Source organism: Podarcis filfolensis (genome assembly GCF_964270895.1).
Source record: "Podarcis filfolensis genome assembly, chromosome: 8".
NCBI lineage: Eukaryota > Metazoa > Chordata > Lepidosauria > Squamata > Lacertidae > Podarcis > Podarcis filfolensis.
Window position 1 is genome coordinate 71,340,306 of NC_139611.1, and position 71,321 is coordinate 71,411,626.

Consider the following 71,321-nt stretch of genomic DNA (forward strand, 5'->3'; position numbering starts at 1 on the left):
AGGACCTGTGTGCAACTGCGCTCTCCCCACTTGTGCTCCCCAGGAACTGGCCTCCAGAGGCATATGGCTCATGCTGGCCATGGATGGGCTTAACTTTCATGAAGGACACCCTTAGTCTTTAGTCGGGGAAGTCGGCTCTCGCTTAAGGAGGTGGGGATTGGGGAGGCACAATCTAGCCACCACTATAATGGACACCCTTAATTGCTTGCATGGGAGGCAGGGAGGGCCGCCATCTTGGATGGCTTTAAAAGGGGATTAGCCAAATCTGCTACATTGTGGCTAATACCCACAATGGAGATGTCAAAGAGAGTGTAATTTTGAATTCCAGTTGTGGAGAAACACAGGTGGGCAGAGTGCTGGTGCGTTCATATCTCGCTTGCCCGTTTCTCTCAGGCACCTGTTCGGCTACTGTGAGAACAGGATGCTGGACTAGATAGGCCATTGGCCTGATCCAGCAGGCTCTTCTTAGGTTCTTAAGTTAGTCTTCAGGGAGCCTCAGGAGTGTTTTGTTCCTACATGCCAAGATGGAGAGACTCTTTGGAGATAAGTTCACAGTAACCTTTGGGAGGTGACAGCAGTGTGACACACCCATGGAGCATGGGTAGGCAAACTAAGGCCCAGGGGCCAGATCCGGCCCAATTGCCTTCTAAATCTGGCCTGCGGACAGTCTGGGAATCAGCGTGTTTTTACATGAGTAGAAGGTGTCCTTTTATTTAAAATGCATCTCTGGGTTATTTGTGAGGCATGGGAATTCATTCACTTTTTTTTCTTTCCAAAATATAGTCCGGCCCCCCACAAGGTCTGTGGGACAGTGGACCAGCCCCCTGCTGAAAAAGTTTGCTGACCCATGGTCTGGAACAATAATAAACTAGCTCTGTTTAGTGGTGGCTGATGCCCATTGTGATTGGATCAGCAAAGGCAGGGAGGCTAACAGGCAAAGGCAAAAATATCGACAGATGGAACTGATTGCTGCTAGATTTATCCCCATCTCCTTCCCTGCGGAGTTCTAGGAGGGAAACCAAGACTAAGAAGGAGGACACTGACAGCCAGGCTTGGTTGCAAATATGAAGGCAGGCAGGCAGGCAGGCAGATTCTGGCTGAGGACAGTGCCCCATAAGCTCCAGTCTCCATACCCCATTAAGTTACCCCATATGTAACCACTCGACCACTTCAACCAGCAGAATTCGCACTTTTACAGGTGCCGCATAATACTCACACCACATGTGTAAGAACTTGATTGTTTACTGTGGCAGCACTGAAACGTTGGAACTCCTTGCCTATTGATATCAGGCAGGTTCCTTCACCGTATTCTTTTGGGTGCCTGCTGAAGATACTATTATTTAGTAAAGCCTGTCCAGTTTGTATGAGTTTTAATTTGTTTTAGGCTATTTTATTGTAGCCTTAACTTTCTATATGTCTTAAATGATGGTTGCATTTTTAAAAAAGTAATAATTCTGTCGCTTTATATTTTATCTTTTCTGTAAACGCCTTTGAGGTCTTTTCTACAGTCAAGTGATATATATATATCTGGTGAAATAATACAAAAATAAATAATATCCAAACACGATTTCTTCTCTCTCTTTCCTTGTCCAGCCATGGGGAGGACAAGCTTCTTCCTCATCTGCCTTTGGGTCTGGAACTCAGCATTCTGGGGTGAGTATTAATGAGAATGGAGGCAATGGCTTCCAACTGAAGAAAACAGGTGGGAGAACAATATGCTTTTGTAATTAGAAGGCAAATAATATTTCTCTCTCTCCCCCAATGGCCTGACAGGCACCTGGGAGCTTCCAAGAGCTCTGGAATGTTGATGTATCAACTGAGAAAAGAAAATGGGGCAGGGGAGGTATAGGGAAAACAGGGAGGCTGCTCAGTTTCCTAGCAGATAAATGTGAGTCAGGGGCATAGCAGGGAAGGCTTGCTGGGGTGAGCGTCCAAGGAACATTTTTCTTGGGAGTGTGCTGCTTATGCCACCCTCCCTGAGCCAGCCCTCCGCCATGGAGCTGGCTTGGGAGGGCGGTGGGAGGAGGACATGACAGCCATGCATCCTCCGATCCCAGGCCCTCAAAGGTGAGGCTGGGATCAAAGGGTGCATGGCATCCTTCTCACGCCACCCTCCCTGAGATCCCAGCCTCGCAAAGCGCTGCAGGGCCAGGAGCACTTTGCAAGGCTGGGATCATTCCAGCCTCACAAAGTGGCTCGGGGCTGGTGTTGCTCTGGCTCTGGCTGAGCTAGTGCATGGCAGCTCTGTTTGCCCATCACATTCTGCCCCCGAAACGCATGCCCCCCAGTCACTGGCAGAGGAAGGTGAGGGTGGGTGGGGGGCACCGCCCTGGGTGCCATCCCTGGGGGAGGGTGACAAAATCCTCTGGGCGGATCGGTGGAGTGGCGCTCGCCCCCCTGCCACTGCTGTGATCATGGCGGTGGGCTTGCGGCAGTGCTGTGCACGGATCACAGCAGCAGCGCCATGCGTGGATCCCAGCAGTGGTGCCATGCGCAGATCGTGGAGGTGGGATCGCGGCAGTGCCCCCGTGGACAGATCGTCCTGCCCCTACCTCTCCGGATGCCGTGACAGGTAGCTATACCCCTGCCCCCAGTGCTATGGAAACACACTCCACCACTGACGTGAGTATCTGGTAGAGGAGGAGAACTTGGTTGCAGAGGAAATGTTTGCTGGAATGTTTCAGGAGGAAGGAGGAAGGCTGTGGTTTAATGATAAAACATTTGCAGAAGATCCCAGGTTCACTACCTACAACCTTCAGTTAGGGGTTTGAGAGAACCCTCTTTCTTTCTTTCTTTCTTTCTTTCTTTCTTTCTTTCTTTCTTTCTTTCTTTCTTTCTTTCTATTTTCTTTACGAAACAGATGCTTTTTAAAAAAAGAAAAACCTGAAGAAAAGAAGAAAAAGCAAAAAAAGAAAATAGTATACCGCTATTACAATTGTTAACAGTTAAAAATGACCATTTTTAACCTACTGCCTTTTGTATAAATGACTTCCAAATTTCAGTATACTTGTCATTGCAGAGTCTATGTCTATAAGCAACCCATTCATAAATGGGAAGTGAAGTCAGGTCTTCAATCCATTGAATAAATGGAGCTTTATATTTATCTTTCCAATGCAGCATTATCAGTCTTTTGGCCATAGAGAATCCATTTACGCTGTCTGGTTGTCAAATTCCCTACAGTAGGCATACAGTTCAAAAGAATATTATCCTTTGAAAATTTTAGCTTTTTCCACACAGTCATATTTATATAATCCATGACTTCCCCCCAAAACTTACTAAGTATAGGACGTTATAAAAACATATGTTATAAAGAAGCATTACACTTATTACAGCTCCAACAAAATGATGTCTTAGACAATCCTGTTCTATACAAATGTAGTGGAGTCCGATAACTTCTAAATATTATTTTCTGTTGTATAAGTTGTAACATAAGGTCCCCTGACACCCTTGCTATAGGAGTTAAAACACTCCAGTTATCTAGGAAACATAGGAATTCCCAGTGCTTTCTCTCTTTTTTTGCTAATAATAATAATAATAATAATAATAATAATAATAAAAAATTTTATTTATACCCCGCCCTCCCTGGCCAGAGCCAGGCTCAGGGCAGCTAACACCAATAAAATCACAGTAAAACCCCAATTTAAAATACAGGTTAAAATGCAATTTAAAATGCAGCCTCATTTTAAAGTAGCTGATAAATCAAGACCATAAGGGGAGGGAAACATAAGGGTCAGACCGAGTCCAAACCAAAGGTCAGGTGGAACAGCTCTGTCTTGCAGACCCTGCAGAAAGATGTCAAGTCCCGCAGGGCCCGAGTCTCTTGTGACAGAGTGCCGGGGCCAGTGCTGACCCTAGCCCTAGTTGAAACCAATCTAACCTCCTTGAGACTCAGGACCTCCAAAGTGTTGTTATTTGTGGACCTTAAGGTCCTCCGCGGGGCATACCAGGAGAGGCGGTCCCATAGGTACGTGGGTCCTAGGCCGCATAGGTCTTTAAAGGTCAAAACCAGCACCTTAAACCTAGGTAGAAAAAAAGGTGCTCACTCAGAAGACCAACCCCAGAGCCAAATGAGGATCTCTTTGGGTTCTGGGGAGAGTCTCCTTGCCAGCCAGAGACTTGTTGAGGCTCCTCAGCTGTGGCCTGGTGAGCCTTCTGTGTCTCAGCTGAGCAGCTTACTGAAGCCCCATGCCCCTCTGGTTCACGTCTAGGTGTAGGATAGAGAAGGGTGTGTGAGCGGGCGTAGAAACTGGCCTACTGTGGAAGGGTAAGATTTACATTTGCTGCTCTGCCCACATTTGCCTCTGGCCCAGCCCAGCCTGCCCTGGGGCTCTCAGAAAGTTGCCTAGAGTGAAATGTGGCTCTTACAAATCCTTAGAAATGAACACATGAGAAATTGATGTGGACCAGAGCCATCCATTTCTACCTCAGTGGGAGTACACAGCCCTTGTCCTGGCTAGATGAAGACCTGGATGAGAGCATTCATTTTAGGGGGCAAGGGAATACATTGAGAGGTTGATATTGCAAACAGAAGGCTGGAGGAGACTGAGATCATTCTAACTCAGCATGTCTAACCTTACAATATCCTTTACCACCCTCTTCTTCACTCTCTTTTCTGCCGGCCCTTATAGTTACCTGCCTCGGTAGGAGCTTTGGGACACATTTTGCCACCTCCTTTATGCAGAATTTTGACCAGCAAGGCAAGCTTGAAGTGCAGATCATCGCTTACTCTGACTCGACCACCGTGACAGTCTCTGTCCCTTGTGAAGGCTGCCCGCAGGAAGAGAACTTTGAAAGAAGGCTCACTGTCGATAAGGGGAAGATGGTGCAAGTTGAGCTCCCAAATTTTGCTGAAATCATCGGCAGCAAAGTTTTCTCTAGCGTTGTCCAGATCCAGTCAGACAAAGATGTGTCGGTGGTGTCCTTGAGCTCCAAGCCTTACAGCACAGAAACTGCTCTGCTCTACCCTGTGAGCAGTTTAGGGACTGAGCATTATGTTGTGGGTCCTGCCATAGGCCCTACAGGATATTTACAAGAGTTTGCTGTCTTAACTACCCAGGGACCTAATGTGGTCGTTATCCACCTGACGAGCCCAGTGACCTTCAATGGGCAAACATACACCGCAGGAAGTAAACTGAGTGTGACACTAAATGCTTTCACTGGAGTCCAGTTGCAAGGAAAAGGTGATCTCTCCGGCACTAGGATTGTCTCTCAGCTACCAGTGGCTGTCCTGTCCGGCCATGCCTGTTCGTGGAGGTACACTAAATGCAACCATGTCTTTGAGCAGCTCCTGCCCGTGTCCAACTGGGGGAAGACGTTTGTGGCCCCTCCTATACCTTGGCAGACCAAAACTGACACCCTTTATGTCTCAGCATCCCAAGCCACCATCCTGAACTACCAGATGGGTACATCAAAGCAGACGATAAGCCTGGGAGGTGGGCAGATCCGGCAGATTCAGATCTCACCCCAAACCCCAATCTACCTCTCGGCCGATGTTCCGGTACAGGTGCTCCTCTATAGTAATGGTGGGAGCACCCAGTCTTTTAGCTACGACACCTTCTTGATAGGGATTCCAGACATTGAAAGTTACAGCCTCTCGTACAATGTGAATGGGCAAGTCGGCTTTCAGAACTCTATTCTTTTGGTGGTGAAGAGTTTGGAGACTGGTGGTCTCACAGTGAATGAGAATCTCCTGAGCGGAGTGAAGTGGAGTCCAGTTCCTGGCTCAGAGTACTCTTGGGGGAGCTATGACCTGCCAGATATACTTGTGCCCTACATAGTGGCAAACCCCCTGTCCCATTTTTGCGTCATCAGTGTGGGCATTGCAAATATGAATGGCTATGGGTCGTGTGGTGCTGGCAGAGACCGTAAGTAGAAGGTTCCAAAGCTTATCCATGTGTTTGCTGTCTTTTTATCCTGCTTTTAAGACAAGGAATAATAATAAAATACATGAGGGCTCTGACAAAGAAAGGGAAGCAGAGGGAAAAGTTAGAAAGGGCAGATTGGTTCTTCAAGGTAAGAGCAAGGTAGGGAGTTACAAGAGAGTGCTTATATCCAGTTCAGACCAGGCACGTCTTCCTTTGCTAGCATTGACAGCCAGAGTCCATTGGGACTGGTGGAGACAGAAGGCAGAGAGGTCAAAAGTAGGTGGAGTTGAATCAATGACAGGTGGGGCAAGCTAACTCGAGGTTAGTCCTCATCCTTCTGGCTTCTGAGTTATACAAATGCTACACTAAGGAGGAAGGTGACACTCAGAGCCATCCTCTGGACTAGATGCAATTAAGAATGGAGGCAAGTGGAAGCTGGCTGAGGGCAGACTCAGGTTGGCGGGGCAATGACCCTTGTGCCCCACTAGGTCAGCCTCCACTCTAGTGTTCTTTCTTCAATAGCAGTTGAAGGCTCTTGTTCCTTCGGCCAATGGTTGGGGTTAGGGTGTCTTTCTGTTCCATTCTGTAGTTCCAGGACCACAGACAGGTAGAGCTGAGCACAATGGTACCTTAGTTGTTGAATGGCTTGACTCCTGAATGCCGCAAACCTGGAAGTAGGTGTTCCAGTCTGCAAACGTTTTTTGGAAGCTGATCATCTGACGCGGCTTCTGTGGCTTCCGATTGAGTGCAGGAAGCTCCTGCAGCCAGTCAGAATCTGCGCCTTGGTTTTCGAACGATTCCAGGAGTCAAACGGACTCCCAGAATGGATGAAGTTCGACAACCAAGGTGCCACTGTAGGCTTTAAGGTAGAGAGGGGGGAAGCAAGCACCCGTTGCTTCTTTGGTTGATTGATGGGGCCAGGTTGGTCTTCCCCCTGCCTTGACTTTCTTCCTGGCATGCAGGGGCTACAGCCTCTCAGTAGCCTCAGGACTCTTCTGTTACCAATTTCCAGAAGACAACTCAAAAAACTTGTACGCTATGTGGGGATTCATGCTGCAGAGAGTGGGAGGTCATTCAGAAGTGGGTAGCACCCCCCTCAGCACTGAAATGGCTACACATACAGCTGTGGGACCCCTGCTGTCAGTGCCAGGTTCATGGGGGAGGGCAATTCACTTGGGCTTCTAATCTCAGTCAATGCCCCCATTCAGAGTAAGAGTGAAAAGAAATGTCTTCTGTTTAAATCAGGGATGAGGAATCTGTGTCCCACCAGGTGTCATGGGCTCCAGTTCCCATCATGCCTGATCATTGGCCTTGCCTGTTATGGTTGATGGGACTTGAAGTCCAAAACCATATAGAGGGACAAAGGTTCCCCATTCCTAGTATAAATAACGCCTAGTCTCACTAAGCAGGAGCAGCACTAGGGGGCAATGTGGTGCAGGTATCAGTCATTGATTGTAGACCTATAGTAAGATTTAAGAGATTTGACGCAATTTGCTTGCAATAATTTTTATTCTCCTCATTTATTTTAAAGATAATGCTCATAATTTTGAAAGCAACTGAGTTTAGGGATAGTAGATGAAGCGATGTGCAATACGGCATCCAAGTTAAAAAGTTTCCATTGTTGCGATAATATTAATCAGCATGTTTAATTTAATAGTTTCAAGATCTGAAAAAGTGTTTGAAACTAAAAATATGAAGCTATGCTAAATCTTCAAAGTGGTAGCAAACTTTGTATGAATTCTAATTGGTTCAGAGTGCTGGCAAATAACTTCCTCCCTCCTGTCCTTAGCTGAACCAGAACTCACCTGTAGCAATGTGCTGTGCCGTAGAGGCATGGTGTGCAAGATGATAAATGGTCAACCGCACTGTGTGCCATCCTCTAATGCTACCTGCTGGGCAATGGGTGATCCGCACTACAAGACTTTTGACGGACGCAAGTATGACTTCCAAGGCACTTGCACCTACACTTTTGTCAAGACACGTGCTGAAACCTTTGGACTCCCATCTTTCCATATCTTTGCCAAGAATGAAAACCGGGGGAACAAAGCAGTGTCCTATGTGACCGTGGTGACAACTGAGGTTTATGGGTATACCATCACCATGACCAGATCAGAAATTGGTTTTGTACAGGTGAGTGATGATCGATTCAGAGTTGATTCAGAAGGAAGGTTCAATGCCACTTACGAGTCCATGACAGCCATGTGAGCTGATGGTTACTGCACATGTTCAAGGTGTAAAACAAAAGACTGGTGACATTTTTAGGCCCTGCCATCTTGACTTATGAGACATCTTTACATATAAGCCACCAGCAAATTTGTACCTGGCATTGCTAGGGAAGCAGAAGAAACCAAAGGATCAGTGCAGCTTCTGAAGGTTCCTTCCATGATTCAAAATGCCAGCCACTCACATCCAAAGAAAGAGGAAAACCTGCTCATGGATCTCAGGAACAAACATGTCCAATTTGGTTCAAATCCATGCAGTTTTTTAAGGTTCGTGGCATCCAGATGGTGTCCAATCGTATCTAAAAAATAGCCAAAACCTGTAGCCCAATAGATGGAGATTCAAGCTTAGCTTAGCTTAGCTTAGCTTCTGCTGCTACACATGAGCAAAAGGTGATTTTACCCTCTTGTGTCTTTCTTCCTCTGTAATACAGGTCAATGGTATCCGGGCACACTTGCCCATTTATCTGAGGGATGGGAACTTGCAAATTTTGCAGGTTGGCACTTCTGTCATACTTTCCACGGACTTCCAGCTGAAGGTATCTTACGACTGGAGTCACCATCTCCGCGTCACCATCAGCAGTGCTTATCAGGAGGCTGTCGGTGGCCTTTGTGGGAATTATAATGAGAATCCCAGCGATGATTTTGAAACCCCTGCAGGCACCACAGCCCCTAACATCCCGGCCTTTGGTGAAAGCTGGGAGGTGACGACTATTGGCAGCCTTTGCTGGCATGATTGCAATGGGCCATGTAAGCCTTGCGAATCCGATCAGGCCCAGAGGTATGAGTCAGAGGCCTACTGTGGTCTGCTAACCAAGGTTTCCAATGGCCCCTTTGCTTCTTGCCATGCCAAGGTGTCCCCCACAATCTACTTTACAAACTGTGTGTTTGACGTCTGCTCCACCGAAGGCAACAAACAGTCCTTGTGTGATGCCCTGGCAGCCTATGCCGATGCCTGTCAGAGCGCGGGAGCCCAAATTGGTGACTGGAGAAGGGACTCTGGATGCTGTGAGTATGCAAAGCACGGAAAAGAAGGGGATGAACTAACTGAAGGGGGTCTTGTTTCAGATGGGGGTCTTAAAGGTGAGCGGTCTCCTAAATAACAAGCCACCGTTCCCAGGATTCTCTGGGGGAAATCATAATTCTTAAAGTGGTCTAAAAGTGCTATGAATGCATAGTGGGGATGTGATCCAATATAAATGCACAGTAGTGCTCTCAGTGTAGGAACTGGGTGGCAGGGCAGAAGACCAGGTTCCACTTCTCAAGATTTGTATTCAGAATCCACCTGCTGTGTTAGTCCATGTTGCCAGTAGGGTCAACATAACATCACCACTGTGACCCACCCAACCCCTTCTCTTCCCTACAGACCTGGACTGCCCTCCGAACAGCCAGTACCAAATCTGCGGAACAGCCTGCCCAGCCACCTGCATGGATGACCAAATTCAAGGGCCAAAGCTCTGCCCAGCTGTGTGTGTCGAAGGCTGCCAGTGCCTTGAGGGTTTTGTGCTGAGCCAAGGATCATGCATCCCCAAGAGCAGCTGTGGTTGTCTGTACGAAGGGCGCCCCTATGCCCCCAATGAGGCTTTCTGGGCGGATGACATGTGCCAGAAGCGTTGTGTGTGCAACCCGACCAGGAGGGTGGTGGAGTGTGCAGCTAGTGCTTGCAAACCAACGGAACGGTGTCAAGTGGTCAAAGGCGTGCGGGGATGCTATCCGACTGGCAACAGCACCTGCTCTGCATCCGGGGATCCCCACTACTTGAGCTTTGACAAAAAGAGATTTGATTTCCAAGGGCCCTGTGCCTATGTGCTTGCTGAGGTTTTCAACGGACCCCTGGAACTGGAAGGGTTCAGCGTCTATGTTCAGAATGAATACCGGGGAAATACTGCTGTGACCTGGACCCGGAGTGTTCAAGTCAACGTCTATGATGTTGAGATTATAGTCAGCAGGCAATATTCAGGCAAAGTCTTGGTAAGTCTGGCTAACATTGGGATATCATTATGATAGTGATTAGTCCCCTCTGGTGCAATTTGAAGAGGACTGTTGCATTGTGGCCACTGCCTGCTGGCTGAGAGCCAACGAAAACTAATTCTGACCACATCCCTATTAAGTTGTGGAAGGACTACACTGGGGCATATACCAGTGGGAGTTTGGCTTTCCAACCAGGCAGGAGCACTCAAGGGGGGTTCAAATTGGGGGCTGGGGCTGGGTGTGTGAACGCAGAAAGGTCAAAGGTGTCAGATAGAGACTTGCACGGCCACACTAGACCCCTGGACTGGAGTTTGCCACACCTCCTGTTGAGATTATGGGGGTGGGAAACAAGAGCTCCAAATATCCTTTTCATGTTTTCAACAGCAGCATCTTATCCTGTCTGCCTAGGTCGAAGGCTTGCTCACCTTCCTTCCCTATAGTGCAGCTGGAGGAAGAATCAAGTTATACAGGAGGGGCCAGGATGCTGTGATTGAGACTGACTTTGGCCTCGTGGTGACTTTTAACTGGGACAGCAAGGTGTCAGTCACGGTGCCCAACACCTATGCCGACATCCTGCGTGGCCTGTGTGGAAACTTCAACGGGAAACCTGAAGATGATGCCCTTGTGCCTGGGAGCATTCTCATTCCCGATAGGCCAGTATTTGGCGGCAGTGGAATTGAGAACATTGATCCAAAATGCAAGGAGATAGTGGACCCCAAATGTCCAGGGATGGAAGAATTAGCTGTCCAGCAGCGTGCAGCGGGCCAGGAATGTGGGCTTATTGTGGCCAAGGATGGGCCCTTCCGGGAGTGCCACGGCCAGGTTGACGAAGAGGGCGCCTTCCAAGATTGCATTTACGACTATTGTTTCTACAAGGGACGCTATGCCTTCATGTGCGCGGCCATCGCCAGCTATGCCGCAGACTGCCGAGCTGTTGGGGTCACCATATACCCCTGGAGGTCTGCAACCTTCTGCCGTGAGTGCTCCATTGTTTGAAGCAGTTCCTCCTGGGAAGGTCAAGTTCATTTCCAGTAGAGTCTGGGGGCAGATAATGAGAGGAGGGAACAGTGCAGATAAAATAACAGTTTAGAAACAGGGGAGAAGAAAGGAGAGAAGAGGTAACTCTCCAAGCCCACCAGACAGACTTTCATCATCTCCCTTCTATGTTTCCCTTTTAACAAAGAAATCACTCTCAAATTGTCTATTTAAACACACACGCTCACACGTTTAATCAAATAAATGTCTTGCCCAGGCTACAGGGCTTTAGACAGATCCAAGCAACCATCCCTTAAAGTTGTAAAAATTCATAGTCCAATTCAAAATACAGTGTGCTCTCTGCTGGAAAAGTGTGACAGGAAGATTCCGCTTCGATTGTTCCCCCTCCTGCCAGAAAAGGTGAGAGAATATGATATCATACCATCCCCTGTTTGTGACTCTAGCAACCATGCACCTGTGATGTGGCTTCACATTGATCCTCTCATAGCAGTGATGGCAGGATTCGTAGTGAGCAAGGCAGGGAGGTCAACAGTAGTTGGAGCCAGAAACAATGAGAAACGGAAACAACAAATTCTAGTTTTCTCCCCATCCTCCTCCTTGCAGCGTTTTACGGGGCAACACAAAAACTTAGGAGAGAAGCTGGCAGCTATTGCCACCCACTGCAATGGTTGGAAGTATGAAGACACTCAGGTGGGGCTGGGTAAAGCCAGGCTGAGTTTAGTGGGGCAGGTCCATATTGTCCCGAATGGACCGGCCTCTACTGCTTTGTAGATGCAAGATTTGCACCAGACCACTAAAGCATAACATTGGCTAAACTCTCTGTATTGCACTTGCAGCCCTACCTTGTCCGCTCAACAGTCACTATGAACATTGCGCCAAGGCCTGTGACCAGACCTGCAGCAGCCTGCATGTCCCGCCTCGATGCCCGGAGAAGTGCGAGGAGGGCTGTGTGTGCAATGAGGGCTTCGTCAAGAGTTCTGACACTTGCGTCCCTATGTCTGAGTGTGGCTGCTTCTACAAGGGACGCTACTATCCAGCCTTGGAAGATTTCTATCCAACTTGTGAGGAACGTTGCAGGTGCCAGGCTGGTGGAAACGTGGTGTGTGTTACCGCTCCCTGCACCCCCAATGAAGAATGCAAAACGGTGGAAGGGTTCCGCAAGTGCCACGCAGTTGGAAACGCCACCTGCTCGGTGGTTGGTGATCTCTATCTGTCCTTTGATGGCCGAATCATTAACTTCCAGGGCACCTGCACCTACCTCTTGACCAAGTTGCAGAAGCCAACCCAGAGCTTGAAACCCTTAGTTGTTATTATCGAGAATGAGCCTTGGGGCAATGGGAAGATCACACTTCCCACGATGGTCTATGTGGAGGTCCTTGACAGGCAGCTTGTTTTGCTGAGGAACAAATGGGGAGTAGTGCTGGTGAGTCTCTTCATGCTGCTAAATCGACAAGCTTGGTGGGGTGGGCGTTCATCTCCTACTCACTCTGTAGCCAGGATCAGGCCACCCGCTAATCATCCTGAGATATTTGCCTACGGGTTAGAAGATTGTTTTGGAGATGATTTGCTCATCATCCTTCTTTTAGGGCCAGAGTAGAATAAGTAGTTTTCACACTCATAACTACTGTGTGAATGGTTCTAAGATGTCAATTGCAGGCTCGGTAGCATGATCCAAGTTTGCCCCCTGATGGGTGAGTATGTGCAGTAGGGAAGCCTTACACATCATCATAATCACCCCCACCCACTGCTAAACTTTCAAATCTGAATCATCCCCTCCCTGTGTTTGCTCCTTGCATTGGAAAAGAGATCCCATTTGAGTGAATGGAAGCTTTCCTTCTCTAGTCCAACAGAAATAGCAGCTGCAGATGACCCATCCTGTTTTGGGACTATGACAAAGCGCAAAAATGTTAAAGACCCTACCTCTCCCGCCGAGGTCCATTCCATGAGAGCTTGCAATATATTTTTCAGTCCACAGCTGCTAATTGTGTGAATGGCATCTTGGCTAGATTGGCCCTTATTCTGCATAGCACACCCTACTCAGTAGGCTAATCCCCTTTATTTTTCCAGGTGGATGGAGTATTGCAACGCCTCCCTGTGAATCTTTTGTCTGGGCATCTCAGAATCTTTCAGCACGGGATCAGTATCACAATAGACTCCACCTTTGGCTTTGCACTGACCTACGACCTGTATTCCCACGTGAGGGTCACTATTCCCAGCATCTACCAGGACCACGTAGGCGGCTTGTGTGGGAACTACAATGGAGACCAAAGTGACGATCTTCAGCTCCCTGATGGCACCGTGGTCACTGATGAGAATGAATTTGGTGCCGCCTGGAAAATTCCAGTCCTGGGCGTACCCTGCACGGATGGGTGTGGTGCAGAGGGCTGCTCGGTTTGTGAGGAGGAGAAGAAAGAAGCTTTCAAACAGCCCAGCTCCTGTGGGCTCCTCACTGCATCCAATGGTCCATTCAGTGCGTGCCATGCCATAGTGAACCCCGAGCCATATCTGAACAACTGCATCAATGACCTGTGTGTAGGAGGTGGTGACCAACAGATCCTGTGCCAGAGCCTCCAGAGCTACATGAAAGCCTGCCAGGAGGCCAGGGTCACTATTGAGCCTTGGAGAAGTGCAACCTTCTGCCGTGAGTACCAAGAAACCTTGATTCTGCTTTCCCTTCTTTCCAGTGGTGGTTGGTACCCACTGAGACAGGCAAGGCACAAGGCAAGGAGACTAGGAGTAAGTGGTGCCTGAGGCAATGACGGGCAGAGCCATTGCCGACTTGTTGTAAGTAAAAAGGTGTTGCAAGCAAGCAAGGACCACTTGGGGTCTGACTGAGGTTGTTGGGCTAGCATCTCATCATCTCTAATGGATCAACCTCCATCGCTTCCTTCCACTTCTCCAAGGGGCAAATCTCATTGGTGCTGTGACCTGGTCTTTTTGTTGACTAGCATTGCTGTGGCCAGCATCACATATGCCCATCCAAAGCAGGCAGGTTTAATTCTGCTGCTTCTGCTATATGCGGGACCCCCCGATTAACCCTCTGTGTCCCTTTTCTTGTAGCCGTGACTTGCCCTGCCAACAGTTATTATACCACTTGTTCCAACATCTGTGAAACCAACTGTGCTGGACTGACTGACCACATTCGATGCCCAGAATACTGTGTCGAGGGCTGCCAGTGTGATCCTGGCTTCTTCTTTGATGGCCTCAAATGCATCTCCTTGGATGAGTGTGGCTGCTTTGAGCGTGGCAGATATTTCCCGGTATGTGGAGAGGGAGGCAGTGGTGGTGATGGGGACAGTATTGGATTGCCTATACACAACCCTTTTTGCCAGGCATCTCTGGTTAAACTATGGAATTCACTCCCACAAGAGGCAGTGATGGCCACTAACTTGAATGGTTGTGAAAGAGGATTAGACATATTTCCGGAACAGAAATCTATCCATGGCTATTAGTCATGATGGCTAGCTTCTATCTCTGCTGCTGGAGCAAGAATGTTGTTGTACTCAGATTTGGCTTGCAGACTTCTTATAGGGCTTTTTGTTGGCCAGCATGGGAACAGAATTCTGGTCTCGATGCCCAGTGGCCAGATCAAGCCCAGCTTGTCTTAAGTTTTCAATGGTGGTTTCCTTTACTATGGATATCTGTCTTTTCCAAGTGGTCCTAGGCTGTGTTCTCTGACCCTTTCCCCCTGTATGCTATTGTCATCTCTTGATCCCTTGATGGAATTCACTCCCACAAGAGGCAGTGATGACCTGAATGGTTGTGAAAGAGGATTAGACATATTTCCGGAACAGAAATCTATCCATGGCTATTAATCACGATGGCTAGGTTCTATCTCTGCTGCTGGAGCAAGAATGTTGTTGTACTCTTGCAAACTTCCTATAGGGCTTCTTGTTGGTCACTGTGAGAACAGAATTCTGGTCTCGATGCCCAGTGGCCAGATCAAGCCTGGCTAGTCTTACGTTTTCAATGGTGGTTTCCTTTACTATGGAAATCTTTTTTTTCCCAAGTGGTTCTAGGCTGTGTTCAATGACCCTTTCCCCCTTTATGCTATTGTTATCTCTTGATCCCTAGCCTAATGAACCTGTGGTGCTCAATGACTGTAAGGAGAAATGCATCTGCACTGCAGCTGGAGGGTTCAGGTGTGAGGCCATCACTTGCCAAGGAGAAGAAACTTGTGAGGTGATCGATGGCGTCATGCGATGCCACAAGAAAGGTGACTTGTGATGATTACTTTTCTCCATGAACAGAGGGATTTTTGGATTCCCTGTACTCTCTTGGATTCCTGCGAAATAGGCAAGGAGTGCTGGGCATTATGAATTCAGCCCTCCACTGGTGGCGATGGGCACTTCCTTTGAAACGTAAAAAGACTTTCAGAGATGCAGTACTTGTCAAGACTGTAGCAGCACATCGAGATGGAATAGAACATTCCCTCCCCACGGTTCCAAAACTGTGTTGGCCTCCTCAATGCTGCTCTGCAGAGAACAGTGATTCATTGTAATCTTATAGCAAGTTGTGAGAGATGTGACCCCCTCATCTGTTTGCTTGCAGAATTTTAAAATTATTATTCTCTTCTTTCATTTTTAAAGTAGGGTTTCCAATTCTGAATCCCTGGATTTAGGGATATTAGATGCAATAGTGTATCAGACGTTAGAAACCTGATATTCTTTCAATAATATTAATAATGATGATGTAGGAAGCTTTCCTTCAACTCCAATAGGTTTACAGGCAACTAACTTTCTCCCTCCTGTCCTTAGTTGTACCACCACCCAGCTGTACCATTGTAAAGTGCCGAAGAGGCATGGTGTGCAAGATGATAAATGGTCAACCGCACTGTGTGCCATCCTCTAATGCTACCTGCTGGGCAATGGGTGATCCGCACTACAACACTTTTGACGGACGCAAGTATGACTTCCAAGGCACTTGCACCTACACTTTTGTCAAGACACGTGCTGAAACCTTTGGACTCCCATCTTTCCATATCTTTGCCAAGAATGAAAACCGGGGGAACAAAGCAGTGTCCTATGTGACCGTGGTGACAACTGAGGTTTATGGGTATACCATCACCATGACCAGATCAGAAATTGGTTTTGTACAGGTGAGTGATGATTGATTCAGAGTTGATTCAGAAGGCAAGTTCAATGCCACTTACGAGTCCATGACGGCCATGTGAGCTGATGGTTACTGCACATGTTCAAGGTGTAAAACAAAAGACTGGTGACATTTTTAGGCCCTGCCATCTTGACTTATGAGACATCTTTACATATAAGCTGCCAGCAAATTTGTACCTGGCATTGCTAGGGAAGCAGAAGAAACCAAAGGATCAGTGCAGCTTCTGAAGGTTCCTTCCATGATTCAAAATGCCAGCCACTCATATCCAAAGAAAGAGGAAAACCTGCTCATGGATCTCAGGAACAAACATGTCCAATTTGGTTCAAATCCATGCAGTTTTTTAAGGTTCGTGGCATCCAGATGGTGTTCAATCATATCCAAAAACAGCCAAAACCTGTAGTCCAATAGAAGCTTAGCTTAGTTTAGCTTCTGCTGCTACACATGAGCAAAAGGTGATTTTACCCTCTTGTGTCTTTCTTCCTCTGTAATACAGGTCAATGGTATCCGGGCACACTTGCCCATTTATCTGAGGGATGGGAACTTGCAAATTTTGCAGGTTGGCACTTCTGTCATACTTTCCACGGACTTCCAGCTGAAGGTATCTTACGACTGGAGTCACCATCTCCGCGTCACCATCAGCAGTGCTTATCAGGAGGCTGTCGGTGGCCTTTGTGGGAATTATAATGAGAATCCCAGCGATGATTTTGAAACCCCTGCAGGCACCACAGCCCCTAACATCCCGGCCTTTGGTGAAAGCTGGGAGGTGACGACTATTGGCAGCCTTTGCTGGCATGATTGCAATGGGCCATGTAAGCCTTGCGAATCCGATCAGGCCCAGAGGTATGAGTCAGAGGCCTACTGTGGTCTGCTAACCAAGGTTTCCAATGGCCCCTTTGCTTTTTGCCATGCCAAGGTGTCCCCCACAATCTACTTTACAAACTGTGTGTTTGACGTCTGCTCCACCGAAGGCAACAAACAGTCCTTGTGTGATGCCCTGGCAGCCTATGCCGATGCCTGCCAGAGCGAGGGAGTCCAAATTGGTGACTGGAGAAGGGACTCTGGATGCTGTGAGTATGCAAAGCACGGAAAAGAAGGGGATGAACTAACTGAAGGGGGTCTTGTTTCAGATGGGGGTCATAAAGGTGAGCGGTCTCCTAAATAACAAGCCACAGTTCCCAGGATTCTCTGGGGGAAATCATAATTCTTAAAGTGGTCTAAAAGTGCTATGAGTGCATAGTGGGGATGTGATCCAATATAAATGCACAGTAGTGCTCTCAGTGTAGGAACTGGGTGGCAGGGCAGAAGACCAGGCTCTCATTCTCAAGATTTGTATTCAGAATCCATCTGCTGTATTAGTCCATGTTGCCAGTAGGGTCAACATAACATCACCACTGTGACCCACCCAACCCCTTCTCTTCCCTACAGACCTGGACTGCCCTCCGAACAGCCAGTACCAAACCTGCGGAACAGCCTGCCCAGCCACCTGCATGGATGACCAAATTCAAGGGCCAAAGCTCTGCCCAGCTGTGTGTGTTGAAGGCTGCCAGTGTCTTGAGGGTTTTGTGCTGAGCCAAGGATCATGCATCCCCAAGAGCAGCTGTGGTTGTCTGTACGAAGGGCGCCCCTATGCCCCCAATGAGGCTTTCTGGGCGGATGACATGTGCCAGAAGCGTTGTGTGTGCAACCCGACCAGGAGGGTGGTGGAGTGTGCAGCTAGTGCTTGCAAACCAACGGAACGGTGCCAAGTGGTCAAAGGCGTGCGGGGATGCTATCCGACTGGGAACAGCACCTGCTCTGCATCTGGGGATCCCCACTACTTGAGCTTTGACAAAAAGAGATTTGATTTCCAAGGGCCCTGTGCCTATGTGCTTGCTGAGGTTTTCAACAGACCCCTGGAACTGGAAGGGTTCAGCGTCTATGTTCAGAATGAATACCGGGGAAATACTGCTGTGACCTGGACCCGGAGTGTTCAAGTCAACGTCTATGATGTTGAGATTATAGTCAGCAGGCAACATCCCGGCAAAGTCTTGGTATGTCTGGCTAACAGTGGGATATCATTATGGTTATGATTAGTCCCCTCTGGTGCCATTTGCAGAGGACTGTTGTGTTGTGGCCACTGTCTGCTGGCTGACAGCCAATGAAAACTAATTCTGACCACATCCTCCTCCCTATTAAGTTGTGGAAGGACCACACTGGGGCATATACCAGTGGGAGTTTGGCTTTCCAACCAGGCAAGAGCACTCAAGGGGGGTGCAAATCGGGGGGCTGGGTGTGTGAACGCAGTATGGTCAAAGGTGTCAGATAGAGACTTGCACGGCCACACTAGACCCCTGGACTGGAGTTTGCCACACCTCCCGTTGAGATTATGGGGGTGGGAAACAAGAGCCTCAAATATCCTATTCATTTTTTCAACAGCAGCATCTTCTCCTGTCTTCCTAGGTCGAAGGCTTGCTCACCTTCCTTCCCTTTAGTGCAGCTGGAGGAAGAATCAAGTTATATAGGAGGGGCCAGGATGCTGTGATTGAGACTGACTTTGGTCTCGTGGTGACCTTTAACTGGGACAGCAAGGTGTCAGTCACGGTGCCCAACACCTATGCCGACATCCTGCGTGGCCTGTGTGGAAACTTCAACGGGAACCCTGACGACGATGCCCTTGTGCCTGGGAGCATTCTCATTCCCGATAGGCCTGTATTTGGCGGCAGTGGAATTGAGAACATTGACCCAAAATGCAAGGAGATAGTGGACCCCAAATGTCCAGGGATGGAAGAATTAGCTGCCCAGCAGCGTGCAGCAGGCCAGGAATGTGGGCTTATTGTGGCCAAGGATGGGCCCTTCCGGGAGTGCCACGGCCAGGTTGACGAAGAGGGCGCCTTCCAAGATTGCATTTACGACTATTGTTTCTACAAGGGACGCTATGCCTTCATGTGTGCGGCCATCGCCAGCTATGCCACAGACTGTCGAGCTGTTGGGGTCACCATATACCCCTGGAGGTCTGCAACCTTCTGCCGTGAGTGCTCCATTGTTTGAAGCAGTTCCTGCTAGGAAGGTCAAGTTCATTTCCAGCAGGGTCTAGGGGCAGATAATGAGAGGAGGGAACAGTGCAGATAAAAGAACAGTTTAGAAACAGGGGAGAAGGAATGAGAGAAGAAAGAGGTAACTCTCCAAGTCCACCAGACAGACTTTCATCATCTCCCTTCTATGTTTCCCTTTTAACAAAGAAATCACTCTCAAACGCACACACTCACACGTTTAGTCAATTATATGTCTTGCCCAGGCTACAGGGCTTTAGACAGATCCAGACAACTATCCTTTAAAGTTGCAAAAGTTCATAGTGCAATTCAAAATACAGTGTGCTCTCTGCTGGAAAAGTGTGACAGGAAGAAGAAGATTCCATTTTTGATTGTTGCCCCACCTGCCAGAAAAGGTGAGAGAATATGATATCATACCATCCCCTGTTTGTGACTCTAGCAACCATGCACCTGTGATGTGGCTGCACATCGATCCTCTCTTAGCAGTGATGGCAGGATGTGTAGGGAGCAAGGCAGGGAGCTCAAGAGTAGTTGGAGCCAGAAACAATGAGAAACGGAAACAACAAATTCTAGTTTTCTGCCCATCCTCCTCCTTGCAGGGTTTTACGGGGCAACACAAAGACTTAGGGGAAGGAAGCTGGCAGCTATTGCCACCCACTGCACTGGTTGAAAGTAAGAAAGCACTCAGGTGGGGCTGGGTAAAGCCAGGCCGAGTTTGGTGGGGCAGGTCCACATTGTCCTGAATGGACCAGCCTCTACTTCTTTGTAGATGCAAGATTTGCACGAGACCACTAAAGCATAACATTGGCTAACCTCTCTGTTTTGCACTTGCAGCCCTACCCTGTCCGCTCAACAGTCACTATGAACATTGTGCCAAGGGCTGTGACCAGACCTGCAGCAGCCTGCATGTCCCGCCTCGATGCCCAGAGAAGTGCGAGGAGGGCTGTGTGTGCAATGAGGGCTTCGTCGGGAGCTCTGACACTTGCGTCCCTATGTCTGAGTGTGGCTGCTTCTACAAGGGACGCTACTATCCAGCCTTGGAAGATTTCTATCCAACTTGCGAAGAACGTTGCAGGTGCCAGGCTGGTGGAAATGTGGTGTGTGTTACCGCTCCCTGCACCCCCAATGAAGAATGCAAAATGGTGGAAGGGTACCGCAAGTGCCACGCAGTTGGAAATGCCACCTGCTCGGTGGTTGGTGACCTCTATCTTTCCTTCGATGGCCGAATCATTAACTTCCAGGGCACCTGCACCTACGTCTTAACCAAGCTGCAGAAGCCAACCCAAAGCTTGAAACCCCTAGTTGTTATTGTCGAGAATGAGCCTTGGGGCAATGGGGAGATCACACTTCCCACGATGGTCCATGTGGAGGTCCTTGACAGGCAGCTTGTTTTGCTGAGGAACAACTGGGGAGTAGTGCTGGTGAGTCTCTTCATGCTGCTAAATCGACAAGCTTGGTGGGGTGGGCGTTCATCTCCTACTCACTCTGTAACCAGGATCAGGCCACCCGCAAAGCATCCTGAGATATTTACCTAAGGGTTAGAAGATTGTTTTGGAGATAATTTGCTCATCATCCTTCTTTTAGGGCCAGAGTAGAAGCAGTAGTTTTCACACACATAACTACTGTGTGAATGGTTCTAAGATGTCAGTTGCAGGCTCGGTAGCATGATCCAAGTTTGCACCCTGATGGGTGAGTATGTGCAGTCGGGAGTCCTAACACATCATCATCATCACCATCACCCCCACCCACTGCTAAACTTTCAAATCTGAGTCATCCCCTCCCTGTGTTTGCTCCTTGCATTGGAAAAGAGATCCCATTTGAGTGAATGGAAGCTTTCCTTCTCTAGCCAAACAGAAATAGCAGCTGCAGATGACCCATCCTGTTTTGGGACTATGACAAGGCACAAAAACATTAAAGACCCTACCTCTCTCGCCGAGGTCCATTCCATATGAGCTTGCAATATATTTTTAAGTTGCCAGCTGCTAATTGTGTGAATGGCATCTTGGCTAGATTGGCATTTACCGTATTTTTCGCCCTATAGGACGCACTTTTTCCCCTCCGAAAATGAAGGGGAAATGTGTGTGCGTCCTATGGGGCGAATGCAGGCTTTCGCTCACCGACCCCTCTCGCTCTCCAGGCTTCAGGAAGCTATCCGCTAGCCGTGGGAGACGCAGCTCTCCCACAGCTAGCGGAAAGCTTACCGGCACCCAGAAGCTCTACGCTTCGCGAAGCTCGGGCTTCCCCCGCCCCAGCCCCGCACCTGGGGGGGGGGGAATAATTTTTTTCTTTATTCCCCCCCAAAAAAACTAGGTGCGTCCTATGGGCCGGTGTGTCCTATGGGGCGAAAAATGCGGTATTCTGCATAGCACACCTTACTCAGTAGGCCAATCCCCTTTATTTTTCCAGGTGGATGGAGTATGGCAACGCCTCCCTGTGAATCTTTTGTCTGGGCATCTCAGAATCTTTCAGCACGGGATCAGTATCACAATAGACTCCACCTTTGGCTTTGCACTGACCTACGACCTGTATTCCCACGTGAGGGTCACTATTCCCAGCATCTACCAGGACCACGTAGGCGGCTTGTGTGGGAACTACAATGGAGACCAAAGTGACGATCTCCAGCTCCCTGACGGCACCGTGGTTACTGATGTGAATGAATTTGGTGCCGCCTGGAAAATTCCAGTCTTGGGCATATCCTGCAGGGATGGGTGTGTTGCAGAGGGCTGCTCAGTTTGTGCGGAGGAAAAGAAAGAAGCTTTCAAACAGCCCAGCTCCTGTGGGCTCCTCACTGCATCCAATGGTCCATTCAGTGCGTGCCATGCCATAGTGAACCCCGAGCCATATCTGAACAACTGCATCAATGACCTGTGTGTAGGAGGTGGTGACCAACAGATCCTGTGCCAGAGCCTCCAGAGCTACATGAAAGCCTGCCAGGAGGCCAGGGTCACTATTGAGCCTTGGAGAAGTGCAACCTTCTGCCGTGAGTACCAAGAGAACCTTGATTCTGCTTTCCCTTCTTTCCAGTGGTGGTTGGTACCCACTGAGACAGGCAAGGCACAAGGCAAGGAGACTAGGAGTAAGTGGTGCCTGAGGCAATGACGGGCAGAGCCATTGCCGACTTGTTGTAAGTAAAAAGGTGTTGCAAGCAAGCAAGGACCACTTGGGGTCTGACTGAGGTTGTTGGGCTAGCATCTCATCATCTCTAATGGATCAACCTCCATCGCTTCCTTCCACTTCTCCAAGGGGCAAATCTCATTGGTGCTGTGACCTGGTCTTTTTGTTGACTAGCATTGCTGTGGCCAGCATCACATATGCCCATCCAAAGCAGGCAGGTTTAATTCTGCTGCTTCTGCTATATGCGGGACCCCCCGATTAACCCTCTGTGTCCCTTTTCTTGTAGCCGTGACTTGCCCTGCCAACAGTTATTATACCACTTGTTCCAACATCTGTGAAACCAACTGTGCTGGACTGACTGACCACATTCGATGCCCAGAATACTGTGTCGAGGGCTGCCAGTGTGATCCTGGCTTCTTCTTTGATGGCCTCAAATGCATCTCCTTGGATGAGTGTGGCTGCTTTGAGCGTGGCAGATATTTCCCGGTATGTGGAGAGGGAGGCAGTGGTGGTGATGGGGACAGTATTGGATTGCCTATACACAACCCTTTTTGCCAGGCATCTCTGGTTAAACTATGGAATTCACTCCCACAAGAGGCAGTGATGGCCACTAACTTGAATGGTTGTGAAAGAGGATTAGACATATTTCCGGAACAGAAATCTATCCATGGCTATTAGTCATGATGGCTAGCTTCTATCTCTGCTGCTGGAGCAAGAATGTTGTTGTACTCAGATTTGGCTTGCAGACTTCTTATAGGGCTTTTTGTTGGCCAGCATGGGAACAGAATTCTGGTCTCGATGCCCAGTGGCCAGATCAAGCCCAGCTTGTCTTAAGTTTTCAATGGTGGTTTCCTTTACTATGGATATCTGTCTTTTCCAAGTGGTCCTAGGCTGTGTTCTCTGACCCTTTCCCCCTGTATGCTATTGTCATCTCTTGATCCCTAGCCTAATGAACCTGTGGTACTCAATGACTGTAAGGAGAAATGCATCTGCACAGGAGCTGGAGGGTTCAGGTGTGAGGCCATCACTTGCCAAGGAGAAGAAACTTGCGACGTGATCGATGGCATCATGCGATGCTACAGGATAGGTAACTTTTGATGATTGCTTGTTCTTGTGAACAGAGGGATGAACACTGTTGGATTCTCTATATTTTCTTGGGTTCCTTATTGATAGGGCATTATAGATTCAGCCCTCCATTGGTGCCAATGGGAACGTTTAAAATTTTAAAAAAGCACTTTTCAAGGTCGTTCAATCCCCAGCAACTCCAGGTCAACCATGAAATGTCCCTTGCCTGAAATCTTGGAATGCCACTGCCAGTGAGCATAGACAACATATTGCTAGATTGACCAATGGCTCTGACTATTGCAGTTTCCAATGTTTCTAAGTAGGGAGTCACAGTTCACAGTGCAACAATAAAAGGTTATTTACAAAATAGAAAAGGCTTCAAGGGGAGCAACAAAGATTATAAAAGGTCTTATCTAGAAAGTCTAAAAGAACTGGTTATGTTGAGTCTAGTAAAGAGAAGACTAAGGAGGAAGTAGATCTCTTAAACTACTAGTTCCAAATCTTCCACATAGAAGAGGGCAATGTCCTGGTTTCATCCTGCCCCAGAAGGCTTAGGCTTTTAAAATTCCATACACTTCAGGTTGTATATTTTCAAACTTATCTTCCCAACAGAGTCCCGCTGCTCCCTGATGCCTGGAGCTCAACTGTCCACTTTTGATGGCCTTTCTGGGAAAGTCCCTGCTCCTGGCACCTTTCAACTGACTTCCCTTTGTGACTTCAACTCTGATTATTGGTTCCGTGTGATTGTGGAAGTTTCGTCATGTCCACCCAATGGAGTAGTCACTGCCAACTTGCTCTATTTCTTCTACAAGGGTCTATTTATTACTGTCAATAGACAGAAGGAGGCCTGGGTAAGTAGAAAGCTGAACAAGAAATAAGTTTTACTTACATATTGAAATATTTATTTATACAATATTTATTTTTATAGGGAGCCAGTGTGGTGGTGCAGGGGTTAAGAGTGTGCAAGCAGGACTTGGGAGACTCAAGTTCAAATCCCCCACTTTGCCATGACTTTGGGTCAGTCACTGTATTATAATCATCATCACCACAACCACTTTAGTTGTATGCCGCTTTCCCACTTTCTCTCTCTCTCTCACACACAAAATTATGCTCAAACTGGCTTATGAGAACACAACATCATAAAATCAACAATTGCGACAATAATTTCATATTAACCGCCATAATAAAGAAGCAACATAAGGTAAATGTAATGGCAAATAAAACCCCTCGCCAACATTTTCGTAGTATCAATGTTGCAACATTACTCCTCCTAGCAGTAGCAAAAATGACAAGGATGTTTGAACAGTTTCACCTTGGTCCTGGATGTTTTAGCCTAGGCTTGCCATATGTCTGGAAAATTATGGTCATGCCTAAAATGGACACCTAAAATGGCGTCGAGGGGGATTTTTTTGAATTTTAAGAGATGTCAGGAATTTCCTGGACGTATGGCAACCCGGATTTTGTTTTGTGTTCTGTCCTGCCCCCCACCCCCGGATCTCTTGAATTGAAATGCTCCACATCTGTCAGGAAAGGAATTCTGAGCAGGGAGGGTTTTGTTTATGTGTGTGCATTAAGCATTCTCTCTCTCTCTCTCTCTCTCTCTCTCTCTGGCTAGCTCAGCATGAGACTCTTAATCTCAGGGTTGTGGGTTTGAGTCCCATGTGTTGGGTGAAAGATTCCTGCAGAACTGAAATATGCCACCCAGGGCCTAGCCAGAAAGAGGAAGCTCCCTTAACCAACCCCCCCCCAAGTTCAACAACTATGGTGGTTTCCTAAAAAAGAAATTTTACTTTTTGAAATATGGCAAGCCTATTTTAGCCACTACTACTATGTCAGCTACAATTATCCAAGGATAAAATTAGTCTGATCAAATGCCTAGGCCTCAGCTTCCCCAAAGAATCACTGCCCCTTTGGTATCACCATTCAGGCACCAGTTCATCTCATGATGTTAGTCACATTCACTTTTCTGCAGCAGCTTCTTACAAGGCTTCCAAAAATACAGGGTGGGGTAGCTAACCTACCGCACAGAGTTTATGAGGATAAAATGAGAGGCCTGGGGTGGAGAATCATGTACAACACCATACGGTTCTTGGAGAAAAGGTAGGATATAAATGTAATCAAACATGGGGTCCTTAACAGAGCTGTTCTAGGTGCCCTTGGAAAATGAAAGATGCTCTCCCAGGGCCCTCCTTGTCTGGGTTTCCATCTGGGCATTCCCTTGATCTGAACTGGAATTTCCATCACAATGTGGGTAAGAAACAAAAACAAAACATGACTGCCACCACAAAAATCATGGTATTCATGGGGACCAGCAGCATTCGCCTAACCACTCCATGTGGTGGTGCAGGGTCTAGCCCCCAAGGCTGCTCTCAGTCATCAACAAATCAGTATACTCTGCAGGAATGAGGAACCTATGACCCTTCAGGTGTTAATGGACTCCAGCTCCCATCTTCCCAAAACCATGACCAATGATAAAAGATGATGGGAGTTGTAATCCCACAACCTCTGGTTGGCCACATGTACCCCATCCCCAATCTTCCAGATTAAACCAGTTAAACCTTATAGCTCTAAGTTTGAAGGCAAGCACTTGGAAGAGAACCCTGTTTCACTGTATGCTTCTATTTTCTCTGTCCTGTTTAACTTTTTTGTGTGTTTCAGGTGAATGGGCTGCCAGTTCAGATCCCATCCAAAATCACAGAGTCAATAATACTTAATCTGTCTGGTGAAGTCATCACCCTGAGTTCGCCTCAAGTTGAAGTAAACCTGAACCTAGCTGGAGGGGTGCAGATGACTGCTAGTCCAGATTTGAAAGGACAAGTATGTGGGGCGTGTGGAAACTTCAACAATGATCAGACGGATGACCTAATTGGCCCAAATGAAGTGAAAGTAATTGATGTTCCTGGGTTGTTGACATCTTGGACAGCCAGAGATTTCACCCCCTGGTAAGTTAGCTTTTAAATGCTCCTCCTTGTGGATGACTGAATGGAGGCCATCAAAAAGAGCTACGCTGACAATTGTAAAAGCATGTTGGTGATATGGTGCCCCATAAGAGGTTCCAAATCTCTCTATCTCTCCCCTCCCCTCCCCACATTTCACCACCAAGATGATCCAATTCAAAAGTTTGGCTGTAACACAGCAATCCAGATTCTTTGCTACCACCACCAAGAATTTGGCAGCTTTCTACTTGGCTCCACTGGTGGGGAAGGCAGTAGCAGGCCCTCTAGTGGAGTAAAGAATGTGTTGGATTCTATCTAAACCACAAAACCACAAAACTAACAAAATTAGAGTGATGAAAAATTGGAATCTGGTCTGACAGACTATTTTATTAAAACTGGATGAGATCCAGACAATTGGATCTTCAGAAATGCCCTGGAATTCTACAGTCCCTTGCAAGTGATGGGATTCAAATATATGTGTGGAGTTCCCAACTGGAATGGTTTACCCATTCATTTCAGTGGAAGCAACTCTTCTCTGTTCTCATGGGTATGGGTAGGTAGTATTGCCCCTTCTATTGACATGAATGGGAAAACCTGTATGAAATGAAGAGCGCACCAGGTGAGGCAAGCCATATGGGCTTCTTTCATAAATGTTCTGTGCTTTTCTGTCAGCAAACTTAGATACACACACACACACACACACACACACACACACACACACACCAGCATTCACCCCTAACAAGCCCCCACAAGGCGGTTAACAAGAAGAAACAGATATACAATAACAAAGTTAAAATACAACATTCATTACTAAGAACAGCAGAGAAAATTAAATTGGATGACTTTGAAGGGTGTCCAAAAATTCTCCTTAAATAACCATAAAATGACTTAGAAAAGGGAAAATAAACCACTGTGAAGAACCACTGTGATATGACTTCTTAATTAGTATCTTATCAAATTGTGCCATGGTTAGCTTTCTCGAGCGCTTGAATCAACTCCTTTTGTGTGTATCGCCCCATATGCTTCTTGCAAATTATTTTACTGTGCAACATGTTCCAATTATTCATCAATGCGCAAAACAAGGTTTCAGGCAACAAGGCTTGTGGTGGGCCTGGGCCAAGTTCCTCTAGCAGACCTCTCTGACAGGAGCAGTTGGGCCTAGCCGCCCTTTTGATTTGGAAAAGGGAAGTAGCTCAGTGGTAGAGCATCTACTTTGCATGCAGAAGATTTCATGTTCAATTCCTGGTGCCTTCAGGGGAAAACTCCTATCTGAACCCCTGCTGTCACTCATGGTACATACAATTGAGCTAGATGGACCAATGGTCTCACTCGGAATAAGGCAGCTTCCTATTTCTCATGATGCCGCAGAGAAACACTATAATCATGTGCGTTTTGGAAATTAAAAAGTAGGTAGATCCAGGTACATGGCAGTGCTCAGAATCCCTGGCCAGAAAGAAAGAAAGAAAGAAAGAAAGAAAGAAAGAAAGAAAGAAAGAAAGAACACCAAGGGAACACAGGGCTTCCCCTGCTGCCTTGAATGAGAGCAAACTCAGCAATTATTACATTAGGAGCTTCACTGAATTTACTAAAGTAGAGGCTTGTTTGGTCTAGCAATGCCACCGGGTGGGACTTGAAGGTGGAAGTCTATAGCTCCACTCAGTACGGTGGACTGGAGGGATCCCAAACAGAAAAAGTGACATTTTGAAGGACCTAAAAAAAGAGATGTTCTATAAGACCATGGAGTCTTTATTTTGCCTAACTGCACCACTGGTTCAGTCCATTTTATGTTCTAACTGCTACTTTCTCTCACTTTCTCTTTTCCCTTCTCAGTGTGGAGTGAGAGAAGATTCACTTGGTAAACTGAAAGTTCCAGACTGAAGCTACTGAATAGTGCTAAGGGGAAACTGGTGTTTGGGTGAATGGTGAAATGATAAATTTAATCCTATAATTTGGGTAATCCTTGGCAAAATCTCATTAGAATGATTTTGTTCAGTAAATCTATTTCTTCAGATCTTTTAATTAAAGGTATGTGAGAGGGAACAGATTATGCCTAATAAAGACATCTGGCTTAATTTTGTCTTAATCTCTCTTGAGTCTAAATATGTAACAATGACTTGGCTGGGTACATGGGGGGAGGTTTCCCTCAGCATTGTTCCTAGGAAAGTTTTGAAAGAAGGCTAGGCATAGCTTTCTGTATTTTGATCCCCTCACTGAAAGTTAAAAAATACTCCTCAGGTCACAATTAATTAATTACCCACTGTTTGCCAGCAGGCCCCAGGGTGGACTACAACAATTTAAAATTCAGAATTAAAAACAGTTAAAACAGATTACCATCACAGGAATACGGTGAGTCCTGAAAACACACATCTCTTGTGTCAAAGGCTAGATTAAAGAGGTGCTTCAATTTATGTTTTTATTTAAACATTGCATAATCGGCAGCCTTACAATAAACACAGTCAACTGTACAATAAAATCAAACGGCAAACATGTGAATAGATTGAAGCAGCTGGTCCCCGAAACCAATACAAAGAATTTTACGGCACAGGCAAGAATAAATTAAAAGTGTTTGGAAAATGGAACCAGGCCAGCCTGTCTGAGGAGAATGTTTCAGTCAGGACATTGCTGTTGAACAGGCCCTTCAATACACCACCCATGACAGTCTCCTCAGGTTGACTAGCAGTTAAACCAACTGAGGAATGAGATGAGTTTTCCAGAACAGGGCAGTAGATTGTGCCATGGATAATTCAGTTCACGCACTGCACGTATTAGCTGAAATGCACCTGCAATGGTTGAAGGTAGTTTGCTTTCTGATACAAAGGACAAGATGGCACCCCCCACCCCACTTACCCATTTCATGTTCCAGACTGGCAGTTGAATCTTAACCTCAGCGTTGGTGGCAGGATAATATTCCTCACTGCCCCTGAGGCAGCAGGCCAGATTATGAGATACCATGTGGACACTGAGGGGAATTATTGGGGATTCAGGAAAGGTGGCTGTTGCTGCTGCCCTCCCTGGTTAGCTTCCGCCTAATTGTAGGGCCATCCCCACTCTGAGGTAAAATTTCTGAGGTAAATAAAAACAACAAAAAGCTATGTAAAGGAAGAACCTCAAATATTACTTCGTGCTTGTGATGATATATTGCACCCTTAGAACCTCTTGCATATGTCGCCTAGCGGTGTTAGTTGTATGCAATCTGCTTATTCAAAACATGTGTCGCATTTGCCTCTGAGAAGTTGGAGAGCAATAACCTCCATTTTGTGTATCAGATGCAAGCTGTCTGTCACGAAACAGTCCCTAGGCTCTGCTGCCTGGAGCTCTGAGGAAGCTTTGTCTTTTTACTCTGACTGAACTCATCACCATTAGCAATATTCCTTTCTTATCTTGTCCCCAGTTCCCCCCCTGCCACAGCTGACAATAAAAATGTGATACTGTGACCAGAGGGCCTCCATCTTTCCCTGTACCTTAGTCCACCTAGTTTCGTTTGTTGTGGAGCCACATGAATGGGCATGTTGTGGGCACAGAAGAGATAATGTCCTGCTCATTTCAGTTTGTATGAACATTTGTTTGGAAGAGTGTAATGCAGCACAAAACCCAAAGTAACATAAAACCCTAAGAAAATTTATTTTTATTTAACAAAGTTTATACACTGCTTGATTGTAGTAGAACCTCTAAGCAGTTTACAAAAAATATTGAAATTACCAAGAAAACCATTTGAAAACAACGAAAACAGTTAAAGATAATTAAAATATATAGTAAAAAAGATTAAAACATGTCAACATATTTTTGTCTGGATAGGCTTGTGAAGGGGCCTGCCTGTTTTCAGTAGGCAGAGAATAAGTGTAGTCCTTGCCACACTAAAAGGTCAATTTCAGATAAGTGTGGGACGAGTAATATGCAGCATCTGTAACAGTGCAAGTTCCAGTGGTCAAATGGGCATATATGGGGTAAGGTGATCTTGCAAATAAACTAGTCTCAAGCCATTAAGGGTTTTACATACCACTAGTAACCTTGAACTTGGCCCAGTAACAAATTGGCAACCACTAAAGATCTCTGAGCAGAGGTTTTATATGCTGACAGGGTCTCACTCAGGATCGAGAGTGGTCACTTCGTGATGGGAGTTGTACTACAAAACATTTAGAGGGCACCAGGTTGACAAAGGCTGGTCTACAGCCTACAGGTCTGAGCTACATCTAGGTGACATGGGCAAATTGTGGAAGGGCAGCGCTGGCACAAAGCCTGACGCTTTAAGTGTTGATCAAGATTGGAGGAAGGAGAAAAATGAAAGAGTTGGAGGCAGTATTAGCAACCACCCACCATTTGAATGGTTGTCATGTTTTACATACTGGCCATGAGGAACAGCATCACCAAAATATGATCATAAGGTCAATTTTTGCCTCTTTCTTCACCCCCAGTCCTGTGGGAGTCTTCTTATGAGGCGATTTATTTGCTTATTTAACACATTTTTTCTATTGCTTTTCTATTTCCAAAACAGCTTACAGAAACAATGAATTGGGGTTATTTACTCCCTCTCACTAAATACTTTTCCAAACATGACTACCAGTTCTTGTCTAGCAATCCTACTTGTTGCACATACACTCCAAACCAGGAAAACCTGGGCAGTTGCTGATGGACTACGTCCTTGTGGAAGTAATAGCACTGACCCAAATGCCAGCTACAACCATCGAGGCCTGGTGGTACTCTCAGTACTTCTTTGACCAGCACTGTAGCCCAGGCAGCTGTGTAAAATCATTATTTTGCCAAAAAGCTGTCAAGATGGACTCACACAAATGCAAGACCTTTACCAAAAGCTTTTTATTGATTTGTCTGTTAGATTCAACTCGGTCTGGGTCAAGACATTGCTGTGAAACGCCCGTTGCCATGCCCCAAAGACAGCTGTAGCCTTGAACCAAGAAAGACTTTGCTGTGTACCTGGGGAGCAGCTATCACACATCAGATTGGAATGTGTTGTACTGTTTGGCAGAGGGACCCCTCTATGTATGCTATGTGACACTTTGAGTCAAATGTGAATAAGCTAGTGAAACAAACTGAAAACATCAAACAATGCAAATTCAAGGAAGCAGAGGCTAGCTAGTGACCGAACTTATGTACAATATCTGTGGGGCTGAAGCTCAGCATTTCTGAGCTGGTGAACCCAATCTGCTTTGCTGCAGGGAAGCACATTTATTTAACAGCAAGAGGTGTTCCGTTGTGCTTGGGAGACCAGCTGCCTGTCCTATCCCTGGGATTCAGCCAGGGAGAAGCTGTTTCTGTCACGATACCAGTCCAGATATTGCCTCAGAGGGGTTGGCATCCAAAAGTGATCTCGATTCTAGGTTTCAGTAGGAGTGGATTTTAAAACGAGCTAAAAATATAAGGGAATAACAGAGCATTCAGTGCCTTGTATATCAAACAACAGTATTCCAAATCCCTTGCGGGAGTATACCCATACTTGGACATGCATCATGGTGGGCAATTCCAAACTGTGTATAGACATTGTTCTTAACAGGAGACACTAAGGAGCCATTGCTAAGGATGAGTAAACCTGTCGAGGCTTGCCCACACTTCTACTCGTGTCATAAAATTGTCGTTTTTGAGCTATTTTAAGGGGAAATCGGGGAAATCAGCACTGCCAACATAGGCTGCCATACACCTGGAATTTCCCAGACATTTAGTTGATTTCTGCCTGGACGCTGCTGACTAATGCAGTATTCTGGATATGTCTGGGAAATTCTGGACGTATGGTAACCCTATTTCTAGGCATGGGTTCAGAGTAGGTTTCCCCTTGGCCTGTTCCTGCATGCAAAACATTCTTTCCACCACAGAGCTACGATGGTGAAGAAGCACTTTTATATCATTCTTCCCCAATCTGGTGCCCTCCAGATTCTTTGGACAGCAACTCTAGGCAGCCCCAGCCAGGATGACCAATGGTCAGGCTGTAGTCCAGACCACTTGGAGAGCACCAGGGTGGAAAAGTCTGCTGGCTCTCAAGCAGTGCCATGGAAGTCTTCGTTTAGACTGAGTCTTGCTTCTAGGGAAAAACATATTGTGGAGAGGGGGAAGGATGTGAAGATAAAAAAGGAAGCAAGAAAAGAGTTAAAAGGAAGCAAAGATGAAATAATGGAAGAAAGAAAAGAGGAGGAAAGAAGAGCAGAAATCATAGAGAAAGGGAAATAAGTTTACCTTAACACCCTCAAGCATGAGCTACAATTTGACACACACCCCTCAATGGCAATGTGTTTACAGTTGAGGCCCAGTCTTCCATGATCAATAGGCCCCAATAAACTGTTCGTTCTTCTCCTTCTTCCTCCATGCTTGGGTCATGGGGTGCAACCTTGAGATGCTCAACAGAGCAGCATAAATAGCATCAGTAGAAACCTACTTTCTTAAACAACCAAGTATCCAGTTGCCATCATTTATGTCCCAGTTGCTTTTTTTGGGGGGGGGGGGAGATTGCACCCTTGCCCATTGACTTAAGCAGTGGGGATCATTAAATAGATTAGTGAAATAAGACATGCAAGCATTGGGGAAAAATTGATTAAGTTTCTGTCCTTACATACCATTTTGCATAGCTGTTGTGACTCGCCAGTGGCTAATGACCTCTGTAATGGTGTGTGCTACTCTACCGTTGGGTAACCGCAAGTCATCTGCACCATTCCCATTGAAGTTTCCACAGGCTCCGAATACTTTGTTGGCCAGTTCACCACTGATGGCCACTGTCAGGTCTCCTCTGGTGCTATAGAGAACCCGCACACCTGATCTGTGTGCCACTGTCACCAAGTCCTGAGCCAGGCTTATCGATACTTCCTTTGAGGGCTGGACTGGAAGATGCACTGGGTGCCCATTAACCTATAACATGTAAACCAGCTGGTCATTTAGAACTGCTACAGATGATAAAGACAAAACAAGGTGAACAACAATATAACTTTAGAAGATGTGTGGTTGCTGGAGAGATATAGCTTCTGCTAAACTCACTGTTCTTCCCCATGATATGATCATAACCTACCCCTTAAGCCTCTGAATTGGCTACCGCAAGCCTCATCAATTTCAAGCTTTTGTCACGAAACTTCTAAAGCTCATGGCCTTAGACTACCACCCCTCCCTCCATTTTCTGTATCATACATCTAGCACATTTGCTAAGGAACCTTTCCAGAAATGTATGTGAATACATACATACCCATATATTTTGAAACTCTTGTCAAAATTCCTTTCATTTTCCTTTGAATTTATATAGAAGTTTCTCTTGAGAGGACCTTCGAGTTCAACTTGAGTTTCAACTACGCCATTGCCTATGACTCAGAAGTGTACCTATTCGCTCGTTCACTCTTGCTGTGACACACACACTGAATTATGTCACTAGCCCCTAAGAAAACTACTGATAGTCTTCTATATCCCTGGGCATTTTGTTTGAGCAAAACTACCCTTAAATTTGCTGATTCAGTGGCAATTCTTAATATCTTTGTTTCTTTCTCTGACCTCTGTGCCCCTGCAATTCTATGCTCTACATTTTTCAATGCATTCACCTCTCCAGAGTTTTCATATAAAGCTTTCCTATATCAGACTAGTCTCATCCAACCAGCATCTCTATTGCCAACTGACTGTGTGGTGAGTGCTGAATGTGTAATGTGTGTATTTATGTGGGTGGGTATGGTGCATGCATGTGTGAAAGTGTAGAGTGGCTCCACCCCTTGTCAGTTATTGCTTTTCCCGCTATTGGCTTTGGCCCTGCCTACTTCTGGCATGAATCCTATGGAAGGCTGGCCAAAGAGAATTAAGCCCACCCTTATAGAGTGTCTATTGCAACTGTATACGCTAATTTAATGCTCTTTAGTTACAGCATTCCAGGGCGGATAAATAAAAAGGATGACAAGTTAGTGGGAAGAGTGGGAGGTGAGATGGTGGTGTGTTGATTGGCAAGAAAGCTTATGTGGAAATAAGAAGTAGATACTGAAAGGTATAATGGCTGATAGAATATGAGTTCTGTCAGCTTCCATTCTTTACTTCTTACCGTGACTGAGCTGTCCTGCTTCACCAGCACAATAAGCTTGTGGAAATAGATTGTGACAGTGACCACAAGGGGTGTGGGGCATGCGGGACATTTCTGCAGCTGAATCACCACCCGGAACCAAGATGTAGACTTGGCGTTGATGAGCGCAGAAATCTCATAGGACCCTACAGGGGGAACCTTTCCGGAGACCCCATCGTAAGTTGTGAAGATGTGCCCCTGGGAAATAGTGCAATGGCCCTCTTGCCGGATACAAGTCCACTTGGCATTACTCAGGACACAGGTTTGTCCAGCTGCACATGGTAGTGGTGTGCACACGACCCGACCTTGACGATGGCAGGTACATTGCTCCCTGCAGTTGGCTGTGATCACCTTCACTCCAACCTGCCAATAAAAACACAGTTAGGAGCTGTGTTGAAAGCAGGTGACTCTTGCATTTTGCCATATTTGAAATCATATAACGTATGGTGAGTTTACATGGTATCTTCCATATGTTATCATCACAATTCTGCTGACCCAACTGCAAATTTGTGTGTGTGAGTTTGACACAGAAAAAAAAAAAAACTTTCATCACATCATTGAGTAAAAAAAATAAATAGTTGGTGCCTCCTAATTTCCAGTGGGAGCATATTCCAAAACATGAATGCCACCACACTGAAAGCTCTGCCTAACAAACTTCAGGGGCGTGTGACACCCACAAATGTGCTTCTGGAACCTACACCACTCCCATTTCTGCCTCTGCAACATTATTTCTTCCCGTTGCTCCATAAATATCCCAGCTAGCCTTCTACTTCCTGTTGGAGCAAAATCCTTCTCCAGGTGTTATTTCCCCTTGGTGCAGAAGAATTCTTAACAAGAACAATCTGTGAGTGTGCAGCTGTGGTTATGCCTCTGTTTGTAAGTGTGCATGTTAAAGTTCTTCTCCTTCTCTCTCTCTCTCTCTCTCTCTCTCTCTCACACACACACACACACGCACGCACACACACACTAGCATCTCTTCCTGATCTTTCTAGAGAAATCACAGCCCAACTGAACAAAATGCCTTTAAATTCAAGCATTCCAGTATAGCCAGCTTATGTATTGGGATAACATGTTCTTGTTATTTCAGGAAGTGCTTGTCACTTGCCTTAAACCATGTGCCCTGGTGAAAGCACCGGCATTGACTAATAGGCACACAATGATACCCAGCCATAAAGTAACCCTTTTTGCACTGGCAGCCTTCGGCACAGTTGCTAGAGCACTTGGTGATGCTGACTGCTTCTCTGCAACCTCTGGGGCAAGCTCTGACACAGATATCGTAGTGACTGTTGACCGGGCACTTCATAGCTGTAAGGAAGATTGGGGGAAATTAAGTTACTATATGAAAGGGGAAGATGAGTGTGGATTAGGAACATAGCGAGCTAGGATACTGAGTCAGTTCAAACCACTGGTCCATTTAGCTCAGTATTGTCTGCACCATGGATAAAAAATTGTCATCGCACATGCCAAACTTGGCAAATCAAGGGTACAAATTTGAACTGTGAGGTCATTTCCCCAAAATTGGACTCAGCCGCCACACACACATATGTGGGGGGGGGGGCAGATGGAGAATAGGGATTGGTAAATCTCACAGTTTTGTTTATTCCCAGTTCCTTGTTTTTTCCATCTTAAGTTCAGGTCTCCACCTTTCCATATCAGTTTCCTTTTTTTATTTTTTTAAAGTCATTGGGGAAACTCAACAATATTTCAATGTGATTCCTCCCCTGCCAATATGCACAATTTTGTATGCAGTTTTGCCTAACACACACATTTTTGCAAAGCGATTTCTCCTAATATAAAGCATCTTTGTGAATTATTTCCCCTTAATATATGAACTTTTATGCACACTTTACTCTAGAATATGCACTTTTGTACACTGGGTTGCAGCACTGCATTTGGAAAATTACCATTTTTTGCAAAGTACGAATTGGGATGTTACATGCTGCCGCTTCCATCGCCAAGCCCGGACTATGAGCAGACAAGTTGGTAATACCTGTTCTTGGATGTATAGTTGAGATTGTTAATAGATACTAGTGTGCACAGATCAAGAAGGATGCTGGCAGGGGTTGTGAAAGTGGGGTTAGGTGCCCGTGGCCTTAGAAAGCTAGTTCTATAGGAGGACTTACGGCAGAATGCTGCTGTCCTCCAAGGCTTGATCTTGACGCCTGCAGCTTGACAAGCAGTGACGTAGGCATGGATAGCCCGGCAGAGGATAACAGTGTTCCCTCTTGCTTTGCAGAGGTCATGCACGCAATTGTTGTAGAAGTCTGCAGGATTGATGGTGGAAAAGCAGGCACTGAAAGGCCCATATGGGGCTTGAAGTATGCCACATTGACTGCTGTGTACATAGCTGGCCTTCCGGCTCTCTCTGCATGCACCACATACTGAAGCGGCACAATCATCTGCACAGACAGCCGTGGGGACGTCCACTCTCCAAGCAGCTGCAAAGACTTGGACGCTTGAGGCTGGGTGGCCAGTGGGCAGGAAGAGGTCATCATTGGATCTGCCATTATAATTACCACATAGGCCACAGGTCTGGCCCTGATAGGATTCAGGTACTCTGACAACAAGATGGTAGAGCTGGTCAAAAGAGACGAATAAGCCAAAGTCTGTCCGAATCACAATGTTGTCACCATGGTAGTACGCCCACATACCATCACTTACCAACCGGAAAGGTAAGTAGGTGGTTGCACCATTGACCTGTGGCAGTGGAAAGTTAATGAGAATCAGGCAGGCAGGCAGTTTAAGACAATGACCACTCCTCTGATGTGTCCAAACCAACATCTGATGTAGTTTCACCTTTTGCCCTTGTTTATTGGTCTGTTTTCTACGTACATTCTTTATATGTGCAAACCTAGCATTAGCACATAGCATCCTTGAGCACTAGGCTCTCCAGATTGCAAGCAGGGCCCATCACTGTACTGGCACCTGCCCTGGACCCCTTGTGCTGGATGGCTGGGAGCCACCATTTTAGATTTCCTGTAATGTCAAGGACTTACTCTGTGGTCAAAGCAGAAAATTAAAAAAAGTTTTGCTAAGCTGCCCAAACACCAAGGCTGTCTTAAGCATATGTGGTGCCGGGGTGCAAAGATCCACCCAGCACCCCCCCCCAGTTGCCCAGTCCCAGGCACACATGAGGGTGGAGCCGGCTGGCCACCTCAGCATCTCACTGGCTTGGTCGCCCCCGAACTCATAGCGCAGAGCCGCCTGCAGCAGAAGAGCCCGGACTCTCGGCTGGTGCCCCTGAGAGTCCAGCGCCTGGGTGGACCCGCACCCCTAGCACCTATGGGTAATACGGCCCTGCCAAACACTAATTATAGTGCTGCTGCTGCTGCCAGCTTTGGCCACAGGGACTCACTAATGACGTAGGGGGCCCACCTGTAGAGACTTTCCCAAGGCCTCCCCCAAATCTAGATCTAGCCTTGCTAATATGACTATTGTGTACTGATTGTCACCCACCAGCCACACATCAGTTCTACTGTGCTCATTTCGAACATAGGAAGCTGTCTTATATTGAATCAGACCATTGGTTCATATAGCTCAGTATTGTCTACATGACTGGCAGGAACCTTCCAGGGTTTCTCAGGGTTTTCTGCCAGCCCCAGATGTTGGGGATTGAACCTGGAACCTTTTTCATACAAGGCAGATGCTCTGCACTGAGCTACAGCCCATCCGCTGACTCCATCATTACCCATAGCTATATCATTACACAACCTCATTGCTGCAACCATTCACGCTATTTAGTCAAACCCTCATGTCTTTTGAGCAAGCAACCATGTTCCGTTGCTCTCTTTTTCACAAAGGCTTACCAGGACAATTCCTCTCTTTTCCCGCAAGATGGAGATGGTGTTTTGATAAGCTGTGACTGACACGACCTTTGTCACAGAGACCTTGCCCCTGGACCGCCTCTCATTCTGCACATTGACAGAGAAGGGCTGAAGGGAGGTCTTGTGCATGCAGCTCTTAACCAGGGTGTAGGTGCAATTGCTCTGGAGGTCAAATGTGGTGCCATCAAAGGTGAGATAGTGTGGGTCACCAGCCACATGACAAGAGCCACTCCTCTTGGGGGCAAGTGAGTGGCACTTCTGGACACCTTCCACCACACGACACTCCTCGTTAGGACCACAGGAGGAACGGTGGCAGTCCATGATGCCACCTACTTGGCATACACATCGCTCCTTGCAGAATCCGTTGAGATAGAAAGAGTCACCCGCCTTGTAGTAGAAGCTTTGGTGGACACAGCCACACTGGGAGATGGGAACACACTGGTCGCCACTCAGAACATAACCTTCATTGCATTCGCATCCCTCGTGGCATCTAGTAGTGCACGCTACTGGGTTAAAGAGGCTGAGACACGTCACTGGGCAGTTGCTGGTGCAGACTTTATAGCGGCTGTTTGCGCTGCATTTAGGAGCTGGAGAGAGACAGGAAGACATTATTGACCTGGTTGAACCCCACTCAGTCTGGCGTCTTCTCCTAATCCCCCCAACCTAAAATGTAAGTGTAGGAAGAGATACTAATTTCAGACATTTCCAAATCTTAAGTTTGTTTCTAGCAGGGAGACCTCCTGATCCTGACTTTAGGAATAAGTGCATAAGATGGATCAGATCAAAAAGTCCATCCAATTCAACATCCTATTTTCCACAAATTCCAACCAGATTCTTCTGAGAAGTCCACAAGCAGAGGGTGAAGAAACTGGTTTTCCCATCAGGCTCTCCAGCAACTGCTACCCAGATTTAGATGAACTCTGAAACCTGGAGATCGCCTATAGCTATCATGACTATAGTTATCATTGATGATGAACATAACATATTACAATGTATTTATATACCATTTTTCATTCCACGGATAGCTGTCAAATCCCCATTTTGTGTATGCAAGTGGCAACCACCACGATCTGTAGCAACAGATGGCCTGAATCACCTGCCAATCAGTGTGGACGACCTCAAGCTCTAAGTACTGAGAAAGGGGAAAACTTTCTATCCACTTTCTCCATCAAATAAAATAATTTTGAAAATTGGCCTGGGAGTTTATGTACTCATCATTCCTTGGCAGGAACTGGGGGTTCACTTTCTGCAAGGTTATTGCCCATGAACTTACTACAGAAACTGGCAGATCTCCACTCATAGACCCTGGTGCCATATGCTTGGCAAGCTGCGGCATAGGAGGAGATGATGTGACAGACGGCATTTTTATTGGTCTTGTTGGAGCAAAAGTCAAAGACACAGTCTTTGAAATATGATTGAGGTGGCACCTTGCTGTGGCACTCCCTGAAAGGGCCACGCATGTCCAGCAGGAGGCCACACTCCTTGCTCGTCTTCTGTGAGTGTTCAATGTTCACAAGGTCTGCACAGGCCTCCTTCTCCTTCTCAATGCACCCTGGGATGTCCCGAACTTTCCAGCTTCGGCCAAAGTCCCCTGGGTTGGTTGTCAGAACTTGGCTGTGTTGCAGAGTCATGTCATCATCTGCCCGCCCATTGAAATTGCCACACAAGCCACACACATCACCCCTGTAGGCTCCTGGCACCGTGAGACGGATATTGTTAGTCCCATCAAATGCGACAGTTAAACCAAAATCAGTCGTGATCACAATATCCCAGCCATGGCGGTAGAGGGCAACTTTGTTGTATTCAATGTTGTAGGGCAGGTGGACCAACAATCCATTCAACTGGAAAAGGTAGGTGAGGCAGGGAGAAAGAAAGAGAGAAAAGAATTTAGAGATGTTGTATAAAGCAGATGTGGGACAACACATGCTTTTCAGGGAAAAGGTCTTGCCTTCACTCAAATGGACCAGGTAGCAGTAGGTGATGGGAAAGACTCTGCCTGCCAATCACTGTCTCAGAGCCACTGCCAGTCTAAGTAAACAGTAATGTGCTAGATAAACTTTTCCCAACTGGATGCTGTCCAGATGTTTTGGGCTATAACACTCATCAGTCCTAACCACCACAGCAAATAAATGAACACATAGTTGGACCACCTGTAGGTATTCAACTTGCAAGTCAAGATATTTGGGAACAAAAGAACACAAGAACAGCCCTGTTGGATGAGGACAATGGTCCATCTGGTTCATTATTCTAGTTCCCAGATGCCCCTGGGAAGCCTACAGGCAGGATACAAGTGCAACAGGGCTACTCTTCTCACCTGCACTTCCAAGCAACTGGTATTCAGAGGCATTCTATCTCTAAGAGTGGAGGTAGAACATAGTCATCATGACTGGTAACCATTGATAGCTTTGTTCATGTATGCTACCTTGGATTCCATTATGGAAGAAAGTGATACATAAATACATAAATGAAAATGGTGAGTTGTACCTAGCCCTAGGAGAAGATACTATGGAGACAGAAGAACTTTAAAAGCTCCACATCAATACATAATTGTGAATAAACCATCTTGTTTGGGCTGCTTGCTCCTTTCATACTGAATAATCAACCTCAGAAATAAGAAGTGATTGATAAATCCAAGAAATTGCATGAGTTCTAGCAGAAGGGCAGAAGAAGTGCACTCACCAAGACTTTACTATGGCTGACTGTGATTGTAAAACCATAGACTTTGATCTCAATGGCTTTGGTGGCAGGATAATCCTTGTGTCCCTTCCTTTCATGCCGAACCAGGACTTGAAACTGGGTCAGGTTTGCTCTCTTGTGGCAGATTTCAACCAGGCGATAAACACAGGTCCCGTAGAAGTCATAGCGCAACCCATCAAAGGTGACGTAATGCAACTGTCCCACAGCAGTGCAGGTCCCATAGTAGGTGGGGTAGCACTTTCTCATGCCATTGACAACATGGCACCCTTCCATCTCCCTGCAACGGGACTCATGGCAGATCACTTTTTTATCTTGCGCCCTGCACAAGCAATGCTGATGGCACTGCTGGTCACCCCAGAACTGCTCGTTGGGCGCATAGAGACGACCATGGTAGGCGCAGCCGCACCGGTTTTTGGGAATACACTTGCCACTATCCAGCACGTAGCCAGCCTTGCATTGGCAGGTCTCCACGCAGGGCAGGTGACACTGCTTTGGAGCATCAGGGTTGGTGCAGGTGGCAGGACATGCTGAGCCACAGGGCATGTATTGACTGTAGTCAGGGCAAGACATGGCTGCAGAAAGGAAAGCAGAGGTGAGCACATCCACTGTTCTTACATAAAGCCCTATCTTTGCTTGATAGCAACATTTCATCTAATACATTAAGGTTCTAAATCAGGGTTCTCCTATCAGCTGGCAAGGCCAATGGCTAGGGATCATGGGAACTGTAATTCAAGAACATCTGGAGGGCCATAGGTTCCCCATCCTTGCTGCAAGCTTACCTATCAAAATAAAATAGCCATTTCCCTCCCCACAAGACGGTTCAGGACTACTGAACTGTGGGAGAGCCTTTTAGCTAAATAGCAGGGTCAAATCTTTTTATTTTATTTTATTTTATGATAGTGTATTCCTGAATACACTTACTTAATATATGCCCATATATGTGCACAGTATTTCAGTATTTCAGTTATAAAACACATTCCCTTCTGGAACCACAGGTTGCATTACTGCAATGGGTCTATGCAGGGCTGAATTTGAGGTTAGTCTGGAAGCTTTAGCAAGTGCAAACTGTGGCAGTTCAATTGCTCACTTGGGCAGGATATTACCACCATGTTATGATGCAGCTGAAAGAATTGCACCGGCTGCCAATTAATACTGGGCTAAGTTCAAGGACTAGCTTACTTAGACGATCATCTTATCCCTTATATACCCAACTGATCACAGCACTCTCCAGGAGAGCGTTTCCTGCAGACATCATCTTATCAGGAGGGCTATTCCATCCAATATAGTAATTAGTCCTTTAGTGTCATAGCACCTACCCTTGGGAACTCCCTCCTATTAAATATTAAACAGGCACCACCTCTGTTATCTTTTGGTTCCTAGTGAACACCTGCCTCTTTGCACAAGCCTTTTAAGCAGAGATCGTTCCCAGTCTGCATCTGTGTTGGAAACTTTCTTATATATTTTAGATGTTTTAATGACTTTATCTTTTGTGCGTTTGCTTCCCTAGACTCCTTTGGGAGGAAGGGCAGGATATGTATTTCACACGTAAATAATAAATACTACAATACAACCCTCATCTAGGTGCCCATAATTGCATAAGTAGCTCGATCCCTCTCTCCATGAATGCTCTGCAGTACTCACGGCAGCCGGCATGTTTTCTCCAGGCAGATATCACTGCCCCTTCTCTTTGGCAGGCATCAGCGTAAGTCTTCAGTGCTCGGCATAATATCTGCTTGTAGCCCTCAAAGGCACACAAATCAATCACACAGTCGTTCAAATAGGGCTTGGGGTCAATCAAGGCATGGCAATGTCGGAACGGGCCACCTCTGTGCTTAGTAAGCAGGCCGCAATAAGTCTCCGCTCTGTATCTGGTCGCCATCTCCGGAGAACAGCGCCAGCATTTGCCGTGGCAGCCATGACTGCATTGGCTATCACCATCTTCCACCTTCCAGCTCCTGCCAAACTCCACAGGATCGGTGGCAAAGCCTCCCAAAGATGTCATAAAGTCATCATTGGGGTCCCCGTTGTAGTTGCCACAGAGGCCACAGATATGGCTCCGAAAGGCTGGAGTGACCTTCACCACTAGGTAATAGTTCCAGTCATAGTAAACTTTCAGACCAAATGATGTTTCAACAACCAGTTGGCCTCCTCTGTGGTATAAGGAGAGCTTCCCATCATGCATGCTTATGGGCAGGCGGGAGCGTACTTGGTTGACCTGGAAGCGGCATAGGCAGATAAAATAATAATTATTATTATTTAGTCAAGATTATATACACATACTCTGCAAATTAATTGTATTGAAGTGACACAGCAGCATCCCCTAACCCGATGCCCTCCAGCTTTTTGGGACTCCAATTCCCATCTGCCCCAGCCAGTGTGGCCAATGGCGAGCGATGATGGGTGTTGGAGTCCCAACAACATCTGGAGGAATCCAGGTTTGCAAAGGCTGTGATGAAGCAAAATGCCAACATTTCTAGTGAGGTCAAACTTCTCTTTCAGAAAGTTTCTATTTAAAGAAGCAACTTTAGTTGTGATTCTGACTAATAAAGTAGAATCATTTGTGATCACGTGACTTCCAGGTGACATGAAACAAGCTCTCTGATTTTAAAAGACAATCCCTTGCATATCTCCAGGTTCAAAAAAGGATCAAGAAGACTTTGTAGCTGGAGACTTGCTGCCAGTCAAAACAGGCAATACTAGGCCAGGTGGGAAAATAATCTGACTTTTCATAAGGCAGCTTCTTATGTTTCTGTGGCTCAGTCAGAACACGTTTACTTAAAAACAACAACACCGAGAAAGGAGTAGGTCTGCGTGAATCTGTCAGCTTCTCTTTTTTCTAGGCTTAAGTTCACTTTGCTGCATTTCTGCTTCACTTTGCAATTCGTTTCTTTTAAAAATAATGTTCTCACAAAGTTGTCAACATTTCATTGTGCATTTCTCCAAATATGCACATTTTTGCAAGCAGGTTTTTCTAACAACGCATTTCACCGCTATTGGTGTTTTTATGCGTGCTTTCCCCTAATGCCACATTTCCGGCCCTTTATTTCGGTTGCAGAACTGCAATGCAAAATTCAGAGAATTGCAAATTTTGAAAGTGAGCTGTTTGAGTTTGCATATCATTTCAGAAAATGTGAACTTGGTAGGCTCACATTAAAATATAAACAGAGCCATATTTATTCCTGATCCGTACGGATCCTTATACTTGGAATAGTAAAGTACTTTTGTGGGAAAGCACCCAGAGATGACAAATGCAAATTTGGAAAATCAGGGAGTGTCTGAAAAACTGTGAGAATAGCGCAGTAAAGAAGGATGGTTTCAGATAAGTGGATTCTGACAAAGGTAGATAGGAGACAAAATCTCCACCACCTTCAAATGCAGCAATTAAAAGAAAAAAGGTGTAGGAAACTGCTGGCCCTGCAGAGGCTGCTGAACCAATCTCTCTCTCTCTCTCTCTCTCTCTCTCTCTCTCTCTCTCTCTCTCTCGTAACCTACCCTGGAATGCTATAGTGTGTGAGAGAAATAAAATAAATAAGCAAACTGTAGCCCTCCAGTTGTTATTGGACTTCAGCTCCCATCAGCCCCAGCCAGCATGGCCAACAGTCTGAAATGAGTGGAAGTCCAGCAACAACTATAGATTCCCAACCCCTGGCGCCACTTCCTCAGTTTTAATAAATGGGCTCTTACTCTGACAAGGCCATATTCGTACTTGACCATGGTGATGTTGGAGCCATAGACAGAGATGGTGACCTGGCTGACGAAAGAGAACCGGGAGTTCTTCTGGCTCTTGGTGTAGATATGGAAGAAAGGTAGCGCCGAAGTGGGTTGGCAGGTCTTAACCACAGTGTAAGTGCAGGTACCTTGGAAATCGTAGCTGCGTCCGTCAAAGGTGTGGTAGTGGGGTTGTCCAGAGGCCCAGCAGATTGACTGGGCGGGTGAAACAGACACACACTTGGGGACACCATTCACAACTTTACAGGTTGTCCCTCTCTTGCAGTGAATTGTGCGGCATGCTTGTGCTGCTACTGGCACACATTTGGGCTGTCCATTTATAACTTGACATACAGTTCCCCTTTGGCAATGGGTACTATGGCAGGAGCTCGGCAGAGGGACGCACTGGGGCCAGGCATTCACAATCTGACAGACAGTCCCCACACTGCAGCGGAATTTGTCACAGGAAGGTGGGTTGTGCACACATTGGGGGAATCCATTAACAAGCCGACACACAGTCCCCACTTGACAATGTACAGAAGCGCAAGAAGGTGCTGCTGCTGGAACACATGTTGGCCGGCCATGTGCAATCTGGCACACCATTCCCTGTGTACAGTGAGTTTTGTTACAGGAAGACAGAATGGGTACACAAGTTGGCAAGCCACTGATGACCTCACAAACAGTCCCTCTTTGACAATGTGCTCTGTCGCAGGATGGTGGGACAGCAACACATCTGGGCCAGTAGTCCACAATTTTACAAACTGTCCCATCTTGGCAACGGAGGTGGTCACAGGAAGGAGGGCTCGGAACACATTGGGGCCAACCGGAAATTATGTGACACACTGTCCCTGCACTGCAACTGAATTTTGCACAGGAAAGTGGGCTGGGAACACATTGGGGCCCACCAAAAACCTTTTGACATACAGTCCCGACGTTGCAGCTGACATTTCCACAGGAGGGTGGGATGGGAACACATGTGGGCCAACCAGAAACAATTTGACACACAGTCCCTGCACTGCAGCTAAATTGGTCACAGGAGGGTGAGATTGTAACACATCTGGGCCAACCATAAGCCATTTGACACACAGTCCCTGCACTGCAGCTGACATTTCCACAAAATTGTGAACTGGAATGGGGAACGCATTTGGGCCAACCACTACTGATTTCACAAACTGTCCCTTCTTTGCAATGGAACTTGTCACAGGAAGGCGAGATGGAAATACATCTTGGATGCCCTTCATATATCTCACACACAGTCCCTGCATGACAGCTGATTTTTTCACAAGCAGGTGGGCTCATACGGGCAACACATTTGGGCCAACCACTACTGATTTCACAAACTGTCCCTTCTTTGCAATGAAAATTGTCACAGGAAGGTGAGACAGAAATACATCTTGGATGCCCTTCGTATATCTCACACTTGGTCCCTGCACTGCAGCTGAATTTTTCACAGGAAGCTGGGATGGAATGGGGAACGCATGTGGGCCAACCACTACTGATTTCACAAACTGTCCCTTCTTTGCAATGGAACTTGTCACAGGAAGGCGATATGGAAATACATCTTGGATGCCCTTCGTATATCTCACACTTGGTCCCTGCACTGCAGCTGAATTTTTCACAGGAGGACAAGCTGGGACGGGGAACACATTTAGGCCAACCACTACTGATTTCACAAACTGTCCCTTCTTTGCAATGGAACTTGTCACAGGAAGGTGAGAAGGAAATACATCTTGGATGCCCTTCGTATATCTCACACTTGGTCCCTGCACTGCAGCTGAATTTTTCACAGGAGGACAAGCTGGAATGGGGAACGCATGTGGGCCAACCACTACTGATTTCACAAACCGTCCCTTCTTTGCAATGGAACTTGTCACAGGAAGGCGATAAGGAAATACATCTTGGATGCCCTTCGTATATCTCACACTTGGTCCCTGCACTGCAGCTGAATTTTTCACAGGAGGACAAGCTGGGACGGGGAACACATTTAGGCCAACCACTACTGATTTCACAAACTGTCCTTTCTTTGCAATGGAACTTGTCACAGGAAGGTGAGACGGAAATACATCTTGGATGCCCTTCGTATATCTCACACTTGGTCCCTGCACTGCAGCTGAATTTTTCACAGGAAGCTGGGATGGAATGGGGAACGCATGTGGGCCAACCACTACTGATTTCACAAACTGTCCCTTCTTTGCAATGGAACTTGTCACAGGAAGGCGATATGGAAATACATCTTGGATGCCCTTCGTATATCTCACACTTGGTCCCTGCACTGCAGCTGAATTTTTCACAGGAGGACAAGCTGGGACGGGGAACACATTTAGGCCAACCACTACTGATTTCACAAACTGTCCCTTCTTTGCAATGGAACTTGTCACAGGAAGGTGAGAAGGAAATACATCTTGGATGCCCTTCGTATATCTCACACTTGGTCCCTGCACTGCAGCTGAATTTTTCACAGGAGGACAAGCTGGAATGGGGAACGCATGTGGGCCAACCACTACTGATTTCACAAACCGTCCCTTCTTTGCAATGGAACTTGTCACAGGAAGGCGATAAGGAAATACATCTTGGATGCCCTTCGTATATCTCACACTTGGTCCCTGCACTGCAGCTGAATTTTTCACAGGAGGACAAGCTGGGACGGGGAACACATTTAGGCCAACCACTACTGATTTCACAAACTGTCCTTTCTTTGCAATGGAACTTGTCACAGGAAGGTGAGACGGAAATACATCTTGGATGCCCTTCGTATATCTCACACTTGGTCCCTGCACTGCAGCTGAATTTTTCACAGGAGGACAAGCTGGAATGGGGAACGCATGTGGGCCAACCACTACTGATTTCACAAACCGTCCCTTCTTTGCAATGGAACTTGTCACAGGAAGGTGAGACGGAAATACATCTTGGATGCCCTTCGTATATCTCACACTTGGTCCCTGCACTGCAGCTGAATTTTTCACAGGAGGACAAGCTGGAATGGGGAACACATTTGGGCCAACCACTACTGATTTCACAAACCGTCCCTTCTTTGCAATGGAACTTGTCACAGGAAGGTGAGACGGAAATACATCTTGGATGCCCTTCGTATATCTCACACTTGGTCCCTGCACTGCAGCTGAATTTTTCACAGGAGGACAAGCTGGAATGGGGAACACATTTGGGCCAACCACTACTGATTTCACAAACCGTCCCTTCTTTGCAATGGAACTTGTCACACGAAGGTGAGACGGAAATACATCTTGGATGCCCTTCATATATCTCACACTTGGTCCCTGCACTGCAGCTGAATTTTTCACAGGAGGACAAGCTTTGACGGGGAACGCATGTGGGCCAACCACTACTGATCTCACATACAGTCCCTTCTTTGCAATGGAACTTGTCACAGGAAGGCGAGACGGAAATACATCTTGGATGCCCTTCGTATATCTCACACTTGGTCCCTGCACTGCAGCTGAATTTTTCACAGGAGGACAAGCTGGAATGGGGAACGCATGTGGGCCAACCACTACTGATTTCACAAACTGTCCCTTCTTTGCAATGGAACTTGTCACAGGAAGGTGAGATGGAAATACATCTCGGATGCCCTTCATATATCTCACACTTGGTCCCTGCACTGCAGCTGAATTTTTCACAGGAGGACAAGCTTTGACGGGGAACACATTTAGGCCAACCACTACTCATTTCACAAACCGTCCCTTCTTTGCAATGGAACTTGTCACAGGAAGGAGAGACGGAAATACATCTTGGATGCCCTTCATATATCTCACACTTGGTCCCTGCACTGCAGCTGACTTTTTCACAGGATGACAAGCTGGAACGGGGAACGCATGTGGGCCAACCACTACTGATTTCACAAACTGTGCCTTCTTTGCAATGGAACTTGTCACAAGAAGGTGAGACGGAAATACACCTTGGATGCCCTTCATATATCTCACACACAGTTCCTGTATTGCAGGTGAATTTTTCACATGAGTTTCTAATGGGAATGCAGGTGGGCCAGTCATCAACTAATTTACAAAGTGTTCCTTCTTTGCACTGGATTTTGTCACAAGAGGCTGGGATTGGAACACACATTGGCCAACCATCTATAATTTCACAAGTAGTCCCATCCCTGCAGCCGAGTTTGTCACAAGTGGGTGGGATAGGCACACACTGAGGCCAACCATCAACCATTTTACAAGTTGTCCCCTCACTGCAATGGATTTTGTCACAGGACGGTTGGATTGCTGTGCACTGGGGCCAACCTTGGATGATTTTACAAACGGTCCCTTGTCTACAGTAGACATTTTCACAGGAGTGAGGGGCTGGAACACATTCTGGCCATCCGTTAACCGTTTTACAGGTTGTTCCCACTTTACATTGCAACTTGTCACAGGTGGGAGGGATGGGAATGCATTTGGGCCTTCCGTCAATGAATTTGCAAACAGTCCCCTCTGCGCATTTTGTTTTCTGACATGAAGATGGCAAAGGCACACACGTGGGCCAGTTATGCACTATTTCACATACAGTTCCTTGTCTACATTTGTATCTGTCACAGGAAAGCGGGATGGGTATGCATGTTGGCTTGCCATCAACCATTTCACACACGGCCTCTTCTGTGCAAACAAAGGACGCACACGACGTTGGTTTATCTGGGATGCACGTCGGCCAGCCATTGACAATATCACACACTGTTCCCGTTTTGCATTCAGTATTCTCACAGGAGTGCGGCAGGGGCACGCAGCTGGGCCACCCGTTCACCATTTCGCAGACATTTCCCATTGCGCACTGGATTTTGTCACAGGATATTACGGTGGGCACACACTTGGGCATGCCATCAGTGATCTCACAGATTGTCCCTTCTTTGCAGTGAATCGTGCCACAGGAAGGGGCAATGGGCACGCAGGCGGGAATCCCATTAGCGATCTTACATACTGTCCCCTGCTTGCAGTGAACTTTGTCACAAGACGGTAGGACGGGTACACACCTGGGCAAGTTGTTCACAGTCTTGCATTCAGTGCCAGCCACACAATTTAAATTGGCACAGGATGGCCCTGGGACACACTTAGGCCAACCATCCACAATATTACACACAGTCCCTTGCTCGCAGACAGTATGCAGGCAGGATGGTGGCAATCGGACACACGTTGGGTAGCCATCGATCACTTCACACATGGCCCCTTTATCACAAAGAAGGACACCGCATGATGCTGTTACTGGGACACATTTAGGCTGACCATGGACAACCTCGCATTCAGTCCCAACTTCACATTGGACTTTGTGGCAGGAAGGCTGGTGGGGCACACACTGGGGCCAGCCATTGATGAGGCTGCACACTGTTCCCGGCTTGCATTGAGTATTCTCACAGGATGCCGGTGCTGGGATACATTTAGGGAAGCCATCAGCTAGGTCACATATTGACCCTTCTTGGCACTGGACTTGATGACAAGATGGTGGGTGAGGGACACACCTGGCATGGCCCTCTACTATCTTGCACACTGTCCCCTCTTGGCATTGGATGGTATTGCAGGTCTGAGGTTCTGGGACGCATTGTGGCTGATTGTGCGTAATGCTGCATACGTATCCCTTTCCACAACTCGTTCCACTGCAGGGGATGGGATGAGGGCTCAGTGGAGGCAGGGCTGCTAGAAAACACAAAGAATCACTGAGGGTAAATGGAAGAGCTATCAGTACAGAAATATCTTGGAAGGCCCAGAAAGACACGAAAGAGAAAAGGAAATAATAGGCTATGAAATAACGCCCTGTTCCACAGAATCTCAAAGCCTGTCCCCCACCACCAACCATTTCTGTACATCATGGGTGAGGAAAACTGTGGCCTTCCAGATGTTGTTGGGCATCAGCTTCCATCAGCCCAAGCCAAGCATGACTGATGGAAAGGGATCATGGGACTGCAGGTTTCTTCATATAATAATAATAATATAGCACTGTCCTCCCTTCTTTCCTCCCATATCAACCTACCTGTGCACTCAGCTAATCAGAGAAGGGTCTTTGTGTTCAGCCCTAAGGAGAAGTAGGTCATGTAAGTACAAAAGCACATAGAAACACAGCAAACGGCCTCCTACAAAGTCAGACCATTGGCCCAACAAGCTCAGCATTGTCCACACTGACTGGATGTGGCTCTGCAAAAGTTTCAGATAGGGAGCCTTTCCCAGCCTTACCAGGAGAAACCAAGGATTGAGCCTGGGACCTTCTGCATGCAAAGCAGTTCTTCAAGCACTTCCTCTTTGCCTTTGCCTTACACTTTTGGTGCCCCTCACTCCCTTGCTAGCTGGCTGATCAGCTGGAACTGTTGCTTGGTCAGTTCTAGACCATTTGCAGGTTGTGTCTATGTTCCAGGCTCAGTCCTTGGCACCTCTGTTTACAAGAGTCAGGTAACAGGAGTTGGGTAGGGCCCTGCAGCTCTGCTGCCAAGGAAAGCAGATTGTTCTGGACTAGGTGAGCAAATGGTCCGACATGTCATAAGATCACTTCTGTTTCCCTTTTTTGCCAAATTGCGTGATGTACCTGTGCTCTTCAACCCTGGGTCCCCCTGTTGTTGAACTACAACTGCCACCATCCAAAGCTGGCTGGGGATGATGAGATATGGGATACAGCAATATCTGGACACCCAAGATGGGAGAACACAGTGCTGCATGACACTTCTCTCAAACTTCCGTAATTCCCTTACTAAAGCAGCCTAAATGTTCCATAGTAGCAGTTTAATCCTTTGATAACTCACTTGTCAGAGAGAATCCAGAAAATGGAATTGCCAATCTATTGCATTCCAGTGCTTTCTGAGTTCCCCATCCACCTTTTTCAGACCTGATTTGCATCAATTTTTAAAATTAAAAATGGAACAGAGTGCACAGGTAATGTTACTGAAGTTTTTCAGGGCTAATGCCCTTTTAATTAGAAATTTCCTTCTTGGATCTTACGCTTCCTGCTCAGTAGGGACATGGCATTATAGATTTATTTTATTTTGAAAATTTCTAGACTGCTTGATGTGTGTGTGTGTTTAGGCTGTGCACAGTATTCAGTGAAAGTGAACATGTAATAAAATCATTAAGCAAATCATAAGTACATTTAACATTGAATTTCTTAGCTCCTGTTCTCTCAAGGGAGGCAAACTTTGTTCATTGGTTTGCTCTCATTCTTTTTCTTTTCTTTTCTTTTTGTCAACTGCAATTTATAAAAAAGAAAGAAGTGAGGAAATGAAGAATCAAAGCCCCTCTGATTAGAACAGGAACTAATTAATTAAGAAGCTTTTAAGAGGCAATTCCTCTCTAATACTACAGTTGGTAGGAGCCACACAGAGGGAATTTCTTCATAAAATTGTAGGGATTTTTACTGAATGAGGCCTCTGAATAAACATTATTGTAGGATCTTGGCCTTGCTGGTGGGCTGGGTCCCCCCCCCCAGCCAGAACTCATTAGAACTCAGCTCCGGCACCTTTCAGGTGGGTGCCATTGCCATTCTAAGAGAATGAGGGAGGCATTCATGGTGAATTCTGGCACCTCTTTTTCTAGAAAAATAGCATTGCTGGTGGGCTTTGCTAAATTTAGTAACAGCATTAAATACTGCATGGAATGACCATTTTAATCCCTCTTCCAGCAGATTGGGTACAAGCAATGCCTTAGCAGTGCTAAATGGCTCTAGTGCAGAAGCAAACTTTGCCTTAATTGTGCTCAGACTGAAAAAGACACAATAGCTCCTGCACCAGAGACTGGACATTGGTGGTCTTCCAATAGTTGCTGAGCTACAACTCTTGCCATCCCTGTTCATTGGCCATGTAGTTGAGAGTTGGAGTCCAACAACATATGGAAGGCCGCAGCTTCCTTACCTCTGGGATATGGTGATATAGGTTAAGAAGAAGAAATAGATATGGCAGCTGGAGATGACTTTGAGATCTTGGATACATCAGGGGAACTCTGGATGTGCAGCATGTAACAGGAAGGATGGAAAGGAGGAAGGAAGGCAGGACTTACAATGGATGGCAAAGGCCACAGAGCCATAGCTATTGTGTGGGGCGACCCCAATGCTCAGAAGGCTGAAGGTAGACTTGGGGTGTTCTACAAAGTGCATTGCCTGGTGCCCACTGAAGATGAACTCAGTCCAGGAGTAGGAAGTGCCTGGTATGACCCGCCAGTGTGCATAATGCAGTGGTTGCTTGTCTAAGGTAATGCTCTGGCACGTTCTGCTCTCTGCGACAATGAGTCCCAGGTTGTGGAAGCCTTCCTGACCCAGGATGCCGTAGGATTTGGAGTAGTCAGACATTGCAGGGACACCAGAGAGGAAGGGGTCATAGGGAACACCCTCTTTGACCCCTCCTGTGGCGTAGAACAGCACTTGGACACCCACATTGGAAGAGATGTACAGGGGCTTTTGGCCTCTCACTTCAACTGCAATCACCTGCCCATCTTGCAAATGGTGCTTGGCATAATGGCTGCCAGAACGGACTTGGAGGTGTGTTGTCTGGCAAGCAGCCACATAGGCCACATCGTAATTGGTCTGGAAGGGCAGTGGGGCTACCAAGAATTCTTTGCCCCATTTCCGGGTGGGCAGCAGCTGCTCAGAAACATGCTGGCAATTGTCATGTGCCCAAATGCAACTGTGGCCAGACAAGACTACAACCGGCTTGTGAGAGACCACTTTGGTGCCAGAAAGGTCCTGGTGGCTTTGGATCTGGACAGCTTGGTAAGCTTCAAGGGAGACAACGAGCTTGCTTCCTGGCCCATAAGTCACCCCATGGAAAGTCACTTGGCCGGTGACATAGATGAAGACTTGAGTAGGGTCCTGGCTGGATACCACGGAGAACTCCTGGAAGCCCTTGGAAGGCTCTCCAGAAGGTGTCACCACATAGTGAGTATTCCCAAGTAAATACCTGGGGTAGACAACTGTGGTGGCAACTGAGTTGGGTTTGGAGCTAAGTGAGAGGACCGTGACATCATGGGAGGCCCTGACGATGACGGCAGAGTGGAATTTGTTGCTTCCAACCATTTCGACGTTACTTGGCAACTGTACTGGCACGGTCTCACCACGCTTGACAGCAAAGTCCCTCAGGAACTTGGTCTTGTAGACGGCAACAGTGACAGAGGTGCCGTCTTTTAGGCCAGTGACGAAGAGTTTGAAACTGCCATCCTCAAAGCTTTTCTGCAACCCGTTCTGCATGAAGGCTGTTATGAAGTGCTTCCCTTGGGTTCGCCCAGAAACTCTACCTAAAGAGATGAGAGAGGGATGCATTTGCTGAAATAATTGAAAATCAAAATGGCTCTCAAGCCTCTCTGAAGGCAGAATCAAGCTGAAGGTTCATATATCCCAGCCTCCTGTTCTCCGATGCCTATGGGAAGACAGCGAGCTATACTTTTTTCAGGGGCTGCTAAATCATTTTTATTCTAGCAAGCCTATCCAGGTATGTAACTGCAACATTTGTAATAATTACTGGTTTTATTTTGTACATTATTATTATTATTTAGGCTTACTAGTCACTTGTTACCTAACGAGCTCAAAGTGACTTGCATGATTTTTTTTAGACTGTTTTGTTTTGTAAACAAGTTACAGGTCTTTTGTTCTAGCAAGAGGCATATCAGTTTTGTTAAATTAAAAATAGTGAGTGCAACATAGATTGCAGGTTGCACATGGGCCCCAAAGCACTTTAATCTATAGTTTTCTGTTAGAACACAAAAGTTTATAGCCATGACTATACTTACCACACAGAAGAGCGATCCAGGCCCATAGAAGCAACATTTTGATCATACTTCAGCCTGGAATGTAAAAATATAAAACATCTATTGGAATTCTGGAATAAGCTGTATTCAGCACTAACGTTGGGTTATTCTTGGTTCCATACCCTCTAACATTTCTCCATTGAAAATAGGGATGTCCCATTTCATAATGATAATTTTACTATTTATACTCCACACATCTTACTGGGTAGCCCCAGCCACTCTGGGCAGTGTCCAACATATATATAAACATAATAAAACATTAAACATTTTTTTAAAAAACCCTTCCCTATACAGGATTGCTTTCTGATGGCTCAGGGGTCGGATAACTCCATACCGTCCAACATTTCTCCAGTGAAAATAGGGACATCCTAAGGAAAAGTGGAACATGCTAGGATCAAATCAGAAACTGGGATGGTTTCTCTAAATCACGGACGTTCCTGGAAAATAGGGAAACTTGGAAGGTCTGCGGTTTTTCCACATGGGGGAGCACTTTTGATAATGTTTGCGCCACTGAGGCACAAACTACACCAGTAAGGCTCACTGACCATAATGGGGCTTACGTACTTCTGAGTAAACACAAACAGTATCAGTCAAATCCTGTGTCTGTTTATTCAGAAGTGGTCCCGATGTGTTCCGTGAGACTCTGACCCTCCAAATATTTTCCTGGGACAGTCCCAGATTTACAGAAGCCATCCTTGTTTCTGATTTCATCCCAGAATGTCCTGCTTTTACTTAGGACGTCCCTATTTTCATCAAAGAAATGTTGGAGGATATGGTACGGTGTCTCTATTTCATCAGCGAAATGTTGGGAGGGAATAGAATTATGCAACCCCCAAGTCATGTGAAGGTAGCCCTGCATAGGGAAGGTTTTTTTTAAAAAAAATGTCTAACGTTTTATTATGTTTTTATATATCTTGGAAGCCACCCAGAGTGGCTGGGGCAGCCCAGGCTGTATAAATAGGAAAATTCTTATTCTTATTTTTATTACGTACAGTGGTACCTTGGGTTACAGACGCTTCAGGTTACAGACTCTTCAGGTTACAGACTCTGCTAACCCAGAAATAGTACCTCGGGTTAAGAACTTTGCCTCAGGATGAGAACAGAAATCGTTCAGCAGCGGTGCGGCAGCAGCAGGAGGCCCCATTAGCTAAAGTGGAACCTCAGGTTAAGAACAGTTTCATGTTAAGAATGGACCTCCAGAACGAATTAAGTTCTTAACCCGAGGTACCACTGTAATAGGGCATCCCTATTTTCTTTGGAGAAATATTGGAGGATATGTAGGACTTCCTCCCTAGTAAGAGTGTTTGGGATTGCAGCCTAATACCTTACCTTTTCTGAGATGAGAACAGATACAGAAAAGAAGCTTCCTTAGGCTGTGTATGGACAATCATTTCCTTATGGAAACAGAACATTTCCCCCCCTTTGCACTACTCTGGCACCGACCCAGAACTATGACTAGCAGCTTCATATATGTGCAAACATAAAGTGGGGGAAGAGGGTTGCTGTAGGGGGAAATAGCCTGTCCATTGCTTCCAATTGTAGCATACCCTCCAACATTTCTCTGATGAAAATAGGGACGTCCTAAGGAAAAGGGGGATCAAATAAGAAACTAGGATGGCTTCTGTAAATCCAAGACAATCTCTAGAAAATAGGGATACAGTGGTACCTTGGGTTACAGGCACTTCAGGTTACAGACTCCACTAACCCAGAAATAGTACCTCGGGTTAAGAACTTTGCTTCAGGATGAGACCAGAAATCGCAGGGCAGTGGTGTGGCGGCAGCAGGAGGCCCCATTAGCTAAAGTGGTACCTTAGGTTAAGAACAGTTTCAGGTTAAGAACGGACCTCCAGAACAAATTAAGTTCTTAACCCAAGGTACCACTGTACTTGGAAGTTCTGTTGTAGTACTTGTGTGGGCCAGGCACTCCTCCCCCCCACGCCCAGAAAGAACAGACAGAACAACATCACTTGGGGTCAAATCAGGCCAAAACTTTATCGTTTCCAGGTGTAAAGGTTTGGCATAGGCCTTGGGTATAACAATTGCACCTCCAGCACACCTGCTGGGGTATACGTTTTGGGGTCAACCCGAGGCGAAGAGGTCCTATGGCACATATCAAGTAGGAACCCCCTGCGGCATTGCCACCTTGAGGAGTGCTATGACCCTAACCCCTGCCTGGGCGTCTGGACAGAAGCAAATTCCACTGGATCCCTTCAAGGGGATAACCCTGGAAGACTGGAGGGGCAGGCAGAGGCTGCAACCTCCCATCCACCAAAGAGTAAGTCTTACCCAATGCCTAGCCACCAAAGATGCGACAATTGCAATGAGACAGGCAAAACCAAGGGAAACAGCCAATTAGCCCAATGGACAAATTCCTGCCTGGTCTCAGATACAGTGGTACCTCGGGTTACAGACGCTTCGGGTTACAAACTCTGCTAACCAGGAAGTGGTTGCTCCAGGTTAAGAACTTTGCCCCAGGATAAGAACAGAAATCACGCACTAGCGGAGCAGCGGCAGCAGGAGGCCACATTAGCAAAAGCGCGCCTCAGGTTAAGAACCGTTTCAGGTTAAGAACGGACCTCCAGAACAAATTAAGTTCTTAACCTGAGGTACCACTGTACAACGACCAACAAATATTCCATAGCAAGGTCAAGTACACAGCATGTAAAGCCAAGGCATAGGGAAGTGGGTAGGAGATCTGACGAGGAACTGCACGAGGAGGTGGATGCTGGCTGCCAAAATATACCCCAGAGGCAGATCAGATTGAAGCCTACTGTCTTCGTCCAATCTGGATGGAGCTAGCCAAGCAGTCTGCTCGTGATTGACCAATTTGTGGGCAGGCTATGATCCACTTCTCTGACTGGTGCAAGGTCCATTTTGGGGTCGCACCAGCCGGGGACCCCCCCCCCCCCACAATAGGCTGCTCCTGATCGGATCCTGATGCGGGAAGGCACCGTCTTGCAATGTTGCCTAACCAACAAGGGCAAGGGGTCTTCCCCACGTCTCATGCAAGTCAGTGAAGGGATGAGATTGGCTGGATCAGATTTTAAGTAGCTTCTGGTCAAGTCAATTTTACCATCACAGAAAAAGGATGGGAGGGAGGAATGCTATTGACTATGCTGGAGTGGAGAAGCTCATGCTTTTCCAAGTTATTAACAATTTACAAATGAGAGCAAGTTCTTTGGAGATATATGGTATGCATTTAAAGTGCTACATGTACATGAGTAAATCTACACCATCTTACTTCACTGTATTAAAAAAAAAATTAAAGAAAAAATATGAAGCATTTTTAAATGCTATAGGGATGGTTTGTGTATTGTGTAATTTGTTTGTTTGTTTTGTGTGTGTGTGTGTGTGTGTGACTAGTGATATAGATTAGAGGTGTGCATCAGGTTCAGATGAATCCAACATCCTGAGCCACATCAATCTGATTCAGAGGGATTTGAGAGGCATCCAAGCTAAAGCAGCTTCCCTTTGATTCACACCAAACAATCTGGATCATCCTGAAGCCTCACAAACCATTCAGAGTTTCGGAGGCAACGGGAGAGGCAAACCGTGTGCCAGCAAAAGTGACAATGTTTCTCCTCAAACTTTCCATATAAGGAAAAAAACAAACAAACTAGGATGGGACAAATGCAGAGGGAGAGAGATTAGTGGTGTACTTTTGTGACTGACAGCTTTGGCTTCCAACTGGAGAATAGTTTACTCAGGGGCTCTCCTTTTTACTTTTGATCACAGAGCGAAGGGAATTTGAACAAGGTTGCTCCTATACCAGCTGCTGCCTGTTCAGCAGGGGACTACAGCTGACAACTCCCCGAGTAGGCATGTGAAGTCCACCAAGTCCGAAAAACCTAGGTCAATCCAACCAAGCACGTTTCCCCTGGCTGCTTGGTAGAGCAGAGGGTAAGGCATCCCTTCCTGCTAAAGGCAGTGGACGACCTTGGCATCTCAAATTTCAGCAGTGCTCTGTGCGACACCAAAATTCACCCCCCGCCTTTTCCATTCAACATCACAGTTGCAGCATCCCCTGTCGAGCCACTGAGGCTCCATGCCCAGTGTGACCGAACTGGTTGGGCTCTCTTAAAGTTGCCTCTTTTAATGATGATGCCTTCACAGTAGCTTTGAGTAACTGTGCTACTGGCTCAATGCATGCATAAAACCCCAGATTCAATCCTAGCAACCTATGGAGTCAGGCCATTGGATAAGCTAGCTCTGTAATGTCTACACTGACTGACAGAGGCTCTCCAGACGGAGGTCTTTCCCAGTCCTACCTAGAGATGCTAGGATTGACCCTGGGGCAATCTACATACAAAGCAGATGTCCTACCAGTGAGTCACAACCCTTCTCCAAGTAGTGCTGAGAATGGCTGGAACTCTGGAGAGCCACTGCCAGTCAGTGTCGGAAGTACAGAGGTAGGTGGACCAGTTTGCTCTGCCTTGGTATAGGGCAGCTTCCTATGTTTCGAATAAACAACTAGGGAAGCATAACTGGTGAGGGAAAGAAATGGCCATGCCACCTTTCTCCTGCAGCATAATGGAAAACCCAGTGGTGAGCTAGGCTGCCCGCTCTGAACCAAAGAGTGAGAAGGTCACATCCTGTTTTACTGAAAGAATATACCGTATTTTTCGCTCCGTAAGACACACTTTTTTCCTCCTAAAAAGTAAGGGGAAATGTCTGTGTGTCTTATGGAGCGAATGTGTGGTCCCTGGAGCCAAATTGCCCAGGGGAGAAAAGCAGATCATGCCTTTTTTTTTTTTTTTTGAAAGAGGGAAGTGGGTGTTGAAACAAAGCCGCTGATCGTTTGCTGATTGGGGAGAGAGATAAGGGACGCTAGAGATAAAGGAGGCTGCCTGGGAGGGGGGAGGTAAAGACAGCAAACTTGCAAAGGGGGGAAACAGGAAGACTAAAGCAATAAGGAGAGAAATTTGAAGAAAAGGAGGAGCAAAAAACTGCTCCAGCTAAGGTAAAGACACTAAGGCAAACAAGAGGGAAGAGAGTGTTGAAAGGAAACAACTGATCAGTGGGATCGGGAGAGAGATAAGGGATGCTAACGGAGGCTGTCTGGGAGGGGGGATGTAAAAGCCTATGGATCCTCAAGATTTTTACATTGGGTCACCCCAAATTCACTATCAGATCATATAGCATGTCCATGGCTACAGCCTGCACCAAAAAAAATCACACATCCACTGTTTCCTGGGGCTGCAATGGTGCAAAAACGTGGTTACAAAGCACGGATCCACATGGATTCTCAGGATTTTTGCATTGGGTCACCCCAAATTCACCGTCAGATCACATGTCTGTGGCCACAGCATGAACCACAAAAATCATACATCCACTGTTTTGTTCAGAATATTTTTTTTATCTTGTTTTCCTCCTCTAAAAACTAGGTGCGTCTTATGGTCAGGTGCGTCTTATGGAGCGAAAAATACGGTAGGTGAAGGGGTACTTTGAGGGACTTTCAAGAACACACAAGTAGGGGTTTAGGTTGCACCAAACACACCGGGATTGGTGTTCAGCACCGTCGCATGGAAAAAAGTACAGCCGTACCTTGGAACCTGAACGTCGCAATCCTGGAAATGAGTGTTCCGGTTTGTGAATGTTCTTTGGAGCCCGAACGTCCAGTGTGGCTTCTGCGGCTTCCGATTGAGTGCAGGCAGCTCCTGTAGCCAATCGGAAGTCAAGCCTTGGTTGTCAAACGTTTTTGGAAGTCGAACGGACTTCTGGAATGGATTCTGTTCAACAACCAAGGTACGACTGTACTGCAAATTTCTCACTGAAGAGGGACAGAGAATCCCTTTTAAAAACACCCCGCATTTCAAAGGCTCAGCATGCATTGTAAGATGTCCACAAGAGTCCATCTCATATTTTCTCAAGAGGGTGTTAATCACCCATTCCATCAAGGATGAAACACTTAAAAGTTTCTTTCTGACGTGCAGGTTATTGACTTAATGGTACCTCTATGGTGTATGAATACAAACTGGCCACCAAACCAAAGCAATGGGGGAGCAAATTTTTTTTCCTCCAAATCGTCCTGTGCCCATCCTTCTGAAATTTGGCAGATTTTCTTACCTAGGGGCATCTCTATGACATATGCCTCTTTCATGCAAATTGGTCACAAAACAATGATTAAGCGAATTAAGCGAAGATTAAGTGAAGTGTGTTTTAAAACCACCGTGAAACTGTAAAGGCTGCCCTTGCAGGAAAAATACAGCAGAACCTCTCCTGAAATTTCATCTAGTTCGGCCACAAAAGAGAAAAGTTATAGATGGCCCCTAATTTTTTTTAAAAAGAAAGCTAAATGCAATTGTTTAAGCAGCTTTAATATCTGCAATTTTACTACATGCAATTGTTATCTATTTATAATTCTATTGTGAAATTGCTCTGTGATGCTTCTTAGGAAGCAATTCATAAATGAAATAAATATTAATATTAAAATGTACTTTTAACAAAATTGTACAATAAGGTTTGGAAAAATTTGTGGTCTGATTGGTAGTTGCATTCCAACCTGCATATAATCTTGGGACTAGTAAATTAGATTGGTTTGCTTTAAAATGTGAACCAAATGTATTTCTCCTCCACCCCCGCCACTCCCCCCCGCCACTTATAAGATCTGTTCCTTCCTACCTTGCTTGACTTAGTCTTCCCAGTCTTGGTTTACCTCATTCCTAGCTCCTGGCTGAGATCCTGGTCTCAAAATCTTGGTTTTCTAGGCTCTGTGATCCTGATTCTAGCCAATGGGGTGAAGGGACACTCCTTTTTGACACCCTTCAGCACTATTCTAATTGTCACTTGCCTATTGGATGCCTGAGAGCAAGGAAGGCGGGATCTTTCTTTTGCACAATTCCCTTGGGAACCAAAGATGAAATGGTACCGGTAATTCCAACAGCTGCCATGTGGGGGCAGCCCTGTGTCCATATCATGTGGGGTTCCTCATCTTTCAATGCCTCATAGTCTCAGATCTGTTGGAGGGGGGTTGCTTGTCCCTAACAACAAATTAAAGATGTAACAGAGAAAGGGGGGAAATGTCAAATACAACTGTCCTCATTTTCATAATGTCCCCCCCCCCCCGCAACCCACAAACTCACAGATAATGGCAAGAAATAGTGCCACCAAAGTGTTGTTTGGTCCTGACATATATGTGTGGGGTGTGTTGAAGGCTACAGTCTGTTTCAGACAGCAAAGGGGCTTTCATTGAACTTCTTTCCCATAAGAAATAGAATTGTAGAATTCTGGAATATGCAGCTGTCTTTGGCCTCATTATCAGCACCATGCTCTAACCCATGGGTAGGCAAACTAAGGCCCAGGGGCCAGATCAGGACCAATCGCCTTCTAAATCCGGCCTGCGGACGGTCTGGGAATCAGCATGTTTTTACATGAGTAGAATGTGTGCTTTCATTTAAATGCATCTCTGGGTTATTTGTGGGGCATAGGAATTTGTTCTCCTCCCCCCCCAAAAAAATAGTCTGGCCCCCCACAAGGTCTGAGGGACAGTGGACCAGCCCCCTGCTAAAAAGGTTTGCTAACCCTTCTCTAACCATTTGAGCTACACTGACACCAGGAAGAGCAAAGAAAGACCATCAGTTCTAGTACAATGCATGCTGCGATACAAACTACAATATTTCCAGAGTTTTGTGTATACTGAGAAGCAAGCAAGCAAGTCGCTGTCCTGAGAGCAGTCTTGCATTCTTGAACCACCAGCCATGAACAAGTTAATAAAATTAAAAAAGAGAGCATAATGGGCCACACAGGTGAGCGTCAGGGGTAAGTGAGTCTCCAGTTTTTATTTCCCCATTCATAAAGTTCAATTCAACATTTTTCGGCATCAGTTTGCAAATTTCAGCAAAAGATCCTGGTGAAAGGTTATCAGCTTTTCCTAACAGAACACACTTCTTTTCAGTGTGTGCATTTGAATACACACTTTCCCTGAATGTGATTTTTTTTGTACACAACTGCATCACAAGGTTTGGAGAAGTTAGAATTTCAAAGGATAGCTCTGTTCTGCTTGGCATATTGTTTCAGGAAGTGCAAATAAGGTAGGTTCACCTAAAAAAATTAACCAAACTGAATTTCTCCTCCACTCATACTGGGGGGTGTAAAACAGAAAGCTGCAAATCCTGTTGTCCACAACACAATATAGCCTTTGAACTCCCTGAGCGGGCGCCACTTAGTCTAGGTCTTGAGAGGACTTGGTGTATTTAAACATGTTTGCTTCAGACTCTAATTTCTTCCAAAGCAGGCAAATGTTTCTTTGCTTCTTTATCTGCCCAGCTAATATCGTATATGCCAGAATAAATGGATGCGACGGATTATTCTGCTGGGGGGTATTCAGATGCTCAGTTACTCATCATGTACAGTAGGACAGAGAAACTGTGGCCCTCCAGCTGTTGATGGACTCCATCTCTGTTCAACAACGTCTGGAGGACCACGGCTCTATTCCTGATGAGCAGGAAAGAATACATTCCCCATCATTTCCAAGTTCAATCAAGTTCCTGATGGAAGGCAAGAATATCCCACTGGAATATCTCTGGAAAAGGACCACTAGACAGAGCAATTTTGTTAGGGCTTTGTTAGGGGTGGCACCCAATTAATTAGTCAAACGAGTTTCAATTTATTCATTAGTTGATACAATCTGCCCAAATATGCATATGTGTAAAACAATACCTGTGATGAAAACAAAGCATCGATTTTGGGATATTTAGCTGATGCATGCACATTTCATAGCAGTACTCGTCTTAGAAGAGGCAACAGTGGCACAGACAAGGCAGGACTTTTCGACAAATGTCCAAATGCACTATCTCATCATTCGTCTGAAAATGAACAGAAGGGCTCTCAAACTCAGCCGGTTTACCAAATTTTAAAATAATACAACATCTAAAAAGGGGAGCTCATGTAAGACCATCAAGTCTAAAATGACCTTATACTAAGAGGCATTCCTTCCTTTCTAAGATAGGAGGTGGAATGCCTCTTTTAATACAGTGACCATCCCCTTCATTTATAATAATAATAATAAACAACTTTTATTTGCATCCCGTCCTCCTGCTGAAAGCAATCTAATTAGATGGCTTTCGGCAGGATTAGGGTTGGGAACAGTAAATGCTCATCAGGCCCAACTGTTTATGCTGTTCTTATACGGACCTGTGAGAATGTAAGAAGTTACATTAAACATATTTAACATTTTTTTGAACTACCAGTTTTGCTGCCTGATTAATCAGGAGCACCTTTTTAACTGAGCAAAGTTGTTGCTATTTAATGAAAGATGTAATTTTTAAAGTATTTAAACTGTCACAACAATGGTTAAATACTTAATTGTCAAAACAAATAAAACAAACTCTGTTTTGAAATGCCTTGAAATGTTTGGAAATAACAAAGGTAAGCTGAAAAAAAATTAGGAGGCTGACCTGAATGTTCAGTAATAAGCTTTTGTTTGTTGTTGTTGTTTTTAGGACAAAAATAGGGCCTTGTCACGCGACTAAATTGTCCCCCAAACAACTTCCCCAGTGCTTACCTGTCCATTCACTGTTGTTCACCGTTCAGATTGGCAGACTTCTTTTCATGGAAACAGTACCATTTTCAGGTATCTAGGGAGATTTATCTGCAATGATCTCATTGAAGGCGAGTTAAGCTAGTGCAGAGTAAGGGAACTGCATTCACTCCAAATTTAACTCCGTTTGCCACCAGTGACATCATCATGTGAGGTCAAAGTTGCTCATGAAATGTGTCATTCCCTTCATTTTCATTCAGCCCTATAACCAACTAATATAACTGATTCACCAACTAAGCATTGCAGCCATACAAGTTGTATAAGAGGCAAATTTATTCCCAATTGTAGCTTTATTTTTTTTATCTCAGCAGGAGTTAAAGCGTGGCCAGACCAAGAGAGCTGGGTATTGTAGCTTCTTATCTCCTCAAAGCACAAGGAGAGCAGCATTTGATCAGCATGAAAAGCTCGTGATTTCAAAGCCATGTTTGGTATTTAGGCGGTCACAGTGTCGCAAGTCTTGGTTTGTCCTTTTCACGGTTGGATCTGCAGTGTGTTTTCATGGGGCCTTCTCGAAATTGATCCCCCCACCCACTACTTTATTGAATGAACATCTTATGTGGAATATAAGCCAGAGACTATGAATGCCACTTGAGTGCTTTGTCTCCTTGTGGCAAATACAAGTTTCATTGAATGATAGATAGGAGACCAACCCAAGAGGCATTGTTTATTTGTCCCTCTCTGACCAGAGTTGCGAGCCATGCTCTGCCATTATGCTGTGGGTCAAAGCAAGATCATGTCAATGCCCAATTATGCCTTTTCTTTCCTTAACTGCTCAAGAAATTAAAAGCAAAGACACGGTCACTGTGGAGTCACTGCGCTTAGATTTATGGCTGGGGTGTCTGATTGATCTCAATCCCAGCCTGGGAGGAGTGTGTGAGCTGACTGTACTATATCTCTGCAGAGCTGCAAAGGTGCCCTTAGCCTGCTGTTAAGTGAGAGGGGGAACAAATGAAGAATCACACAGGGGCCCCAACAAGCCCCCCAGACCCTCCAAGTGTCCCTATTTTCCAGGGACAGTTCCGGATTTATAGAAGCCACCCCGGTTTCTGATTTCATCACAGAATGTCCTGTTTTTCCTTAGGATGTCCCTATTTTCATCAGAGAAATGTTGGAGGGAATGGGCTACTCCCCCACCCCCCAAAAATGCATTTTGAAAACATGATGATTAAAATATTACTTTGTGAACAAAATCTGGGGCCTGAATTATGTAAATGCCTCGGGAATCTGTCCCACGAAGCCATTCCGAATACAGTGGACTCTCGGGTTGCGAACATGATCCGTGTGGGATGCACGTTCGCAACCCGCAGTGGCGCGTCTGCTCACGCGCGGGGTGCGATTTGGCGCTTCTGCACATGCGCGACCACCGAAAGCAGGAAGTAACCCGTTCCAGTACTTCCAGGTTTCGGCAGTCCATAACCTGAAAAAATGCAACTTGAAGTGTCTGTAACCTGAGGTATGACTGTAAAGGGTGCTATCGCTAAAAAGGCCCTTGGAATCAAACCCACAAGAATTCTACTGAAAATGGGATAAACCTGATAGAAATCAAGCTTCAGAAGGCTGTTGAATGACAACATGCCTGACCTTGGGCCAGGCTGGCTGGGGCTGCATGTTCTCCATCTCTGATTCGGCAGGTGTGGCTCAAGACTAGACTTTGTGGGCAAAGCCAAGGCAAAGCTAAACACTTTTCTGCACTGAATTTCAGCGGGGCTTCATTCTCCTTCACTCCACAGCTTCCTTTGGGGATGGACTGATAGAGTTGCTGAGCACATGTCTCTCATGGATGGTCAATCCCTGGCACCTGCAGTTAAAAAGATCAGGTAGTAGGTGGTAGGAGACACCTCTGACTGGGACCCTGAAGAGGTGCTGCCAATGAGAGCAGATGCCAATAAGCAAGAAAGAGACTTAGACTGACCTGGCATAAGCATCATCATCATCATCATCATCATCATCATCATACCCCACCCATCTGACTGGGTTTCCAAAAACTTTCCAAAGCAGGGCTGCCTTGAGATGACTTCTAAAGGTTACTTATATCCTTGACATGTGATGCGAGGGCATTCTACAGGGTGGGCACCACTACCGAGAAGGCCCTCTGTCTGGTTCCCTGTAACCTCACTTCTCACAGTGAGGGAACTGCCAGAAGGCCCTCGGACCTGGACCTCAGTGTCCGGGCTGAATGACAGGGTGGAGACTGGGGACCATGAGCAGGGGAATGCTGTTGGGCTTATGGCCTGCTTGTGGGCTTCCCAGAGGCACCTGTGTGGCCACTGAGGGAAACTGGTTGCTGGGCTGGGATCACATTCACAGCATACATTTAAAGCACTCTTATAACAATTTAACAAAATTTTTTTTTTTCTGCCAGTAGCACCTTAAAGACCAACTAAGTTAGTTCTTGGTATGAGCTTTCGTGTGCATGCACACTTCTTCAGATACACACGTGTGTATCTGAAGAAGTGTGCATGCACACGAAAGCTCATACCAAGAACTAACTTAGTTGGTCTTTAAGGTGCTACTGGCAGAAAAAAAATTTTTTTGTTTTGACTATGGCAGACCAACACGGCTACCTATCTGTAACAATTTAACAGCCATGGCTTCTTCCAAAGAATTGTGGGATCTGTAGAAGAGTTTGGATTTGATATCCCGCTTTATAACCACCTAAAGGAGTCTCAAAGCGGCTAACATTCTCCTTTCCCTTCCTCCCCCACAACAAACACTCTGTGAGGTGAGTGGGGCTGAGAGACTTCAGAGAAGTGTGACTGGCCCAAGGTCACCCAGCAGCTGCCTGTGGAGGAGCGGGGAAGCGAACCTGGTTCACCAGATTATGAGTCCACTGCTCTTAACCACTACACCACACTGGCTCTCTTGTTAAGTCTTGTTAAGTCTTGTTAAGCATCTTGAGCAGGCATAGACAAACTCCGGCCCTCCAGATGTTTTGGGACTACAATTCCCATCACCCCTAGCTAACAGGACCAGTGGTCAGGGATGATGGGAATTGTAGTCTCAAAACATCTGGAGGGCTTGAGTTTGCTTATGCCTGATCTTGAGAGTTGTTAGGAGACCTCTCACAGAGCTCCGATGACCAGCATGCTTAACAAATTCCTCTCCTTCCTTGGAGGTTTTTAAGCAGAGGTTGGATGGCCATCTGTCAGGGATGCTTTAGCTGAGATTCCTGCGTCGCAAGGGGTTGGACTAGAGGACCCTCAGGACCCTTTCCAACTCTGCAATTCCACGATTCTATGAAATTACAGTTCCGAAAATTCTTGCGGGGTAACCATGATTGCTAAAGAGCACTTTGAACGCTTGGTGTGATTGAGACCTGGATGGACTTTTGGTTGGATGCAGCATGACCTTTCTATGATCTTATCCCTAGCTTCTGTATCAGGAGGACATCCTGCTAGTGAACCTCCTTGGATGACTCCTAAGATTAAAATACCAAAGGAGTAAGGCACTTGGTCACTGTGGGGAACAGGAACAGGATACAGTGAACTATGACCTAGGCAGACAACTGACTTGATCTGGCAGGGCTGTTTTTTATCTTAAGCCACCCTGCTAAGTTGCTTTGTGAGGACCTTCCAGCTGCATTAAAAATGGTGATTGCAAATTGGAAACTGGAACTCTTCAGTGACTAAGGGTGTGTTGTTGTTTTTTTAAGACCTTGAGGCACTTATGAGTTATGTATTGCATCAAGAACAAAAGCCATTAAGCTTGTGATCTGCACAGCGGCTCCTGGAAGGCTCAATTATTGCGAGTACGAGAGCACGGGGACCTCAGTTACAGAAAGAGGATTTGCAGCCCTACACAAGAGGGCCAGATGACAATGGGAGCCATGGCTAATTGCAGCCTGAAGGACCACAGTGACCCCTCCAGTGTCAACATCCCTTCAGACAACCTTAGTAAAGCAGGAGTATAAAACAATGGTGATTTCTGCCCCTTTGCTTGTTAAGACCTCTCTTCAAAGGATGAGATGTGTCCCGAGTGGTTACAGTTTCAGGATGTGCCTTTAATCAAGTTGCATAGAGGCTGAGATATACTTCTGGTCCCTCCAGACATCCCTTTTGTTGTGAAGTAATGATTATTTGCACTCATGATGGTATCAAGGTGGTTATAAACAATCCCGCTTTCAATACTCCTTGCCTGCAAAGGTTTTGGGGTGGGCATATTGCTTTGTATCCAACTGCTGCATGTCCTGCAACTTCTTGCTGAAATCTTATGGATTTTTGTACCACAGACGTTCCAAATTATTATTATTTCTCCCAGTTTAGCCGTGTTGCAGTGCAAGGCTGCCCCTCCAGATGACAATGGGGAATGATTGCAGGACAACTAATAAAGTAGAACTCCATGTGTCCAGTCCAGCATAAATCTACCACAAATACACTAGCAATGCTTCAATTACATGTTGCACAATACACCCCTTACAAAATGAGTCTGGAGGGGGCCCTTATTTTTTGTGCGGAAAAGAGGGCAAAAAGGTTAACAAGCAACTGTTGCTTGGGAAAAGGTCATCGGTGACCATCTTAATCTCTTTCCCAGCTACATCATTTTGTGGTGAAGATAATGACAGTGCAGAAACAATTTCTCCACTGGTTCTTTCTGCCCTTCCTTGCTGTTTGCCTTCTTATCTTAGGGGTGCCAAATGACTTTGGGGAGGAACCCTGTCTGGCTTGCTCTTTCGCAATTCCTTAGCAGCAATTCAGTCTGCAGAAACTGGCAGGAAGGTGGCACTTGGCCATAAGCATGATCACTGGCCAATGTCTGCAGACCAAGCTGGTTGAAAGGCACAGCGATAAGGCGGATAGTGGTGGGAAGTAGGGAGAGGAGAGAGAGGTGGGGAAATATTGTTTTAAAAGGTGTAGTGGTAGGTATATCAATGTATTCAAATCTGAATTGTCAAATTGTGTTATTATTGCTATTATGGTTTTTGTTGTATGTGTCTTTTGCGGTTGATGTTTGTATCAAAAAAATGATTAATAATAATAATAATAATAATAATAATAATTTATTATTTGTACCCCGCCCATCTGGCTGGGTTTCCCCAGTCACTCTGGGCAGCTTCCAACAAAGATTAAAAATACATTAAAATGTTACACATTAAAAACTTCCCTGAACAGGGCTGCCTTCAGGTGTCTTCTAAATTTCAGGTAGTTATTTATCTCTTTGACATCTGATGGGAGGGCGTTCCACAGGCCACTACCGAGAAGGCCCTCTGCCTGGTTCCCTGTAGCTTTACTTCTCGCAATGAGGGAACCGCCAGAAGGCCCTCGGCACTGGACTTCAGTGTCCCGGCTGAATGATGGAGGTGGAGACACTCCTTTAGGTATACTGGACCAAGGCCATTTAGGGCTTTAAAGGTCAATACCAACACTTTGAATTGTGCTCAGAAACATACTGGGAGCCAATGTAGGTCTTTCAAGACCAGTGTTACGTGGTCTCGGTGGCTGCCTCCAGTCGCAAGTCTAGCTACCGCATTCTGGATTAGTTGTAGTTTCCGGGTCACCTTCAAAGGTAGCCCCACGAAGAGCGCATTGCAGTAGTCGAAACGAGAGATAACCAGAGCATGCACCACTCTGGCAAGATAGTCCGTGGGCAGGTAGGGTCTCAGCCTGTGTACCAGATGGAGCTGATAAACAGCTGCCCTGGACACAGAATTGACCTGCACCTCCATGGACAGCTGTGAGTCCAAAATGACTGCCCCCCCTTTTTAAAGGCACAGTAAAGAAATGTGGCAACCCTATCTGGTCTTCTCAGCACCCTCTTGTCCTGGGGAAGGGTCATAGCTCAGTGGTACAGCATGCATATATTTGTAAATAAACCATATATCCTAAAGACACTACAGTCTCCACTGGGCCTCACTCTAAAGGAAATATGAACCCTGGGTAAGTGCCTGGAATCCCTGGAATCTTGCACCACTTGGAGATTGGCATAGCATACAAGAATACTTTTTTTTTTTTGCAAAGCATACAGTGGTACCTCGGGTTACAGGCGCTTCAGGTTACGCGTTTTCGGGATGCGCACTGCGCCGAACCCGGAAGTACCGGAACGGGTTACTTCTGGGTTTCGGTGCTTGCGCATGCGCAGAAGCGCTAAATCATGCTTTGTGCATGTGCAGAAGCGCCGAATCGCGACATGCGTGTGCGCATGTGCAGACATGGCGCTGCGGGTTGCGAACGTGCCTCCCGCACAGATCACGTTCTCAACCCGAGGTTCCACTGTATTCCGCTCCATCAATATTTATGTTTGCCCTAATACATGCATCGTTGTATATTTTCACAAATATCTGCATTTTTTTAATACACACTTTACATTGTAAGGCACATTACTAAGCTGCAAAATTCAGAAAAGTGTGAAATTTGAAGGGTAACTGTGTTCTGGTTCGCATATTGTTTTGGAAAGTGTGGATTAGGTAAATTGCGCCTTTAGATGTTGTCAGGGAATCAGGAGCAGGAGCACTAGGGAGAGAGGATTGGGAGAGCGAAGGGGAAGAATCCGAAGGCAGCGTAGGGGAGTATGACAGTGGCCCGAGAGATTCCATGAGCTTCTCCAGCGAATCAGAAGATTCCCAGAAGGGGGCGCCGATGGTCAGGGCAAGGGGGGTCCCAGGGGGGACGCACCAGAAACAAGGAGCCAGAGGGGAACCCCAAAGCAGCAGTGGAGGATCGGGACCAGTTTCCCCACCAGAGCGTAGTGGGGGGGAGGAGTCACATGTGTCAGGAGCAGTGTCTCCTCCAGAGAGGGAGTCAGGGCTGACCACGCCTCCAACGGAGGGGAGGTCAGTTGCAGCTAGCCCCCCCGATGGGGGAAGCAGTGACAGCAGCAGTGGAACGGTCAGGAGGAAAGCTGCTGGCTGGGCGCGCGCGCCAAGTTCAAATGTGCAGGCGCGCGGAACAGCAGGAGACCCGGATGGGGAACCAGCTCCTAAAGCCCGCCAGAGGGAGGGAGAAGGCTCAGGGGAATCAGCGGGAGAAGAGGCTAGAAAGGGCGGAACCCCGGCGGGCAGGCGGACCCAGAGGAGGAAGGAGCAGCGGAGAAGGTGGAGCAAGGCTAGAATCTTAAATTGGTGTCAAGGGGGAGGAGACTCAGACGGAGCATCAGTGGTCTGAGACTTTAGACGTGGGGCTGCGCGCTGCGGCTCTGGAAGTGAAACTGAACTTCAATAAAGACTTTTATACTTAACAACGAAGCAGCGTTGGTCCTTTGTGAGCTGGGACTTAGGGTAGCTCCGACAGTATGCTCCGTCCCCTATAAAAACCTCGCAGCGTGAGTTGGTGCAGCGAGGGGCAAGACTTGGTGTTTTGCAAGCTCACGAAGATAGACAAAGATGGCTACAGAGAGCCAGGTGAAAGAACTGCAAGAAGCAGTGACGACGCTTTACGCCGAAGTAGCAGCATCCAGGAAAAGAGAAGAAGAAGCAGTAGCGCTCTGCCGGGATCTGCAGGCAAGGTGGGACCGTTGGGGGAAAGAGGGGCTGCCAGGACCCAAACCGGAGGGAGTTGGCCTCGGGAAGAGGGGGGGCAGCCTAGT

At 46.4% G+C, this 71,321-nt stretch overlaps 4 protein-coding genes across 4 annotated transcripts; 2 read left to right on the top strand and 2 right to left on the bottom strand.

Moving 5' to 3' along the window:
* Positions 1 to 1,593: 1,593 nt before the first annotated feature.
* On the top strand, positions 1,594 to 22,983 carry LOC310768529 (IgGFc-binding protein-like; the record flags this gene model as incomplete). The annotated part of the gene is made up of 17 exons (XM_083626679.1): positions 1,594 to 1,653; positions 4,629 to 5,864; positions 7,654 to 7,994; positions 8,518 to 9,091; positions 9,450 to 10,054; positions 10,463 to 11,030; positions 11,887 to 12,473; positions 13,118 to 13,691; positions 14,111 to 14,310; positions 15,125 to 15,266; positions 15,808 to 16,148; positions 16,656 to 17,229; positions 17,588 to 18,192; positions 18,602 to 19,169; positions 20,026 to 20,612; positions 21,598 to 22,171; positions 22,592 to 22,983. The coding sequence occupies exons 1-17, from the start codon at positions 1,596 to 1,598 to the stop codon at positions 22,981 to 22,983; spliced, it is 8,526 nt and encodes a 2,841-aa protein (XP_083482805.1). The 5' UTR covers positions 1,594 to 1,595.
* Positions 22,984 to 23,999: 1,016 nt separating this feature from the next.
* LOC310769076 (alpha-tectorin-like) lies at positions 24,000 to 28,429 on the top strand (the record flags this gene model as incomplete). The annotated part of the gene is made up of 3 exons (XM_083628162.1): positions 24,000 to 24,221; positions 26,029 to 26,312; positions 28,137 to 28,429. The coding sequence occupies 3 exons, from the start codon at positions 24,000 to 24,002 to the stop codon at positions 28,144 to 28,146; spliced, it is 516 nt and encodes a 171-aa protein (XP_083484288.1). The 3' UTR covers positions 28,147 to 28,429.
* Positions 28,430 to 30,279: 1,850 nt separating this feature from the next.
* LOC310768557 (IgGFc-binding protein-like) lies at positions 30,280 to 43,161 on the bottom strand. The gene is made up of 9 exons (XM_083626785.1): positions 42,492 to 43,161; positions 40,833 to 41,422; positions 39,427 to 39,994; positions 38,136 to 38,740; positions 36,453 to 37,026; positions 35,435 to 35,634; positions 34,312 to 34,692; positions 32,864 to 33,152; positions 30,280 to 31,668 (listed from the first exon to the last, which is right to left on the bottom strand). Exons 1-9 carry the CDS (start codon positions 43,030 to 43,032, stop codon positions 31,643 to 31,645), a joined length of 3,774 nt encoding a protein of 1,257 aa, XP_083482911.1. The 5' UTR covers positions 43,033 to 43,161; the 3' UTR covers positions 30,280 to 31,642.
* Positions 43,162 to 43,868: 707 nt separating this feature from the next.
* On the bottom strand, positions 43,869 to 53,708 carry LOC310768099 (uncharacterized protein; the record flags this gene model as incomplete). Its single annotated transcript, XM_083625809.1, has 5 exons — positions 43,869 to 43,907; positions 44,535 to 44,774; positions 47,412 to 48,418; positions 48,578 to 50,185; positions 52,526 to 53,708. 5 exons carry the CDS (start codon positions 53,706 to 53,708, stop codon positions 43,869 to 43,871), a joined length of 4,077 nt encoding a protein of 1,358 aa, XP_083481935.1.
* Between the last annotated feature and the right edge of the window lie 17,613 nt (positions 53,709 to 71,321).

Bases quoted from the DNA above. Each gene is read 5' to 3' on its own strand.
- LOC310768557 (XM_083626785.1), bottom strand. From the start codon at position 43,032: ATGCATGATGGGAAGCTCTCCTTATACCACAGAGGAGGCCAACTGGTT. The intron at 41,423-42,491 runs GTGAGTACTGCA...TCCTTTCTGCAG, and splicing joins GAGAAAACATGCCGGCTGCC to CCATGTCTTGCCCTGACTAC. The intron at 37,027-38,135 runs GTAAGCCTTTGT...CCACTGCCACAG, and splicing joins AAAAGAGAGGAATTGTCCTG to GTCAATGGTGCAACCACCTA.